Source organism: Zingiber officinale, chromosome 10B (assembly GCF_018446385.1).
Source record: "Zingiber officinale cultivar Zhangliang chromosome 10B, Zo_v1.1, whole genome shotgun sequence".
NCBI lineage: Eukaryota > Viridiplantae > Streptophyta > Magnoliopsida > Zingiberales > Zingiberaceae > Zingiber > Zingiber officinale.
Genome location: NC_056005.1, coordinates 9,594,712 through 9,666,800, shown reverse-complemented (window position 1 = coordinate 9,666,800; position 72,089 = coordinate 9,594,712). Strand labels below are relative to the sequence as shown.

Sequence of the window (72,089 nt, the reverse complement as noted above, 5' to 3'; positions counted from 1 at the left end):
TTTGCCTTTCATATTAGATCCATTATCATAACCTTGCCCTCTCACATTATCAATATCAAGTTCTAAAGATTGTAAAACAACTTGCAATTCATTGAAAAGACCTAAACCAGTTGTATCTTCTACATTTATAAATTCTAAAAAGTACTCTTCTATTTTAATTGGAGTCTCTGAAACATCTACGCATCTTAATATGAGAGTCATTTGTTCTTTGTGACTTGCATCCGGTGTACAATCAAGAAATACTGAAATATATTTTGCCTCTTTTACTTTTTCAATTATTGCATTCTTGACTTTAGAAGCTAGAAGAGATATTAACTCGTTTTGAATTTTATGACTAAGATAATGATAATGAAGCTTTTTATCTTGAATGAGTCAAAAATGCTCTTGCATTATTGGATCAAAATCTGCAATCATTTCAAGTAGACCAAAAAAATTACCATTACCATCTTCATAAATTTTATCACGTGTACCACGAAATGCCAAATTATGTATAGCAAAACATTTGACAACAGCAATTATTCTTAGCATAACATGTTTCCAATGTTTTGTGTCCTTTTTAATTTGTTCTTGTATTTCCTTATCAATTGTCAATGTTTTCTTTAATCTCATTTGTAGTTCAACAAAGGCTCTTAGATTAGTGAGGTGTTCAATACTATTTTCATGTTGTTTAAGTTTGTCATATAAATGTTTTCAGTCATTAACTCCTTCTTTTGCTAAATTACTTTTAGTGTGTATTACTTTAAACAACTTACAACAAATACAAAACACTTTGTCCAACTCTTTCGAATATACTAACCATTTTTGATCACGAGTCTCGCCATTTGGTAACATTTGAACATAGTAAGTATGAGAAAAGTGTCGAGATTCTTTATCTAAAGGAAACTTAAGAATATCTTCTCTTTTAGGACCTCTTTCCACAAGTAAATCTCTCATTTTTGTATCAAGGTTATCCCAAACTCTTGGATCAAATATGTTTATATCATATCTAGGTGTCGAACATTGATATTCATTTATACGCTCATCATCACAACAATTATCAATATCTTTAGTTTTGCCAATTTCAGTTTCATTCAAATCATTAAGATTTGTATTCTCTTCATTCCCATTTTCTACAAATTTCTCATTCTCATCACTTTCATTTCTCATAAATTCTTCATATTCATTGTTATTATTTTCAACAAAATCTTCATTTGCATTTGATTCATTACTTAAAATCTGAACTAAGCTTTCTGATGTGTTATATGATTCTTTACTAAAATATTTATTCAATGAACCTCTTAAGCTTTGGGCTATCTCCTCCTCTTTTTTTTTTTCTTTTTCCTTTTTTTTGTCTTTTTTGATATCTAGAGAGTTGTTTCATGATGATAGATAATTATGAACAATAAGCAATAAACAAAGAACAATAAAACTTGATATGGAGAATTTTTCTTTGATTCGATCTACTTATATAAGACCTAACATGGATATCCTGCAAGTTAATAAAAAAACACAACAATTTAATTATTTATAAGTTGGGACCTTATTCATGCAATTAAAGATACAAACACATTAATCTAACTAGCTAAATGACATGAAAACTTAGTTAATCTACCTATCATTTACTAGCTAAAAGAATCCATCTGAAGAGAATAAACAACTAGAAGCCAAGGCTTTTTAGAGTAAACCAATACAAAAGTTCTTGTATCTCTCTCTCACACACACACAAAAAAATCCATTTGTTGATATCTGCTTGTTTTTCTTAAGTATGAGATTTCAAGCTATGGTGACTGACGACACTAACAATGTTCAAGTTGTTCTAGGGGAGAACATGGACCTTTGGTTGTCATCAAGTGATCCTGTCCGAACTAGGCTCAATGGACGCTGGGGATGTGGCGCTCCCTGCTGGATCCTCGAGTGCTCCTGCGAACCTGCAACAAAACCGAGCCGGGGGGGGGGGGGTGTCCCGGCGACGGCCCTCCGACGCTCAAGTTAGGCGAAGGAATAAGAAAGCGGCTCAGAAAATGGAGACTTGTGTACCTCCGGTTGAAGAAATGAAGGCCTTATATAGACCTCTCGAAGGAGCCTGGGCACACCAATCGAAGCGATCACCTGCGTTCGGCCATGCCTAGGTATGGGCCTGTCAGAAGGGCATCCATAAGACCATACTGCTACTGTATCAACCTGTCCGTGACGTTATGGTGGGGCCTTTAATAGTGCCATCTTGCGTACAGTCTAATCATCATGCCATGCCTTTGCTAACATATCATATCCCGAGCCGAGCGAATAGGCCGCTCAGCTAACCACTGTTCCCTCGCCACGATTCCGGCCGAGCGGACACCTCCGCTCGGCCATTCTGTCCTCGGCCGAGCGGACACCTCCGCTTGGCCACTCGGCTCCGGTTCTTCTGCTTTGGCGTCGGAAACCCAAACCTTTGGCTGAGTAATCTCTGGCTCCGCTCGGACGGGACCCCATCTGTGGGTCCCCCATTCTTACCGCCGGATCACTTGCCTCCCCTTCAAGTCTAGTCGAAGGAGGCAGTGAGTCCGACTGACTGGACTGTGTGTACGAGCGGGCGGTCGTCGCCTTATCGCTGCTGCTGATATCCCAACGCCCGAGCGGGCCTAAATGTTTTAATACTTGTGGTTTCCACGGTTTCTTATTCTTTGATATTCGTTCGTCCGCCCGGGGTATTTATAGTCGCCGGACCGACTCTCTATTTTTAACGATGGTGCTCGTCAGTTTTCCGCTCGATTTTTATAGACGCCGGCTCGTCTCTCGATTTTTAACGTCGGAGCTCGACGGTCTTCCGCTCGGGGATTTATAGACGCCGGCTCGTCTCTCGATTTTTAACGTCGGAGCTCGACGGCGCGGATATTTATAGCCGGTCGGCGCGGCTCTCGATCTTTAACGACGGAGCTCGTCGGCGCGGATATTTATAGCCGGTCGGCGCGGCTCTCGATCTTTAACGTCGGAGCTCGACGGCGCGGATATTTATAGCCGGTCGGCGCGGCTCTCGATCTTTAACGTCGGAGCTCGTCGGCGCGGATATTTATAGCCGGTCGGCGCGGCTCTCGATCTTTAACGACGGAGCTCGTCGGCGCGGATATTTATAGCCGGTCGGCGCGGCTCTCGATCTTTAACGACGGAGCTCGTCGGTCTTCCGCTCGGGGATTTATAGACGCCGGCTCGTCTCTCGATTTTTAACGTCGGAGCTCGACGCGCTTCGCCGGACGGTCGGGGCGGCTCTCGATCTTTAACGACGGAGCTCGTCGGTAGCGGATATTTATAGCGGTCGTGCGGCTCTCGATCTTTACGTCGGAGCTCGGCGGCGAGGATATTATAGCCGGTCGGCGCGGCTCTCGATCTTTAACGTCGGACCTCGGCGGCGCGGGTATTTATAGCGGGTCGGCGCGGCTCGATCTTTAACGACGGAGCTCGTCGGGCGGATATTTATAGCCGGTCGGCGGCTCTCGATCTTTAACGGAGCTCGTCGGCGCGGATATTTATAGCGGTCGGCGCGGCTCTCGATCTTAACGTCGGAGCTCGGCGGCGCGGATATTTATAGCCGGTCGGGCGGCTCTCGATCTTTAACGCGGAGCTCGTCGGCGCGGATATTTATAGCCGGTCGGCGCGGCTCTCGATATTTAACGACGGAGCTCGTCGGTCTTCCGCTCGGGGATTTATAGACGCCGGCTCGTCTCTCGATTTTTAACGTCGGAGCTCGACGGCGCGGATATTTATAGCCGGTCGGCGCGGCTCTCGATCTTTAACGTCGGAGCTCGACGGCGCGGATATTTATAGCCGGTCGGCGCGGCTCTCGATCTTTAACGTCGGAGCTCGACGGCGCGGATATTTATAGCCGGTCGGCGCGGCTCTCGATCTTTAACGTCGGAGCTCGACGGCGCGGATATTTATAGCCGGTCGGCGCGGCTCTCGATCTTTAACGACGGAGCTCGTCGGCGCGGATATTTATAGCCGGTCGGCGCGGCTCTCGATCTTTAACGACGGAGCTCGTCGGCGCGGATATTTATAGCCGGTCGGCGCGGCTCTCGATCTTTAACGACGGAGCTCGTCGGTCTTCCGCTCGGGGATTTATAGACGCCGGCTCGTCTCTCGATTTTTAACGTCGGAGCTCGACGGCGCGGATATTTATAGCCGGTCGGCGCGGCTCTCGATCTTTAACGTCGGAGCTCGACGGCGCGGATATTTATAGCCGGTCGGCGCGGCTCTCGATCTTTAACGTCGGAGCTCGACGGCGCGGATATTTATAGCCGGTCGGCGCGGCTCTCGATCTTTAACGTCGGAGCTCGACGGCACGGATATTTATAGCCGGTCGGTGCGGCTCTCGATCTTTAGCGACGGAGCTCGTCGGCGCGGATATTTATAGCCGGTCGGCGCGGCTCTCGATCTTTAACGACGGAGCTCGTCGGTCTTCCGCTCGGGGATTTATAGACGCCGGCTCGTCTCTCGATTTTTAACGTCGGAGCTCGACGGCGCGAATATTTATAGCCGGTCGACGCGGCTCTCGATCTTTAACGACGGAGCTCGTCGGCGCGGATATTTATAGCCGGTCGATGCGGCTCTCGATCTTTAACGTCGGAGCTCGACGGCGTGGATATTTATAGCGGGTCGGCGCGGCTCTCGATCTTTAACGTCGGAGCTCGACGGTCTTCCGCTTGGGGATTTATAGACGCCGGCTCGTCTCTCGATTTTTAACGTCGGAGCTCGACGGCGCGGATATTTATAGCCGGTCGGCGCGGCTCTCGATCTTTAACGACGGAGCTCGTCGGTCTTCTATGCCTAATTTGGACAACGTTTACCTGGCCGAACGGCACAGGGTCTTCGGAATTGAGCCTTTGTCTCGTACAATATACCTCCGGCTGAGCAGCTCGGGGCCTTCGTCGTCGAGCGCTTGGCTCCGATAATTTACCTCCGGCCGAGCGGCACGGGGCCTTCGGAATTGAGCCTTTGGCTCGTACAATATACCTCCGGCTGAACGGCTCGAGGCCTTCGCTTTTTTATGCCGATGCAAGGATATCGCACGCCCGGTCGAACGGCTTGGGCCTTCGTCCTTGAGCATTTTGCTCGAATAATTTACCTCCGGCCGAACGGCTCGGGGCCTTTGCTTTCGAGCTAGGGGCTCGGCTAATATACTCCTCGCTACTCGAGCGTTTGGCTCGGCTAATATACTTCCGTCCAAATGGTCCGGGGCCTTCGATCCTCGAGCCTTTGGCTCGGCTAATATACCTCCGTCCGAACGGTACGGGGCCTTCGACTTCGAGCCTGTGGCTCAGATATAAACCTCCCGGCCGAATGGCTAGGGGGCCTTCGTCACTCGAGCGTTTGGCTCGGATAATTTACCTCCGGCCGAACGGTCCGGGGCCTTCGATCCTCGAGCCTTTGGCTCGGATAATTTACCTCCGGCCGAACGGTCCGGGGCCTTCGATACTCGAGCGTTTGGCTCGGATAATTTACCTCCGGCCGAGTGGCACGGGGCCTTCGTCCTTGAGCATTTTGCTCGAATAATTTACCTCCGGCCGAACGGCTCGGGGCCTTCAGTTTTCGAGATAGGGGCTCGGCTAATATACTCCTCGCTACTCGAGCGTTTGGCTCGGCTAATATACCTCCGTCCGAATGGTACGGGGCCTTCGATACTCGAGCGTTTGGCTCGGATAATTTACCTCCGGTCGAACGGTCCGGGGCCTTCGATCCTCGAGCGTTTGGCTCGGATAATTTACCTCCGGCCGAGCGGCACGGGGCCTTCGACTTCGAGCCTGTGACTCGGATATAAACCTCCCGGCCGAATGGCTAGGGGGCCTTCGTCACTCGAGCGTTTGGCTCGGATAATTTACCTCCGGCCGAACGGCTCGGGGCCTTCGGTTTTCGAGCCTCTGGCTGGCTCGTATATTAACCTCCCGGCCGAGCGGCTCGGGCTTCCCATCGAGCTCTTGGCTCGGTTTATACTCCCGGCCAAGCGACACGGGGCTTTTAGCTCGAGGAACTATAATAAATCTTACAACGGAAAGAGGATAACTGAAGAACTGACCTGCCGACCAGCGAGGGTTCTGACCCAATTTCTCGACTCCCGAATACCCGTGGAGTGATGAAGAATATATATACTTGTCGAAACTCATCATGGCTTCCTCGTCGGACCGATATCGGGGCAGGAGTTACTCCCACTTGAGTGTTGATCGGACCCTTATTTTGCCCCCATTTCTAATGCTTCTCCGGTCGTTCCTCCTGGGCCGCTCAGATATCCGCTCAGCTTGAGCCTTCGGTTTCTGTTGCTCCACGAGCTTAGCTGCTCTTGCCTCAATTAGAGCGTCGAGTTTCTCCTGGGAGAGCGTCACGGTGAGGTCGTCCAGCTTCGTCCATCTATTCCGCTCGGATGCAGGTGCGTTCCCACAGACGGCGCCAAATTGATCCTGTCCGAACCAGGCTCAATGGACGCTGGGGATGTGGCGCTCCCTGCTGGATCCTTGAGTGCTCCGGCGAACCTGCAACAAAACCGAGCCGGGGGGGGGGGGGTGTCCCGGCGACGACCCTCCGACGCTTAAGTTAGGCGAAGGAATAAGAAAGCGGCTCAGAAAATGGAGACTGTGTACCTCCGGTTGAAGAAATGAAGGTCTTATATAGACCTCTCGAAGGAGCCTGGGCACACCAATCGAAGCGATCACCTGCGTTCGACCATGCCTAGGTATGGGCCTGTCAGAAGGGCATCCATAAGACCATACTGCTACTGTATCAACCTGTCCGTGATGTGATGGTGGGGCCTTTAATAGTGTCATCTTGCGTACAGTCTAATCATCATGCCATGCCTTTGCTGACATATCATATCCCGAGCCGAGCGAATAGGTCGCTCGGCTAACCACTGTTCCCTCGCCACGATTCCGGCCGAGCGGACACCTCCGCTCGGCCATTCTGTCCTCGGCCGAGCGGACACCTCCGCTCGGCCACTCGGCTCCGGTTCTTCTGCTTTGGCGTCGGAAACCCAAACCTTTGGCTGGGTAATCTCTGGCTCCGCTCGGACGGGACCCCATCTGTGGGTCCCTCATTCTTACCGCCGGATCATCAAGCATGCGATGTCACTGACCACAAAGTACATGTTGCAAATGTGGCTAAGGAGAGAAGGGAACTTCAACAACACAAGGGGACCTGTTTTGTTACTCGCTTGTGAAGAGAGGCTAATTACACATTCTGGAACCAATATAAGAGAGGTGGCTGGTCCATCATATTCCATGCCAAAGGTGCAGAGGGGTGGCTAGGTGCTTTGGTTGTATATGAGAAGAAGGAGAGGGTTGATGTAAAAGGAGGAGCACATTGGCATCACTCATTACAAAATACAAAAAGAGTAAGTGTGGCCAACTAGTTCAATTTGTAACCAGGAATAAGAAGAAAAAGTCATCTTCTTGTGAGTTGTGATAATAAGAACATTTCTATTCAACTTGAAAAAAGTAAAAAAAATTGATAAAAATATAAGTACTAGAGAAGAAGAAGAATCTGCATAATGAGAACAATTTCGATGCAAATTAAAAAGTAAAAGTTAAAATTTTGGTAAAATCTAGGTATACAAACCCTAATCGATTGCCTAATATGCTAATCAAACAACAAAACCCTAATTAACTAGGCTAAGAATCGAGATCTGGTCGCAGTCACAAACCGTGGTTGCCCAAATCGATAAAAATGATTACTGAGTACTGACCGTGACCAGAGGACGGGAGGAGCAGCAGTTGAGCTGTTGAGGTTACCGACGCTGGCGATATCCTCTCGATGGTAAGGTTAAAGGCACTGGAGACGCCGGGTCGGTGAGGATGGCAGCTGAGGAGAATCACTGTGAAGGTGAGAGTTGAGAGAGCTAGGGTTTCATGTCTTCATCGCTTTGGAGATGGCTTCGGCAATGGGCGACGAGAAACGCGAGGGTGAGTCCGTGAGAATTGAGAAGAATAAAAATTTTATTAAAAAAATATATATATTTAACAAAATATATATAAAAATACTTATACTTTTGGGCCCTTAGTATTTTTTGGGCCCTGGGCAAGGGCCCTGGTAGCCCTGGTCCAGGGCCGGCTTTGCCTCCTGGTCTGACGAGAAGCTTTTAGTCGAAACCTCCAAGGAGTACTGATCACCAGAATATCCTGCTGCTTGCTGTCACATTAGAGGTAACCAACTATCTCTAGTGGATGATTTGAGTGTGGGATCTATTTTATTGATGATTTAAGGTATTTTTTTTGGAGGACAGCGACTCCACCTAACTCCGGTCCTGCTTCCGGCAGCAGCTTCATTATTTCTCCAACCATCAATTCCGACATTGAGTCTCTCTAGCTATGAATCATAGGCTGAAGCATCAACTCAGGTGATCAATTTTGGGAATTGATTCATGCTAAGCTTAGTCCAATTTGATTATGGAAGGGTTAGGGATAATTAATCCATTTTGATTGTGAAATGATTAGGGATAATTAATCCAATTGGATTATGGAATGATTAAGGATATTAAATCCAATCTAGTTGTGAATAATTATGAATGGGATTAATCAATTCTTATTGAGATGAATTAAGTATGGTTGATTCTTGATGGATTCAATGAAATCATTAGATACATTAATAGATGACTAATATTGATATGTGATAGAGTCGATTAAAGTAAGTGTTAATTTATTAGCGATCCGGCGATAAGAACAGGGGACCCTCGTTGTAAGGGGTCAACGCCACGTGGAAGTTAAAGAGCCGGGCGGTCCATCGAAGAAGGTCGGACCAGCTAGGCTGACCGACCGGGAGGCCAGATTGAACGACCGGATAAATTGGGCTGACCGTCCGGGCGGCCATCCGGTGTTTAGCTAAGGGCAAAAAGGAACCCTTATGGAAGGGGTTCCGACGCTCATTGGGTAAGATCGTAGGGCCGAGCGTACAGCACGCTCAGCCGAAGACATTAAGCATACTGCTGACAGTCACCACAAAGCACTACCGATAGTTTCCCAAGTGCACTATCATACGTGACCGGTCGGACAGAAGACGGACATGGGCCGGCCGGATATCGGAGGTCGTCCGGCCGGACGCTCGACGGTCAGCTGGTCGACGTCTGCTAGTGCAAGAATCGAGTGGAAAAGGACAAGGGACACCTTTTTCTGACAGCAAGTAGGTCGCACGTGTAGGCCATGCTCCAAATCTTATGACAGGGGCCTGTAGCAGTATGGGGTCAGGTAAGCTCACTAACGGACCTTTACTATGGTATGGGCAGAGGACACGTGTACACCTCGGTATGTGTGCACCTGTTTCTCCACAGCCCTATATAAAGCCTCTCATCCTTCACCGGAGGTACGTTTTTGGGCTATGCGTTCTGAGACTTTGGGAGCCACCTTTTTTATCGTTGTTTACCTGACTTGAGCGTCGGAGGGTCGCCGCCGGGAACCCCTTCCCGGCCCGACTTTGGTGCAGGTTCGCCGGAGCATCGTGCCACCCGTCGAAGATCCACATCAGCAGTCGAAGAGTGCCCTGTGCCCAGCGTCCGTTGATTCGGCCTTCGGACAGGATCAATTTGGCGCCGTCTGTGGGAACGCTCCTGCATCCGAACGGAAACAATGGATGAGGCTGGACGACAACACACGGTGACGCTTACGACGGAGGAACTCGACGCCTTGATCGAGATAAGGGCCGCCAAGCTTGTGGAGCAAAAACAGAAAGCCACAGCCGAGCGGCCGGAGCAGCAAGCAACCTCAGCTTCTGGTGGCCGAGCGGAAGCACCTCAAGCCACCGTTGCATTCCATCGAGCCTTATTTCGCACCCCCGAAGCTGCAACAACTCACAGAGACCGGGGATCTTCTTCTGATGAAAGACCCAGACGAGATGATAGGAAAGGGAAAGCCCCCCGATCGGACGCATCGCCCGAGCGGATTAACCGCCAATTTTCAGAAGGCATCTTGAAAGATCCTCTGCCAAAGCACTACGTGCCTCCGACGATCGACGAATATAATGGGACAACCGACCCAGATGATCATCTGGGTAAGTTTGATAACACAGCCACGCTCCATCAATACACAGATGGAGTAAAGTGCCGAGTTTTTCTTACCACTCTTTTGGGATCGGCTCAACGGTGGTTTCGGAGGTTGCCGGACGGATCTATCACAAGCTTCAAGGACTTCCGAACGGCCTTCCTCCACCATTTTGTGAGCAGTCGACGCTATCAAAAAACGAGCGTGAGCCTGTTCGCCATCAAGCAGGAAGCCCGCGAATCACTCCGAGTTTACATACAGCGGTTCAACAAAGTGGCAATGGATATTCCAACGGCCACTTCGGAAACCATGATGAACGCCTTCACACAAGGCCTAGTGGATGGGGATTTTTTCCGATCGCTCATCCGAAATCCGCCCCGGGACTATGATCACATGTTACACCGGGCAAACGAGTACATCAACGTGGAGGAAGCGCAAGCGGCAAGGAAAAAGGAAACTCCAAGCGAGCGGGCTCCTCAGGCCGAGCGGAAACAGAACGCCACTCATCAGCCGCCTAGAGGACCCAGGGCCGAAGCAATCCGATCCACCCACGCAAGGTCCCATGTGCAAGAGGTAGCGGCCGCCCGGCCCAAGCCAAAGAAGAGATGGACCCCGATGTTCTGCTCCTTCCACCGGACGGATACGCACAACACAAGGGATTGTCGAAGTCTTCCCTTCGTGGCTCATCCTGTGCCCCGGAATGCCGGACGACGGTCTCCCTCAGTCGACAGGAGACAGAGAACTCATGAAGCCGATCGGACGCGGTCTGATAGACCACGGCAGCAAACTCCCGATCGGCATCGTTCTCCAAGGCAGGAGAATCGCCGAGCGTCCAGAGAACGGTCTCGACCGTCCGCTCGGGAAGAGGAAAATAGAAGTAATACTTCCCGAGGCGAGATTAACGTTATTGCTGGCGGGCCGACCGGAGGAGACTCCAACCGAGCTAGAAAGGCGAGCGTCCGGCAACTCCAGATTCACGCGGTCGGTTGTAGCCAAGAGCGGGCGAGCGGACCAGAAATCCTTTTTGGGCCCGGGGACTTGGAAGGAGTTGAAGTGCCCCACGACGATGCCCTGCTCATCAAAGCGGTAATAGCCAATTATACTATTCACCGCGTATTTGTTGACACAGGGAGCTCAGTAAACATCATATTCAAGAAGTCGTTCGATCAGCTGCAAATTGATCGAGCCGAGCTACTACCCATGACAACTCCGCTCTACGGGTTTACGGGTAACGAAGTTCAGCCGGTCGGACAGATCCGGCTGGCTATCTCGCTGGGAGAAGAGCCGCTCAGGAGGACAAGGACAATAAACTTCGTGGTGGTTGACTCTCCCTCGTCCTACAACGTCATTTTGGGACGACCGGCGCTCAGCGAATTCCGAGCGGTAGTCTTAACCTTCCATCAGAAGATCAAGTTCCCCGTGGAGGACAAAGTGGGAGAAGTGCAGGGAGATCAGCTAGCAGCTCGGCGATGCTACATCGAGATGGTCCGAGCAGAAGCCCATTCCGCTTGGAAGTCACCCCGGATCGAGGTAAACGCCATCACCGAAAAGCCACCCTCTTTAATTTATGAAGAAAAAGAGGAAGTGCGGATTCACCCAACCCGATCGGAGGCCACGACTTTTATTGCGTCCGATCTGGAGGAGAAGCAGAAAGAGGAGCTGATCCAATGCCTCCGAAGAAATCATGATGTCTTCGTCTGGTCGACACATGAGCTGCCTAGAATTTCGCCGAGCATAGCGCAGCATGAATTGCATGTCTAACCGGACGCTCGGCCGGTAAAGCAGAGAAAAAGAGATTTCAGCGCCGAGCAGAACGCCATCATCCGGGCGGAGGTGGAGAAGCTTCTGGAAGCCGGCCATATACGCGAAGTGCAATTCCCGAGCTGGCTGGCGAACGTAGTCTTAGTCTCCAAGCTGGACAACAAATGGAGAGTATGCATAGATTTTCGGGATCTTAACAAAGCCTGCCCGAAAGATTTTTATCCTCTGCCTCGGATAGATCAGCTGGTTGATTCTACGGCCGACTGTGAATTAATCTGTATGCTCGACGCCTACCAGGGCTATCACCAAGTGCCGCTCGCCCGTGAAGATCAGGAAAAAGTCAGCTTCGTGACGGCCGATGGCACTTATTGCTACAATGTGATGCCGTTCGGATTGAAGAATGCGGGGGCCACATATCAGCGCTTGATGAATAAAGTTTTCCGAGAGCAGATCGGGCGGAATCTAGAAGTTTATGTGGACGACATTCTCATTAAATCCGTCCGGGCGGCGGATCTCTTCAAAGACATGGAGGAAACCTTCAGAACGCTGCGCAAATATGGAGTCAAGCTAAATCCCCAGAAGTGCCTGTTCGGAGCAAAAGGAGGGCGTTTTCTGGGATACATAGTGACCGAGCGGGTTGTATGGGAGTTAGCCTTGAATCGGCCGTCGAGCTCCGACGTTAAATATCGAGAGACGAGCCGGCGTCTATAAATAATCCGAGCGGAAGACCGTCGAGCTCCGACGTTAAATATCGAGAGACGAGCCGGCGTCTATAAATAATCCGAGCGGAAGACCGTCGAGCTCCGACATTAAATATCGAGAGACGAGCCGGCGTTTATAAATAATCCGAGCGGAAGACCGTCGAGCTCCGACGTTAAATATCGAGAGATGAGCCGGCGTCTATAAATAATCCGAGCGGAAGACCGTCGAGCTCCGACGTTAAATATCGAGAGGCAGGCGTCTATAAATAATCCGGCGGAAGGCCGTCGAGCTCGGCGTTAAATATCGAGGCGAGGCGGTGTCTATAAATAATCCGGTGGAAGACCGTCGAGCTCGGCGTTAAATATCGAGAGGCGAGCCGGCGTCTATAAATAATCGGCGGAAGACCGTCGAGCTCCGACGTTAAATATCGAGAGACGAGCCGGCGTCTATAAATAATCCGAGTGGAAGACCGTCGAGCTCCGACGTTAAATATCGAGAGACGAGCCGGCGTCTATAAATAATCCGAGCGGAAGACCGTCGAGCTCCGACGTTAAATATCGAGAGACGAGCCGACGTCAATAAATAATCCGAGCGGAAGACCGTCGAGCTCCGATGTTAAATATCGAGAGACGAGCCGACGTCTATAAATAATCCGAGCGGAAGACCGTCGAGCTCCGACGTTAAATATCGAGAGACGAGCCGGCGTCTATAAATAATCCGAGAGGAAAATTCCCATAAAAGGGATGCGGTTGCCCCAGAAACCCGTCTTCAATAGTTAGATCGTCTCTACGGTCCGCTCGGCCTAGCACCTAAAGGTACATAGGTGTCTAGCGAGCGATTTTTGCAATCAGAGCGGAATATTGAATAGTTGAAATATTGCGTATGAAGCCGAGCGGAAATATGATGCCAAATACTTAAGCAAGGTGATAATAGGCGAGCGGGCAACACATATTCGATAGCAAAAAGAGTACGTGAAAGATAAGCATTGCATTAAAATTCAAGCTTAAGGCTGAGCGGCCTAAGTACAAAAAAAGGTCTTTTTGGCCTAGCGGCCTAGAGTCTACTCAATGAAGTCATAGAGGTCCCTCGGAATATTGCTTAGAAGTGCCACCTGATCGCCGGCCGGAATATTGGTGGATTCCGGAAGAAGGCCCTTCGACTTCAGATAGGTCATAGTGGCAGTAATGGCCAAGTCAAAAGCTGAGTACATCCGCTCGCAAATTTTCTCTGAGAATTCAGGCGATCGGATGTAACTCTGTCTTAACGCAGCGATCTGGCTTGGCTCGGCATCTTGATATTCTTTGAGAGCCGCCTGGGAGCCGGTAAGGGCCTCATTTAACTGCTGAATCTTCTCCGCGTCACCCGAACGGCTCGCCTTCTCCTTGCCGAGCTGCTCTGTCAACTCTTTTATCTTCAGCTCCAGGCCCCGAGCCTCCACGTTCTTCTTCTCCAGGTCGGATATAGCAGTATTCTTCCGAGTGGTGGCCAGGGTTATTTTTGTGTCGAGCGACTTGACTTGTCACTCGGACTCGGCCAAGGCGTGGGCCTGGTCGGCCGTCTTCTTCTGCTCGGCCGCCAGCAGATTTTGAGCTTTCTTCAGGTCCTTTTGCAGCTCGGAATATGAGGGGCCTTGAGAGCCGGACGGACCGACTGCCGACTTCAGTTGTCGCAGTTCTTCATCCACCATCGCTAGGCGGTTGGAAACTGCTATCTCTTCCACCCATCTCTGGCAATAGAAAAAATTAAAATTGGTTAGTGGCCGAGCGGCGATAGCGCATCCCAAACCTCGAAGAAGACAAACTTACCCCCATGGCCTCTTGCATATGGCTGTTGGCCAAGTTGCGTAGGGGGATCAGTGCAACCCGCTCCCGAGCATCAGCCCACATCTCGGCTAGGGGCCCCTTTAAAGTGATGGTGTGCTCGGGCACGGTCGGGCGGTCGGCCTCGGGCATCAACTCTTCGGTCGGGAGATGAAGAGAGACTCAGATAGTGCGGCCATGGCCGGGGATTGTCCGACCGGCACTCGGAAGGGGATCAGAAGCCGGCGCAGAAAACTGCGAATGAATGGTCGAACGTTGGACTGAATGGCGAGCAGGTGGGAGAGTGCTGACTGGAGTGGCCTCAACCGGAGCAATTGGCTCATCCCAGTCAGAAGGAGTCCGGTCGGACGAAATGGTTTCGGTCACCGGCGCCTTGCCTCTAGCAGTCGCGGCGGCCCGGTCGGAGGGTTGAACCGCGGAGGTAGCAGAGCGCAGCGGAGTCTCCACCCGGCGCCTCTTTTGTAGGGGCTGCTCCTCCTCCCGAGCGGAACCTTCCTCGGGGGCCGTTGGTTCTCCTGAGAGGGTAGCTCCGCTGGCCACGTGCTGTTGAGAAGCCTGAGCGGCCGATTCAGCTTGGGTGCCGCTCTCTCCCTCATGGGAGCCGACCGGTTGGATGCCTCGCGCTTCCATTTCCTTGGCCGCTGCAGCTTCCAAAGCCGCCGCCTTTCTCTTCAGAACGCCAGCCATCACCGAGTCCATGACGATGTCAGCTGCAGGAAAAAGAAAAGAAATCAGTTAGCAATTAAAGCAAATGCCCAACCAAAATTCTTACCGAATCCGGTCGGAAGAGGAGTCCGTATAGGACTCAGCCCAAAAATGTACATCACTCCCTCGTGAAGAAGTTTGTTGATGTCGAGTCGCAGACCGGCTAGTACATTGGCGGCATGAAGATAATCCGGTCGGGTCTTGAATTTCTTCAACTCGGGAGTAGGAGGTAGACTAACCTGCCACTGGGTCGGGAAGTTTGCCTGACTGGGCATGCGGATGTAGAAATAATAATCCTTCCAATGTTTATTGGAGGTGGGTAGTTTGTTGAAAAAGACCAAGCCGGGCCGAGCTTGGAACATAAAGGTGCCCGGCTCGGCTTGCTTAGGGTAGTAGAAATAAAAGAAGACCTCCGGTCGGAGGGGGATGTTGTGAATCTTAAACAAAACGACAACACCGCAGAGGAGACGGAAGGTATTAGGTACTAAACTTCCGAGCGGCACACCAAAATAATTACAGACATCTACGATGAAAGGATGTACAGGGAACCGCAGACCGGCGGTAAACTGGTCGCGAAAGACACAGAATGCGCCGCGAGGCGGTTTGTTCGGCCGAGAGGAGGGACCAGCTAAGCGAACTTCGAAATCCTCGGGAATTTTGAAATTGTCTGTCAAAATATCGAAATCTCATTGTTCGAATCGGGACCGCATGGTAGTATACCATGGGCCGAGGGATTGTTCTTCGGGATGAGAAGAACTGGCCATGAGCCGGACGGAAGAAATCAAAAAAGGGGCAAAAAGGCCAGAGGAAAGCAACCGACAACGAAAAGAAGTTTCAAGGATTGGAGCTAAGGAAAGAAATGCGAATGAGACACCAGAAATAAGGAAGGGAAGTGATAAAGCCTTACAGAGAAGAAAGGGATCGAGGAAGGGGCACCGGAGAGCAGAAACCGGATCGCCGGAGCTCCAAAAGCGCAGGATGCAGTGGTGGAAATCGCGGAGGTAAGTGAGGGAGAGAAGGAAACGAAGAATTTATAGGGTGAAGGCCGGGCGGCCCACACCGTCGGATCCAGGTCACGGGAATAAAAGCATGCATCTAGCCGTCCATTTCGAATTGCTTCGATCACATCAAAATACCATGTCACTACCGCCGTACGCTGATGGCAGCGCTCCATGTGGCATTCAATCATTCGGAGCATTTAATGAAAGCATGCTCAACCTTAATGTCGAAGATTGGCGCAGAACACGAGGGGATCCGGTGAATACCATTGTTGGTCCGTTCAAGGTTATATCTATGGTTGACCGAGCGGAGGGTACTAGCACGAAGGAGCCGTTCGACCATACTCGCAGTCTAGTCAGTCAGACTAATCGCCTCCTTCGACTAGACTTGAAGGGGAGGCAAGTGATCCGGCGATAAGAACAGGTGACCCTCGTTGTAAGGGGTCAACGCCACGTGGAAGTTAAAGAGCCGGGCAGTCCATCGAAGAAGGTCGGACCAGCTAGGCTGACCGACCGAGAGGCCAGATTGAACGACCGGATAAATTGGGCTGACCGTCCGGGCGGCCATCCGGTGTTTAGCTAAGGGCAAAAAGGCACCCTTATGGAAGGGGTTCCGACGCTCATTGGGTAAGATCGTAGGGCCGAGCGTACAGCACGCTCAGCCGAAGACATTAAGCATACTACTGACAGTCACCACAAAGCACTACCGATAGTTTCCCAAGTGCACTATCATACGTGACCGGTCGGACAGAAGACGGACATGGGCCGGCCGGATATCGAAGGTCGTCCGGCCGGACGCTCGACGGTCAGCTGGTCGACGTCTGCTAGTGCAAGAATCGAGTGGAAAAGGACAAGGGACACCTTTTTCTGACAGCAAGTAGGTCGCACGTGTAGGCCATGCTCCAAATCTTATGACAGGGGATTCCGCTGTCCCATCAAGGACATGCGGGAACTGTAGCAGTATGGGGTCAGATAAGCTCACTGACGGACCTTTACTATGGTATGAGCAGAGGACACGTGTACACCTCGGTATGTGTGCACATGTTTCTCCACATCCCTATATAAAGCCTCTCATCCTTCACCGGAGGTACGTTTTTGGGCTATGCGTTCTGAGACTTTGGGAGCCACCTTTTTTATCGTTGTTTACCTGACTTAAGCGTCGGAGGGTCGCCGCCGGGAACCCCTTCCCGGCCCGACTTTGGTGCAGGTTCGCCGGAGCATCGTGCCATCCGTCGAAGATCCACATCAGCAGTCGAAGAGTGCCCCGTGCCCAGCGTCCGTTGATTCGGCCTTCGGACAGGATCAATTAGTAAATGGATTGTTATATGAATTAATTAGGGATGATAATATGGCTAACCCTAATTTGATCCACGAATGAGATTAACTAAAGTTAATCATTAATTAGGGATTAATTAATGATCATTTCAATTAAGGTTTCCTAATTGAATTTGGGATATTGATTAGCTAATTTATGTATGATGCAATTACCTAAACTATATAATTTATTATAGAACTCTGATTTAAGACGAGCACTTCGACGTGAAAATTATTAAGCTTGATCTACAATTATGGCGGGTATTATTGCTTGGCCTCTATAGTTTATTGAACTTAGTACATGATTTTTAATTGTTGGATTAAGTTATTTTACTTTAAATCTACTCGTATTTATCCATGCTTTATACTTACTTACTTGACCTTAGAGATGATCAATTTATTGCTTATATAGTCTAAGCTTTGGATATCTATACTCCGTAGAGTATGTACTGTTGGAGCAATCTAGTGACCCTAGGTTTTGATGTTTGGGCAAAGGTTTAAGTTAGGTTTATTGTTGTATTTGATATGCAGTGTGAGTGTGCAGGATACAGGTACAACAAGGAAGTCCAAGTGTGATCTTGGCAAAGGAGGAAAGTCCAAGGATGAGTCTTGGCGGTGTAAGTCCAAGCATGTAGTCTTGGCAACGTAAGTCCAAGTATGACTCGGCAATGAATGAAGTCCCGGAGGCGCAACCTCTTGGCAAAGGAAGACCCGACAACAATGACAAGGCCGATGGAAGCTCCAGAAGGCAAGACGTGAAGGATGGGGAGGCATCCGAGGGACGCAAGGCTGATGGAGGAGGCTAGAAGGCTAGGTCTAGGTTGGTCGGGCAGGGACGAGTGCTGAGAGATTGTACTCGGAGTAAAATATAAGAATTAGGGTTTACTGTAGCGTTACTGTAGCAGCACTGTAGCGTTACTGTAGCAGTACTGTAGCAGTCGACTGCATGTTTTAGCAGTCGACTGGGGCAGTCGACTGGCAGTGAAATCGAGCCGTTGAGGTGTAACGATCGAATTTCCACAGAGGGCAGTCGACTGCATGTTTTAGCAGTCGACTGGTAGGCGGTGTTTTCAACCCGCGGGCTATAAAACCAAAGCTTGGGAGCTTGGTTTGAGTTGACGAAATTAGACTTGGTTAAGGTCTAATTAGTAGTCTACAAGTGCTCAAGAGTTTTCCTTGTGTCGAAGAGGTCTTGGTGAGTTTGTGGTGAGGTTTCTCCACCCACAAGGAGTTTGAGCTAGCCGGAGGTCTTCCGGGGAGTAATCCACCGACGGATAGGGATCGTCCACCTTACGGACACGCCGTGGAGTAGGAGCTTTATCTCCGAACCACGTAAATGATCGTGTAGCTTGGTTTGCATTCTTTTTTGTCTTGTATTTTGTTTAGCTTGTTTATTTTTGTATTATTCCGCTGCGCAAGCTAACAACGTAGGAAGCGAACGATTTGGGTGAGCCGCTATTCACCCCTAGGGATGGCAATGGGGCGGGGCGGGGGCGGGTTTGCCATTCCCATCCCCGCCCCATTTTCATTTTTTCGGGTTCGGGGATTCCCCGAACCCGAACCCACGGGTTCGGGGATTCCCCATCCCCGCCCCATTCCCAAATTTAGTATTTGAACCGAATTAGAGAACAACTTTGGTCACGACAAGTTATGAAACATGGGCTGAGCTTTCAGGTTCCTCGTGCATCAGCGAAATTGAATGAGAAGAGTACAAAATGATCTGAGTTGTTAGACCAAGTTTTTCCACTTAATTATTTGTTCCTTTTAAAGTAATTATACAATATGATTTATGAAAGTATTCCTAAACTGAAGAACATATATCATCATCATTCATCACCAACAATTAATATTAATATCAATATTAATAATATTATTAATAATAATATTTTCAAAAAATTTAATATTAATATTAACACTATTATTAATACTTTTTAAAAAAATCATATTATTATTTATTAATATTAATAATAATATATTCGGGGCGGGTTCGGGGATGGGGATAGTATTCCCATACCCGCCCCAAACCCGCCCCATCCCCGAAAAATCGGGGATCCCCATCCCCATTTCGGGTTTTCCCCGCGGGGCCCCAAACCCGCGGGGAAAATTGCCATCCCTATTCACACCCCTCTAGCGGACGTCAAGGTCCCAACAATTGGTATCAGAGCGAGGGCGCTCTTCTACGGACTAACCGCCAAGAGAGCAAGAAGCTAGAGGAAGAAGAAGATGGAGTCCGAAGGACCACTCGGATGGGATATCCGAATTCCACCTCCGTACGACAACGAAGACTTCAATTATTGGAGGAAGCGGTTAGAGACATGGTTCCAAATGGATTGGAACCAATGGGTTGTCTTGAGTGACCCATTTGAAGCTCCTACGGACAAGAAGGGTAAACGCCTCCGACCTCGGCATTGGACCGAAGAGCAACGAGAGCAATCGGAGGCAGACAAGGAGGTAACGAGAATTTTGAATAATTTACTACCTTCTAATATTTTGTTGAGTGTAGGTGAAACCACAAATGCAAGTGATCTTTGGAAAAAGATCATTACCTATCATGAAGACCCTATAAAAATCCAAGAAGTGGAAGAGCCCAAGGAAAATGGCTCATTGGTCCAAGAAGAGAAGGACCAATCCGATGTTGACAAGAGGTCAACATTCGAGGAGGAAAAGGAAGAGGTGGAAGAGGAGAGATCTTCCACATCCTCAAGAGATGAAGAAGTGGAAGAGTCCACATCTTCAAGTGAAGAGGAAGAAGAGAAATCCGAGGAAGAGGAGATCTTGGAAGTTCAACCCTCTAGTTCAACTACCAAGAATAGCACAAAGGACCACATCAAATGTTTTGAGTGTGGTAAGATGGGGCACTACAAGAGTAGGTGTCCTTCACTCAAGAAGGTAAACCCTAAACTCACTAAAGTTAATTTAGAAACTAATGTGAGTTGTAGGAAGAAGAAGAAGGAGAAGAAGCACATTAGGTGCTTTACATGTGGTGAGTGGGGTCACTACCACACAAAGTGCCCAAGGAGAGGAGAGCTCAAGAAATTGGCGCACTTGAAGAAGTGGGAGAAGAAGGGAGCTTCCAAGGTAAAAACCAAGGTATCATTTAATGAATCCATTCCGTTGACATATGATAAAAAGCATGCTAGAAATAACTCTTATCATCTTAATGCTATTTATCATGAGAATAGGAAGCATGATAACCTTAAGGATAAATATATTCCTCCTTATGCTAGATTTACCACACCTAAGGTTAGGAAGATAAATAACAACTTAGGCAATAACACCAAGGATTTTAGATATATGCCTAAAAATAGAAATGCTCAAGGATTCAATGAAAAACCAAAATCTAGAGATTTATGGGGTGAAAATCAAGTCTTGAGGACAAGACTTGATAATTTAGAAAGGACCTTAACAAGAATGGAAAATATTCTTAGGGGTCAAAATGAGCATAACCTAAGAAAAGCTAGACAAGAGCCATCCAATGGTTATAGAGGTTTGGGATACAAACCTAAAGCCAAGAAGGACGTGACTTCCTTTCATAGGGTTTCATATAGTTATGGGACCAACCCTAGGTTGAGAGGTCAAGTTAAAGATACTAGGGAAGGAATCCCTAAGAGTATTTTTGGCAAGACCAATGTGACTAAGGCTCCAAAAAGGCCTAATAAAGTCACAAATAAGGTTACAAAGGGAGTTAACCCTAGAAGTGACCTAGTGGAAGTGACCAAGGCTTCTAAGAAGCCAAGAAAGGTCGTTAGGAAGGTATCTAGGGAAGTCATCCCTAGTGAGTACCTAGAGCATCCAAGGAGCACCAATAGGTATTGGGTTCCTAGGAACATATTCTCTACACCCTAGATGAGTTTAGAGAGTGTCAACTCCAATTGAAAAGGTAGTTAACCCAACCTTGGGAAAGTTGACACTTGAGAGCATTTTCAAAGTGATTGTTAACCTTTGAAAATGAAAAGGATGATAAGTGTTACTCTTTGAAAGAATAAAATGTGTCAAAATTTGAGGAGTTAAATCTAATTTAAATTGACACACTAGAGAGAAGCAAAAGTGATGCCAAATTTAGAATTCGACATTTTCTTATGGAATTAAGGGAAATGTAAACCTTAATCCAAATTGTCACTCTTGGAAAAGAGTAACATGTGGCAAATCTTAAGGAATTATGTTTGAATTAAATTGTCGCAATGTGGAAAAACATAAGAAATACCAAATTGGGATTTTGGTATCTTCTTAGAGTAATTAAAGAAAAATCTAGGTCATAATGTAAGATGTTCACTCTTTGGAAGAGTGAAATGTGTCAAACTTTGAGGTTTTGAACTTAATTTAAATTGACACATTTAGAAAAGGATAAGAAATGCCAAGTTGGGGTTTTGACACTTTCTTAAAAGGTAAAAGGTAAATCTAAGTTTTAATTTGATTTCATTTACTCTTGGAAAGAGTAAAATGTACCATACTTTGAGAAATTTGTTTAAGTTAAAATGGCACAAATTTAGAAAGGAAAAATAAATGTCAAAATTGGGTTTTGGCATTTTCATGGAAAATCATGGGCAATTTAGGGTTAAATTTTGAGTTAGCAAGGGTTAAGAATACTTAGATAGGTAATCTAGGTAAATTTTATTTATGCTAACTTGTCATGTTTTGTTTGTCTATCATATGTCATGACATCATATTTATATTTAGCATTCATATTTTATTATGAAAAATACAAAAATATCATGTCATGTCATACATACATCATGTAGCTATAGCTTGCTTTTCATTTTGAAAATTGCTTATTTTGATGTATGCCATGTAACATCATGCATTACTTTAATTCCCTTGTTATTTAAGGACAAATGGCATCTATTATAAATGGTAAATATCCCAACAAGAGGGATTATATCAAGTGGCATCCTAGATGGATGATCATGATTTTTACAATGCCTAGATAGAGATGCATGATCCCTTAGTTTAGGGCAAGACCAAATATACATCTCACAAAGAACTATAAGGTGACTTGTATGTGTTTTAATACACGTTAGATACAAGTGAGATGTTAAGATGGTGAACTAAACTCAAAATGTTGATCTAGTGCATCTTGTTGAGTTTTAGGTTCATCAAAACACATAGTTATGTGTCTTCCAATCATTGGGAAAGCTAATGTACAAGTCATGTGCATTGAGCTCAAAGAACGTGGTTGGATATTGGTTTTAAAAATGATTTCAAAATACTTTTGAAAAACCTTGGTGAAGACTATCTTTTGATAGTAATCATCATTGGAAAGTTAGACACAAACTAGGAGAAAACATTGAAATTTTCAAGAGTTTTCAAATTTATGTCAATCTTTGAAAATAGGAAGTATTTTCATAGAAAATTATTTTTCCTTGATAAAGTATACTCTAAATAATGTCTACATGAGTTTTCATGATGAAAACAAGTATGGTTTGGTTAAGAAAAACCAAAGTGAAGTTTCGGTTGAGGTTAGTTTCATTATTGAATTTTTAACCTCAAAACTTCAAGTTTTGGCTTTCCTAATTATTTAGGAACCCCAAGTCATTGTTGGTGCAATGATAGAAGTTTAACCATGTTTTTAGGGGGAGTTACTCCTTTAAAACATAAAAATCTTTTCCAAGACCAAAAGGACGTCAAATGTTAAGGTAGCACATGACATTGGTATGGGAGGTGTTGCCAAGGACAAGGGAGAGTCATCCAAGGCCAATAAGAAGGAATATGCTAGGGTAGCATATAATTATAGCAAGGATGAGGTGTCCAAGATTAAGGACAAGAAGAAATTAATCAAAGACAAGGTGTCTAAGGTTAAGAAGGTGAGTTTAGTAGGCCAAGTGTCACCCGAGGTGCATCGAAGTGACCTAGCTATAGTGGATGAGTCACCAAGGGAGGTGACTAAGGTTAAGATTCCTAAGGTTAGGAAGATCCTTTGGGATCCATGGTAGATGGGTTATCAAATGTGCCAAGTGGTTAGGAGACGAACTTAAGTCTCTAATATAGTGGGTTGGCACAATTGAGTTGAGTTTCATGCATAGAAATATGAATTGGGTTCATATTGCATGAAAATTAGTTTTTGATGTATAGATGCCATATAAACTAATGCTAGTGATGCATTATGTTTTAGTATGGGCAGATACATCAAGAGGAAGCCAAAACTAGGACTTTAGGTCAAGGTTTAATTGAACCATTTAGCTAGTTTTGAATTTTATGTCAATCTTGAGATCTGTGATAGATATATTTTTATATATTTTTTTCCCAAGTAGATATTGATATAATAGACCTCTCCACAAAATTTGGGGATTTTTGGAGGTCTGTGGAATTTCTGGCGCATTTCTGAAGTTGGCCAGAAAAGGCTGATTTTTTCATGAATAGTGTACCAGTCGACTGGTACAGTTACCAGTCGACTGGTAACACTATTCACGGGCACAGAATGTCTCTGTAAGCTCATTTTCATGGGGGCAGTCGACTGGTACTTCTTGCAGTCGACTGATACGGTCTGAAAATGTTTTTCAAGCATTAGAAAATGACCAAAAGAGTGGTGAACATGTATGTAATCTTATGGGGGATTAATACATGATATTTATGGTCATTAGAGGTCAAAGAGTCTAATAATTGGGATATTGTTGGAGCTCTTTTTGATGTATGGCAAAGGGAGAGAAGTTTAGGTTTAAGTGGGAAACTTACATACCTTTGCAAGAAATCCTAGCTCAAGGGGGAGCTTAGGTGAAGGGGGAGCGATTGCTCATTTATTAGCAAAAGGGGAGAAGTTTACCTTTGCAAGAAATCCTAACTCAAGGGGGAGCTTAGGTGAAGGGGGAGCCTAGGATTAGGTTCCATGATTTATGCATGTGTAGATTGCATGTTTATTTGCATTATTATTGATATATTGTTTCCCTAACTTAAACGATTTGCCAAACATCAAAAAGGGGGAGATTGTTGGAGCAATCTAGTGACCCTAGGTTTTGATGTTTGGGCAAAGGTTTAAGTTAGGTTTATTGTTGTATTTGATATGCAGTGTGAGTGTGCAGGATACAGGTACAACAAGGAAGTCCAAGTGTGATCTTGGCAAAGGAGGAAAGTCCAAGGATGAGTCTTGGCGGTGTAAGTCCAAGCATGTAGTCTTGGCAACGTAAGTCCAAGTGTAACTTGGCAATGGATGAAGTCCCGGAGGCGCGACCTCTTGGCAAGGAAGACCCGACAACAATGACAAGGCCGATGGAAGCTCGAGGCAAGGGAAGGAGGGGGAGGCATCCGAGGGACGCAAGGTGATGGAGGAGGCTAGAAGGCTAGGTCTAGGTTGGTCGGGCAGGCGAGGACGAGTCTTGAGAGATTGTACTCGGAGTAAAATATAAGAATTAGGGTTTCTTGTGGCGTTCTTGTAGATCTGTGGCGTTCTTGTAGCAGATCTTATGTGATCATTGCATGTTTTAGCGATCGATCGCGCCGATCATTGGCGTGAATGTGTGAAATCGAGCCGTTGAGGTGTAACGGTCGAATTTCCACAGGGTCCATGTTTTAGCAATCGATTGGTAGGCGGGGTTTTCAACCCGCGGGCTATAAAACCAAAGCTTGGGAGCTTGGTTTGAGTTGACGAAATTAGACTTGGTTAAGGTCTAATTAGTAGTCTACAAGTGCTCAAGAGTTTTCCTTGTGTCGAAGAGGTCTTGGTGAGTTTGTGGTGAGGTTTCTCCACCCACAAGGAGTTTGAGCTAGCCGGAGGTCTTCCGGGGAGTAATCCACCGACGGATAGGGATCGTCCACCTTACGGACACGCCGTGGAGTAGGAGCTTTATATCCGAACCACGTAAATGATCGTGTAGCTTGGTTTGCATTCTTTTTTGTCTTGTATTTTGTTTAGCTTGTTTATTTTTGTATTATTCCGCTGCGCAAGCTAACAACGTAGGAAGCGAACGATTTGGGTGAGCCGCTATTCACCCCCCTCTAGCGGACGTCAAGGTCCCAACATGTACTATAGGTGATCCCAAGTTGACTGATTATATGCATATAGTGTGTACACGTGTATGATGTACACTATAGGAGTTAACATGCTGATTATGTATACGATGTTGAGTATACACATATATGGTATGCACTATAGGAGATATCATGTTGATTGTATATTTACATGTTTTGCGTGTACACATGTCACACATGTCTGGTGTATACTATTAGAGAAATCATATTGATTATACTTATGTTATGTGAATACATGTGTTTGGTGTAACTATTGGAGGTATCATGTTGATTATACCTATACTGTAGGATACACACGTGTACGATGTGTTATTATTTACTATACATGATGGTTAATAAACACCTGCTGGATCTTTTCATACATATAGATATACGTGATTAATAGATCATGTGCTGGATGTACTTATGTTATCATGTCGGTTGCATTGATGATGACTGTGCTTGAGATATGGATACTAGCATCATGTACATTATACGCAATGTTTGTATGCTGATGACCATTGTCTCCCTTGTGGTGTAAGAGAGTCATCAGTCATATTCACTACCCACTAGGTCACTTAGGGGTAGTGGTACCTAGAGTTGGGTGTAGCTTATCTTGCAGTGCCCACTCGGTCGCTCAGGAGCAGCGGTGGTAGAGTTGTGTGCATGCAATGTACCTCTTTGTTATATAGCTAGATAGCTACTGAACATCTTACCCTACCAGCCACTTAGGAGCAGTGGTAGCCGGAGTCATGAGCAGTAGTCATAGTCCTAACCATTTGGCCACACAGATGTCGTGGTAGCTTGCATGGAGTATAGGAGTGACACATACATGTTCATATGCAGAAATGATACATGCTGCATATCTTGGAGATACTAGTGAGCATATACCTATGATATGTTGCTTTTACTTGAGATATAATTAATGCATATGGTTGCCATGATTCACATATATATATATTATTATATATATTGCTTAGGTATTAAGAGTAGATCTGTTGATGCTCCCTAGTGATTTACTTATCATTTTACTATGTGTATTAGATTGGTATTGGTATGTGCATTTATTATGTCATATATGATCATGTTCTAATTTTCCTACTGGGAATATATGCTTTGATCTCCATGTTCTATGTTGATCATGCATTATCTTGTCTATAACCCGCTGAGTCACTCAGACTCACCACCCTATGTATATTTTACTTTCCTAGGTAGTAGATAGATAACACGTGGAGTCGCCTAGAGATCTTGTCCGCTAGTCCCATGTCGCATCAAGTTCTTTCTTATGATTTTTCTTTTATTTGTATTATTGGTTTCTGAACTTGTTCATGTAATAAATATCTTGTGTGTAGATTTTTAGACATGTGGTGTCCTTTTATTAGGTTATGTATGTGTTGTGGTAAGTCATATTGGTATGTAGTCTAGACAGTTTATCTTGTGTGGTTGTATTTGTACCTGTCGTGTAGGTTGTGTATTGTTATTGTCTTCCACTATGTTTTTATTCTAGCCATGAAGGCTACTAATTATCCTGCATGGTTATGGCTGGTTCTAGCCATGTGGGTTGTAGTTATTATATTTGTATAGTCATGTGGCAATATATCCGGGTTTCATATGTTTCATAAGTGGGGAGATACTGTCTATTTATTGAGCAGAGATTCCTTTAGGGTGTGACAATTTATTGGTATCAGAGCCACAAGTTTACGAGGCCTATTTTCCTTATTTTAGATTTCATAATTTATTTTCTTGATGTGACTTTTTGAGTTTTGGGATCAAGCAACGACAGGACATCTCCAAGCTATAGGAGGTAAGGTTGTATAACTGTTGTTATATATATGTCTGATAGTACTTGTCCGATTATCGATAACAAGTATGACATGTTTTGGGGCAGCCACTGTTCAGGTCCATCAAACCCTACTGGAGATCAGGGATTATAATTTTAGGGGATTCCTCCTACTATACTACTAGTAATAGTAGCTCCTGCTACTACCAGTTGGGCGAGAGATAGAGCATGTATACCGCTATTAGCTTGATCAGTAGAGTATTGATTTACTTTGTCTCATAGAGTTTCTGACCGTTGGGTTACTTGTGCTTGGTTAGATAACCTGGAAGGCACATTTGAGTACATGATTTGTACAGACATAGAAATGACTGAATTATATGTATACCATTATTGGTTCGACCAGTCTATAGTGGATCGATGTATCCTATTCCATGAAGACTTTGACCATGGACTATATGTACTTAGTTGGATAACCTAGAAGGTACATTCGGATAGATGTCCCCCATTGATATGGAAAAGTGTAGAGCTAGTTGCTTAACACTTACTAGATCTAGCCGTTACTTGGTGGAAAATACCGTACATGATCTTCGGGAAACAAGGAATCACTTGGTGAATGTTGAGATATTTGGAGAGATAGTACGTCTCTATCTCCTATTTGTATAGCTCGTCGTTAGGAGTTCCTGAATCTTAAGTGGAGGTATAGAAGTATAATGGTTTACAGGATGATCGTCAATCAACTCGCCTAACACTATTCCATGAAAGATTCTGACTCATGCATCGGTCGTACATGATTTGATAGCCTCGATGGTGTATTGAGATATATGATCCACAACAATGTGGAGAAGATGGAGTTAGTTACTTATCACTTGCAAGATTATGACATTGCTTAGTGAAAAGTTGTAGAAGATTATTTAGGAGAGGCAAAGCATCACTTGGTGATAATTTTGAGATGCTATGGAGAGCTAGTATTTCTCTACCTCCTTTTCTATTACTCATCATTAGAGGTTCCTGAACCTTAAGTGGATCAATTGTGGTGTGATGGATTACAAGATAATGGTTTGTCAACTTAACTAACATTGTCTCCATTAAGTAGCTCAAGACCTTAACCACATGATCATTTACTAAAGGTCTTGAAGTCTCTATTTAGATCAGAGCACTCAACCTTTTATCGATATTTGTCGAAGAATATATATGTGCATGATTAAGAGAGTTGTGGTGATACTCTCTTATGGGTAGACTCTCAGTCAAGAAGCTAAGTGACCCTTTGGACTTTGGATTATTATTATCTTATTGTAGATATTTGAGTACCTGGAATGATAAGAGTCGACATACATCTTGACATGTACTGGTTGTTGTGCTATTCTTAATGGTTGAGTAAGGGTAGTAACCATACAACCCCCGGACCAACCATCTCTGGAATTCGTTAAGACTAATGGCGAAGGTATATTCTGTTTTGGCAATATAAGCCAAGAAGTTAGTATTTCATGATATCAGAGATATTTACTATCGGTAATGAGATTTAACCAGGATAGTACATCGTTTCACTTGAATATTTGTATAGTCCGAGAATACCTAAATATGTTTCTAGAAGAACACCTTAGCTTTCCACCTGAAAGTCAAGTGAAATTCGTGATTGAGTTATTTTTAGATACAACTCCGATACTCTTTGTCAAAAGAAAGATGGATGATTTCCTTTGATTCTATAATTGCTCATGAATCTAGCAAGGCTGATTGATATTGACGATGATTTGGGATTAGTGAAAATGATGCAATCATATTTGTGATATGTATAATTTGATGATTTAGTAGTGGATACTCGACTTGATGGTCTATTGTGGGGTATTTATTGTTGATAGTGACATGAGAGTAGCATGTCTATAATATTTATAGATTTCATGATTTATAGTGGGCGATCAGATTATAAGCACGTTGTCAGTGATCTTATAGTTGAATGTACTCGTTGTACGGATATTATAAGTCCCTGGAAATGTAATTTGGGTTTACTAATGTTGTAGATATTTTCATGGACTTGATGAACTATGTATTCCAAGGGTATTTAGATCAGTTTCATTATCTTCATTGACCGTGTAGTGATATATTCCCAATTTGAGGTGGATCACGAACAATATTTTCGCATAGTTCTAGAGAAGCTTTGGTGAGAACATTTCTATGTGAAGTTCGATAAATGCACTTTCTGACTATTTTTGTGAAATTTCTGGGACATATTATTTCTAGTATAGGTATATTAGTGGACTCATATAAAATAGAGTATGTTACTAGTTGGGAATAGCCGAAGTCGGTACAGGAAGTTCACAGCTTTTTGGGATTGGCTGGATATTATCGTAGAGTTGTTGAGGATTTTTTTCCTGCATTACTATGTCATTGACTTGACTGGCCAGGAAGGGAATGAAATTTACCTGGATAGAGACTTGCAAAGTTAGCTTTTAGGAGCTTAAGCAAAAGTTGATAACTGCACCCATTTTGGTATTATCATTTGGTGAAGACGGATTTGTATTCTTCATAGATGCATCTGTTAGAGTGTATACTAAAAGCCTAGCTTTTGGTATAAACATTTATCTAGAAATAAGAATCACATTGGTCAAATGTCTACATTTATGATAAATGTAGTTGCTCAATTAATTTATATTGTAGATAACATGGTGTGTGGTGTCACATACAGAAGATCATGTTATCGGTTCCTTATAAATTATAAACAGTAGCTCACGACCAAGATGGAAAGGAACAAACCATTTGAAGGTCGTAGTGTAATTAGGTATTAGTTTATCTTAACTATATAATTACACTAGTACACTTAGAGTGTATTGAGTAGGACCATTAGAGGTCGTTTCTTTTATACTGACTTTATAAAGAAACAAAGACCTCAGTTATTATGGAAGTGTGTGCTCTTAATCCTAATATAATAACAAGCACATATATTTGATATTTATTTCTTTAATTTGTCAATGGGTGAGATTTAGTTCGATGAATCAATAAGCTCGATAAGTTGGGAAATGATATCACTTATAGTGTGTGTTGTTGATTATAGAAGGAAACTGTGTCCTAGAGATACTAGGTTGAGAATGTCCCCAAGAGGAGCTCAAAAGGATTGCCATGTTAAACCCTGCAGGTGGACTTAGTCCGACATGACGATGAAGTTGAGTGGTACTACTCTTGGAGCTAGATATTAATTAAGTGAGTTGTCAGTAACTTACTTAATTAGTAGACATTTGTTATCTTAAACACAGGGAGACTAACACACTCATAATAAGAAGGAGCCCAAAAATGTAATTTGGGATTGGTGCGGTAGTTCAATAATAATTCTCTAGTGGAATGAATTATTATTGATAAAATTAAGTTGTGTGTTCGGGGCGAACACGGGATGCTTAATTTTATCGGGAGACAAAAACCAATTCCTCCTCTCGGTCCCTATCGTAGCCTCTTAATTATAGAGTACTATACCCACCTATACCCACCTTCTTACCCATCCTATAGGGGGCCGGCCAAGCTAGCTTGGAGACCAAGCTAGGGCCGGCCATGTTTTGGTTCATGGGTGAATTCATGTGGCCGGCCCTAGCTTGAACTCAAGCTTAGGTGGCCGGCCCTATTAAAATAAAAAGGAATTTTATTTTTTAAAATTTTCTCATTTGGATAACATGATTTAAAAGAGAGTTTAAAATTTTAAATCTTTCCTTTTATAAGGTTCTACAAAAGTTTAAGAGAAGAGTTAAATCTCTTTCCTTATTTGTAGATTAAAAGGTTGATTTTAATTTTGGTAAAAACTTTCCTTTTAATCATGTTCATGATTTAAAAGAGAGTTTAAAAATTAAATATCTCTTTTATAAAGCTTCTACAAGGATTAAGAAAAGATTAGATATCTTTCCTTATTTGTAGATTGGAAGAGATTTTAATTTTTTAAAGATAACTTTCTTTTTATCCACATGTTTAAAAGAAATATTTTAATTTATAAAATTTCCTTTTTATTGACCATCATGAAGGGAAAATTATTAGAGAAATTTTTTATAAAATTTCCGGAAACAAATTAGGAAAGTTTTAATTCTTGATTGAATTAAATTTTCCTTGCTTGGTTTAAAGTGGCCGGCCACATTATTGATGAGAAAAAAATTATTTTTAATTAAATAAATTTTCTTTATCAATGGCAAAAGAATTAAGGAAATTTTTATTTAAATTTCCTTATTTGCTAAGGCCAAGGATTATAAAAGAGAGGGTAGAGGTGCCTTCATGGCTAACAACTCTATTATTTTTCCTCTCTCTTTTTCTTTCTTGGTGTGGCCGGCCATCCTCTCCTCCTTTCTTCTCTTTGATGGCCGAACCTCATCTTTCTTGTGGAGACCCATATGGTGGCCGGATCAAGTTTAGAGAAGAAGAAGAAGAAGGAGAGAAAAAAAGCTTTGTTTCTAGCATCCCTTGGAGCATGGTGGTGGTGGCCGAACCTCTTCATCCTAGAAGAAGTTTTGATGGCCGAAATTTGCAAGGAAGAAGAAGGTGCTTGGTGGTTCTCATCTCGGAAGATCGTTGCCCACACAACGTCCGAGGTTAGAAGAGGAATACGGTAGAAGATCAAGACGTTTTTCTAAAAGGTATAACTAGTAATTTTTCTTTCCGCATCATACTAGTTATTTTTGGAAATAATACTAAATACAAGAGGCATACGATTCTAGAGTTTCGAATTTGTTTTCGATATAGTGTTCTTTTGTTTTTTTTCCTTGTGATTTGATTGTTCTTTTCGGTTAACCTAAAGTTATTTTAGGAAATTAAATATTAGCTTTCTATAAAAGGTTTTGTCTAGTCGGTGGTGGTTGCTCCCATATCCAAGAAGGTCATGTGCCTCGCCACGTCAGTACTGGGAACCGATTATGGAAATTAATATTTAATGGAATTAATAACTTAAGGTGACTTGGGTTGAACGTGTTAAGTTCCGCAGGAGATCCAAGTCAAAACCTAAAAGAACAAATAGATTAAGTTTTGGATCAAACGTGTTAAGTTCCGCAGGCGATCCAAAATTTAATTTAAAAGAACACATGGTAGCTAGGAAAAAGGTTCAGACCTTTGTACAAAATTTTTGTACAGTGGAACCTCTAGGCTTTCCGAGTAGCAACCAACAGCATCGTATCAAGGATTAGGTACAGTTCCGATGCAACACAAACGAGTAGTATCATATGATTCTCGATAGTTGAAAGATCATGAGAAGAATTATTCTATTCTTGATTAGAGTTAGCAGCTATCATTTCTGTGTTAAAAATTTGAAGATACTATTTGTATATAATCACTTTTGAGATTTACACTAATCATAGGAGCCCTAAGCACTCGGTTATCAAGAAAGAGTTTAACCTTAGACAGAGTTCTCGTTAGATGAGAATGAGATTCTTTATTATCGTGGGAGATTGTGTGTTCTTGGGTCATATTTTGTCCATGAGGATTTACTCTAGGAAGCATATCAATATGGATTTGCAATACATCCAGGTGATACCCAATGTATAGAGACTTGAAGCGTTCCTATTGGTGCAACAACACAAAGAAAGCCATTAAGGATTTTGTAACTCGGTGTTTAGTATGTCAGTAAGTGGAGACTAAACATTAGAGACCAGCTGGTTTACTCTAGAAGATAAAAATTTTGGAATGAAAATGGGAACATATTACGATGGACTTTGTTGTGGGGCTACCAGGACTCGGAGAGGACATGATGCAATTTGAGTAATAGATGACCATTAATCAAATCTGCTCACTTTCTACCGATCCGTAGAATGGACCCATTGGATCGATTAGCAGAGTTATAATACAGAGAGGTTATCAGACTTCTTGGTTTACAACTAAATATCATTTTAGATAGAGATTCACGATTTACCTCACCGTTCTTGCAGTGTTTATAGTAGGTCATGGGTAAGGAGCTCTGTTTTAGTATAGTTTTCCACCTTCGGACAGATGGATAGTCTAGATGCACTATACAGATATTAGGGGATCTACTGATAGTGTACAATATAGATTTTAGAAGTATACTTTGCTTGCTACAACTGATAGAAATATTAGAGCAGCAGAAGTTGGGTAGACTTTGCTTACTACAACTGCTTAGGCTAGTCCAATTTGATAATATAAGGGTTATGGATAATTAGTCTACTTTGATTGTGAAATGATTAGCCATAATTAACCTAATTGGATTATAGATTGATTAAGGATAATAGATCCAATATAGTTGTGATTAATTATGAATGAGATTAATCCATTCTTGTTGAGATGAATTAAGTATGGTTGATTCATGATGGGTTCGATGGAATCATTGGATTAATTAATAGATAGCTAATATTGATATGTGATAGAGTTGATTAACAGATGGATTAATTAATAGATGGTCATTTCCGACCCTTAGCGATCGGAGAATATGGAGGAGCGACCAACCAAGAGAACCATCTACTCAAATTTGAAAATACAACTATCCTCCATCAATACACGAATGATGACAAGTGTCGAGTGTTCCTTACTACTCTTTTTGGCTCAACACAAAGATGATTCAATCGATCTAACTACATATTCCATTTGCTGCTTCAAAGATTTTTGCAAGACATTCCTCCATCATTTTACCAGTAGCCACCGATAGCACAAGACCACGCTGAGTTTATTTTCCCTCAAGTAAGGGCCCAAGGAGGCACTGAGGTAAAACGGTTTAACCAAGTGATCATGGACGTTCTTTCGACCACTTCAGAGATTCTAGTGAGCACTTTCTTCTAATGACTCATAGATGAGGACTTCTTTCAGTCCCTAATTAAGAAGCCTCCTAGGGACTTCGACCATATGCTTAGAACAACGACCAAGTACATCAATGTGGAGGAGACTCAGTTTGCTTGGAAAAGAAGATATCGACACCTACTCCTGTCCTTGCTTTGGAACGCCGAGCTCCTCTCCCTCCTCTTCCACACAAAGGATCTAGAGCGGGACCTAGTAACATCAACACGAGTAGAGACCTAACATTGTACAATATGTGGAAGTCGATCGGGTACTGTTCGCCGAGTCTCATCAATAGGTCCAACCTTTTTACACTTATCACGAGACAAGAACCCATAGCACTCAAAAGTGTTATAGGTATAATCAGGGGATATGTCAAGCAGCTAACCAGGGGTTCAGATAACAATCACTGTTCTAACTGAATGGATCTCCTAGAAGAGACATCCAAGACGTCGGGCGGTTCCAGCAAGCACCTCAACAATGAGAAAACATGGCTCTGAATAATTAATAATTTATTATTTTTTTTATGAATGAGCGTACTATTAATAATTTTAATAATTAGAGATGTTTTTTTATTTTTTTTTACCGAGGACAAATAAACAATTTTCAGCAAGAGTGTAAGTTGTATGCATATAGAAGATCAAATGTAAAATGGACCCCAAGTAATTTGGGCGCTCCGACTCTGACACAGACACCGACACTCGGGATACCTGAATTATATCCGGACGCTCGACTAACTCAGTCGCTCAACAGCGTCGAAGCGCAGCATATCAAAATTAATTGATTTTCTTAAAAAGTAGTACAGTGAAGACGGTAGAGCACAAATATTAAATTGTTTCAAACCAGAAAATTCAAACAGACAATATTAATCAAAGCAAATTAAAAGGGCATGGGTTGCCTTATTCATTCTCACCGATCTCACATATTCTGTTGATATTCCTAAGTCTTAATTAATTCTTTGCGTCGGCAGCGTCCTTCTTCCACTTTGCCTGAAGAATCTTAAAGAACTCGAGCACCTTCCCGCTGTCCGGCATCACCTCCTTCACCGCCTCGTGCTCGCGGAACCTCACCGCCCACCCGTGCAGTGCCGGCATCGTCGCCTCATCCAGCAGCTCAACGCTCACCAACATCTCCGCCGCCTTGATCCAATTCGCAAAGCACCCGAACATGACGTCGAGATACGCAACGCGATCGCCGCCGAAGAAGGCCTTCCCTTCGCTCAGCTTCACGAAGGCCTCGTCCAGAAGCAGAAGCCCTGCGCGGACCCGCTCCACCGCCTCCGCCTTGGCTTCCTCTGTTTCTGCCTTACCTAGGGCGACCAACGACGGGAACCACTGTAGGCGCAGAATCATCAATTTAGCAAACAAAATATAAGAGAAATTCACGGCAAAATTAAATCAACTATATATACGGATATTCTGTTTCTGGATTTTGCCCATAACAATAGACGGAAACTAATTAATTAGCTAACTAACCTTGTCGTCGATGTAGAAGGTCCAGAAGCGGTGGAGCGAGCGGTGGTAGGCGTCAGCTGGGAGGATGGCGCCCCAGCCGGACTTTGGCCAGACCTCGTCGATGTACTCCACGATTACGGCCGACTCGCAGATGGGGCGGTCGTGGTGGATGAGGACGGGGATCTTCTTGTAGATGGGATTCGACTTGAGGAGCAACTCGCTCTTCTCGCCGAACTTCTCTTGCATCAACTCGTACTCCAACTTCTTCAGGCTCAGAGCAATCATCGCTCGTAGCACGTAGGGACTTAGCGCTGAGCCGATGAGCTTCACGTCCGCCATTACTAACTGTTACTGGAAATTCGATCTCCCAATGCGTTCGAAAGAGGAATCGTTATGTCTTGACGAAAGGGAGCTCGTCGTCGGTGTCGATTTATAGTTGGAGTCGGAGATGGTACGAAGGGTGGTCGAAGTTAGCGGCGGGGCGATGACGGAAGTGATGTCGTCAGTGGATCATATGAGGCCAGCAACGACGTATTTTCTAAAACCGAACGGGTTTCCAGCACAGATTGAGTCGAGTTCCGTCACGGAAATGAATCGGCTTGGCTTTCTGTAATGCTTTTAAATCATGGTTGGTAAGAACGGGTTTGTCATCGCGGACTCTTATCATTTCGATTTCACTTGTAAAATCATCCATATCAATTTTCTAATCCAAAATACATCATTTAAGATAAAAAAAAATATTTTATTAAATTTAGATATCCACTTTTTAATATATCATATATTGACTTCTCTATTTATTCTCTCCTCTATAATATTTAAGGAATGAAATTCATTACTGATCCTGTCCGAATGCTGAATCAACGGACGCTGGGCACAGGGCGCTCTCCGACTGCTGACGTGGATCTTCGACTGGTGGCACGAAGCTCCGGCGAACCTGCACAGAAGTCGGGCCGGGAAGGGGTTCCCTGCGGCGATCCTCCGACGCTCAAATCAGGCAAGCAAGCAGTGGAAAAAAGTAGCTCCAAAGGTGTTGAACGCGTACCTCCGGCGAAGTATGAGACTCTTTATATACAGTGGTGAAGGAGCTCCTGCACGTCCACCGAGGCACATACGTATCCGCAGCCCATACCTCGGTATGCGTCTGTCAGAAAGTTTACCTGACGCCATACTGCTACAGTCCAAGCACGTCTTCGATGGGACAGGAGAACACCTAGCTATCAGACTAGGAGTATGGCCTAGCCCTAGGGCTTGACACCTGGCATATGATATTCTTGTCTTTCTCTACCTACCACAGGCCGGTGGGTCCGTCCGGTAGGCTGGACGGGGAGTGCTGTCCGGACGGCCCTCATCTTACGCGCCGGCCGGATGGCACGTCCGACCTGCCGTTGGTATTGATACGCTGGGGAAATTTCGGTAGGGTGCTATGCAAGGACTGTTAGTGCTATGTTACCTTATATTTTCGGCCAAGCATGACTTCCGCTCGGCCCCTCATTATTTTTCGTTCGAGCGCCGGTATCCAGACTCCTATCCGGCTGGCCGGGAGGTCGACCCAACCTTCTCCGGTCAGCCGCTCGGTCCACCTGGCCTTTTGACTTCCACGTGGCGGCGACCCCTCAGAACGGGGGCCCCCTGTTCTATCTGCCGGATCACTTGCCTCCCCTTCAAGTCTAGTCGAAGGAGGCGAAGTCCGACTGACTGGACTGCCGATCTGACTGAGTAAAGACCACTACATTAATCCGCTCGGCCAGGCTTAGGGATGCTTATCCGTTCGGCTGTACCTTGCCCGTGCCTTGTATTGCCTGGAATTTATGCCGAACCTTCTTCTCTACTGCCCATCACGTGTGCTGCGCATGGTAAGGGGCGCTCATTAAATGCGACCAGTATCCAACTGACACATGGCGATCGTGCGTTTGTCAGCGTATGGCGATGGCGTCACTTCCGATGGGGCAGCCGCCGTTTGAAATGAACGGCTAGATGATGGCCTCGTTTTTCACGACCTGGATCGGACGGTGGAGGTCGCTCCCGGGCGGCGATATAAAGCTCGCGACTCATTTTCCGCCGCACTGTTGCTTCATCCTCCTTCGTCTTCACGCTGCTCCTTCTGCTCCGGCGATCCTTATTCACCGCCTGTTTGGTGCGCTCGCCATCTTCTCCCTTTCCTCGATCTTCCTTGTACCTGTATGCCTTCCTTTCCAGCTACCCGCCTCCTGTATTGCTTCCTTTTGCATTCTGTCGGCATTTTCTTTTAGTTTTTCTGTCGATTATCGTTTCTGTTTCGACCATGGCGAGTACTTCTACGTCTACCGTCGGCGCTCCTAGTCTCTGGTATACGACTATGGAGAGCCGATTCGATGAAGAAGACGCACTGCGTCTCATTCGAACATACGAAATTCCGACCGACCACAAAATAGTTGTAGCCACTCCTTCCGATCGGCCCAATGATCCGCCGCCCGGCACCATTTGCTTCTTCCGTGATCAATTTTTGGTCGGGCTGCGCTTTCCTCCACATCCGTTCATCATCAAAATATGCAACCACTTTCGCGTCCCGCTCAGCCAATTAGTCCCGAACTCGATTAGGTTGCTGAGCGGGGTGATAGTCCTTTTTAAGTTGAATGATATCCCCTTGGACCCCCAAATCTTCCACTATTTCTTCTACCCAAAACAATCCGAGTGGGGGACCTTCATATTTCAATCTAGGTCGGGTTTCGTCCTATTCACCAACATGCCGAGCTCCAATAAGCATTGGAAGGAGCATTTCTTTTTTATGCGTCTACTCGAGCGGCCGACCTTCCGCACGAAGTGGCAGACGGCGGTGTCGAATCAACCGGGTCTTAGCAAATTCAAGAGCCATCCGGCGTATCTTCATGCGGCGAACCAGCTGGTCGGCCAACGTTACGATATCGACAAGTTGCTCCTTCCGGGAGTAATGTACATATTTGGCTTGTCTCCCATCCAAGCCAATCTGCCTTGTAGCATGAGTAAGCGATTCTTATCCCCCCTTTTTCTTTTGTGCTAACTGATTTGTTCTCTGTTTCTGCAGCTGAAGTTATGTGGCGTGCTAGGGCAACCGAAAAGCTCAAGTTGAAAGCCGCCAATATTGAGGCGGTAAAGGACAAAGAGGTAGCCGAACGGGGTTTAGTTCCGATCGGCTCTGCAACTGAAGGGAGCGAGGGAATTCAAGTTGCTCCTGAGGCATCGGCTGCCCGCGCCTTTACTGACGAAGCCGCAATCAATATCACAACATCCGCCCAGGGCGAGGAGGAAGGCCGGTCGGCCGACGAGACACCTTTGGTGACTCGAAAGCGCCGTCGGCTAGAGCAAGCTGCTCCACAACCTTCACAAAGGGAGCAGCTTTCCGAGCGGAGCGCTGATGCTCCTGTAGTTTTTGAGGCGGTCTCCTCGGAGCATACTCCAACTCAACTTGACTTGCCTCCGACCATCGCTGAGGCTCAACCTTCCACCTCTCGAACTCTACGTCGCCTTAGGCGACTGGGCGACTACCCGGGTCTGATCGGCGAGTCTTCTGGCCAGGCTGCTGCATCTCAAGATGATTCGAGCGGCCCGAGGGTGATTACAACGGTCCTCAGATTTCCCTCGGAGGAATACCTACTAGCTGCCGATCGGCCATCGTCTCCCGAACAACAGATCACCCTCACCGGTCCGCTCGCCAATGTTTGGGAGGACGCGCGCGTACGCGTCGCGCTTATGTCCCCCAGTCAGCTAGGGGACAGCAACCTGCAGCAGGCGACCGGGGTATGCCTTTCTGCTTTACTGATATTTTTTATTTTAGCTTTTAGCTTTTAGCTTAACTGCCTTTGTTCGCAGAGTTGGGTAGAGCAGATTGCGGTTAGTAATCGACTGGCCGAGCTGGAGGAAGAAATGAAAAAACTCAAGCTCTCGGAGGCGAACCAAGGGCAATCCACGGCTGCTCTAGAGAAGAGCAAAAAGCTCTTAGAAGCCGAACGGAAACGCGCTTCCGATCTGGCGGCCGAGGTTGCTCGGCTTGAAGCGGTGGTCAAAAAACGGGATAAAGAAATCCAGACAGCGACCACTCGGAAGCGCAAGGCCATCGACGACATGGACCGAATGAAGGTGGAGATCATAGGGCTAGAGCAACGCATCAAGGATCTGGATGCCCTTCTGACCACCGAGAAGGAGAGCCACTCGGCCGATCTGCTGAAATTTGATGAAGACTTAAAGGCTCTCCATGCTGCCAACGATGCTTCCCAGGCCGCGCTCAAAGAGTATCAGGAGGGGGAGTCGGCTCGCTCTGAGGAAGTGAGGAAGGCATTCGTCCGCTCGGATGCCTTTGGGGAGAAATTTACTGACAAGATCTCCCTCACCTTTGAAGAGGCGATCAAGGCGGCTGTGGATCACTTGAAGACCAAGGGCCACCTTCCCGCCGAGCTGACCATCCCCCTAGAGGATCTGGCTACCGTGATGGGCGCCATTCCTGATGCCCTTTTTGATTTTGACGCGTGAGGAGTGTTTTTCATCAACTTTTTTGTACCCTTGCCGTTCGGCCAAACTTATTTTTTGCTGTAACTTTTTTGGCTTGCCCAGTGCTCGGCATAAATAGATTATCTTTTCCGTTCGTTCAACTTTTGTTTTGGCAAGAAATTTTCCTCTCGTCATGTCTAAAGTGTTCTTTAAAACTCCTCCGCTCGGCTTCATACTTTAACATGGACTCAAGCCGATTGTCTTCAAAAAGTCTTTCGCCATGCAACTGCGTAGCCGCTCGGCGCGCGAACGTCACTCGTTCACGTGGTCACATCTTTAATTCCTATTACCCATCTATTGCTTTGCACCTTACCTCATAGGGTTTTTCATATATTCTTGTTAAGCGAGCCGCTCAGCCGTATGTTGGCCTTCAAGAACAGGCTCTGTCGTTGGTCGGCTCTTACCGCCAGAATGTATCACGTGGATGGCTATCCGCTCGGACGTTTATAGACGCCGGCTCGTCTCTCGATATTTAACGTCGGCGCTCGACGGTCTTCCACTCGGACGTTTATAGACGCCAGCTCGTCTCTCGATATTTAACGTCGGAGCTCGACGGCCTTCCGCTCGGACGTTTATAGATGTCGGCTCGTCTCTCGATATTTAACGTCGGAGCTCGACGGTCTTCCGCTCGGACGTTTATAGACGCCGGCTCGTCTCTCGATATTTAACGTCGGAGCTCGACGGTCTTCCGCTCGGACGTTTATAGACGCCGGCTCGTCTCTCGATATTTAACGTCGGAGCTCGCCGGTCTTCCGCTCGGACGTTTATAGACGCCGGCTCGTCTCTCGATATTTAACGTCGGAGCTCGGCGGCTTTCCGCTCGGGCGTTTATAGACGCCGACTCGTCTCGATATTTAACGTCGGAGCTCGGCGGTCTTCCGCTCGGAGGGCTCGTGTCTCGATATTTAATGTCGGAGCTCGGCGGTCTTCCGCTCGGAGGGTTTATAGACGCCGCTCGTCTCGATATTTAACGCCGGAGCTCGGCGGTCTTCCGCTTGGACGTTTATAGACGCCGCTCGTCTCGATATTTAACGTCGGAGCTCGGCGGTCTTCCGCTCGGCGGAGCGTTTATAGACGCCGGCTCGTCTCTCGATATTTAACGCCGGAGCTCGACGGCCTTCCGCTTGGCGTTTATAGACGCCGCTCGTCTCTCGATATTTAACGTCGGAGCTCGGCGGTCTTCCGCTTCGGGCGTTTATAGACGCCGGCTCGCTCTCGATATTTAACGCCGGAGCTCGGCGGTCTTCCGCCGGAGGGTTTATAGACGCCGCTCGTCTCGATATTTAACGCCGGAGCTCGGCGGTCTTCGCTCGGAGGGTGCCGGCTCGTCTCGATATTTAACGTCGGAGCTCGGCGGTCTTCCCTTCGGACGCGTTTATCGGGCGTTTATGCTCGTCTCGATATTTAACGCGTCGGAGCTCGACGGCCTTCCGCTCGGGCGTTTATAGCCGCCGGCTCATCTCTCGATAACGTCCGAGCTCGGCGGTCTTCCGCTCGGGCGTTTATAGCCGCCGGCTCGATATTTAACGCCGGAGCTCGGCGGTCTTCCGCTTGGACATTTATGCCGGCTCGTCTCTCGATATTTAACGCCGGAGCTCGGCGGTCTTCCGCTTGGAGGGTTTATACGCCGGCTCGTCTCGATATTTAACGTCGGAGCTCGACGGTCTTCCGCTCGGATGTTTATAGACGCCGGCTCGTCTCTCGATATTTAACGTCGGAGCTCGACGGTCTTCCGCTCGGAGGGTTTATAGACGCCGGCTCGTCTCTCGATATTTAATGTCGGAGCTCGACGGTCTTCCGCTCGGACGTTTATAGACGCCGGCTCGTCTCTCGATATTTAACGTCGGAGCTCGACGGCCTTCCGCTCGGACGTTTATAGACGCCGGCTCGTCTCTCGATATTTAACGTCGGAGCTCGACGGTCTTCCGCTCGGGCGTTTATAGACGCCGGCTCGTCTCTCGATATTTAACGTCGGAGCTCGGCGGTCTTCCACTCGGAGGGTTTATAGACGGCTCTTCTCTCGATCTTTAACGTCGGCGCTCGTCGGCCTTCCGCTCGGACGTTTATAGACGCCGGCTCGTCTCGATATTTCGGAGCTCGGCGGCCTTCCGCTCGGACGTTTATAGACGCCGTCGTCTCTCGATATTTAACGCCGGAGCTCGGCGGTCTTCCGCTCGGACGTTTATAGACGCCGGCTCGTCTCTCGATATTTAACGTCGGAGCTCGACGGTCTTCCGCTCGGAGGGTTTATAGACGCCGGCTCGTCTCTCGATATTTAACGTCGGAGCTCGACGGTCTTCCGCTCGGACGTTTATAGACGCCGGCTCGTCTCTCGATATTTAACGTCGGAGCTCGACGGTCTTCCGCTCGGACGTTTATAGACGCCGGCTCGTATCTCGAGGCCATCATCCAGCCGTTCATTTCAAACGGCGGCTCTCCCATCGGAAGTGATGCCACCGCCATACGCTGACAATCGCACGATCGCCACGTGTCAGTTGGATACTGGTCGCATTTAATGAGCGCCCCTTACCATGCGCAGCACACGTGATGGGCAGTAGAGAAGAAGGTTCGACATAAATTCCAGGCAATACAAGGCACGGGCAAGGTACAGCCGAACGGATGAGCATCCCTAAGCCTGGCCGAGCGGATTAATATAGCGGTCGTTACTCAGTCAGATCGGCAGTCCAGTCAGTCGGACTTCGCCTCCTTCGACTAGACTTGAAGGGGAGGCAAGTGATCCGGCGGATAGAATAGGGGGCCCCCGTTCTGAGGGGTCGCCGCCACGTGGAAGTCAAAAGGCCAGGTAGACCGGGCGGCTGACCGGAGAAGGTTGGGTCGACCTCCCGGCCAGCCGGATAGGAGTCAGGATACCGGCGCTCGAACGAACAATAATGAGGGGCCGAGCGGAAGTCATGCTTGGCCGAAAATATAAGGTAACATAGCGCTAACAGTCCTTGCATAGCAGCCTACCGAAATCTCCCCAGCGTATCAATACCAACTGCAAGTCGGACGTGCCGTCCGGCCGGCGCGTAAGATGAGGGCCGTCCGGACAGCACTCCCCGTCCAGCCTACCGGACGGACCCACCGGCCTGTGGTAGGTAGAGAAAGACAAGAATATCTTATGCCAGCTGTCAAGCCCTAGGACTAGGCCATACTCCTAGTCTGATAGCTAGGTGTTCTCCTGTCCCATCGAAGACGTGCTTGGACTGTAGCAGTATGGCGTCAGGTAAACTTTCTGACAGACGCATACCGAGGTATGGGCTGTGGATACGTATGTGCCTCGGTGGACGTGCAGGAGCTCCTTCACCACTCTATATAAAGAGTCTCATACTTCGCCGGAGGTACGCGTTCAACACCTTTGGAGCCACTTTTTTCCACTGCTTGCTTGCCTGACTTGAGCGTCGGAGGGTCGCCGCCAGGAACCCCTTCCCGGCCCGACTTCTGTGCAGGTTCGCCGGAGCTTCGTGCCACCAGTCGAAGATCCACGTCAGCAGTCGGAGAGCGCCCCGTGCCCAGCGTCCGTTGATTCAGCATTCGGATAGGATCAATTACCTAAATTTAGAAATGTATTATTCATAAATGCATAATTTAGGGAATCGATCGATGTAAAAATTTTTTAACTATCTTATCTGAAATTTAAAGTAAAATTTTTAAATAGGGTATCTGATGTGAATACTCTAAGATGATTGTCTTCCAATCCCTTTTGTGATTATAATTTAGATCGGGATAAATGATTAATAATTAAATTATTTTTCATAATAATATTAATTTGATTAAGATAATAGATTAATTAAAATAATAAATATAAACATATAATTTATTTAGATTTTTCTAAATTTAAATAAATTTTATAATATTTTTAGAGGATAAAGTTGGGAATTGATTTTATATAGTTTGAATTAAAACCTAACTTTCATTGAAATTGCCTCCGTCTGACGTCTCACGCACATGCACGTGCTGCTGTCCTTGTGACTTATATAGTTTTAAATCACGTCTCCTGCACAAGCACGTGATTTTACATAGTTTTATATAGTCAACAGCCTACCGCCGTGACTTATGAGTCGCCGCCGGAGTAGAGACTACGAGTGGCTACAGTGTTGTTCTGGGGCCATCCGATCCATCATCGTTCTGCTCACCAACAACCTGCAGCCGTGAGTTACTGTCGGAGAAGAGGTCGTGAGCGGCTGTCCAACAAGAGTACCCTGTTCTGGCTCCTTTTTCGTCGTTATAATGTTCGAGAATAACATTATAAAGTCAGATCCAGCCTCGAAGGAGAGCGACACTGTACGATGACCTTGACCTAAAATTTGGAGAGGCTCAATTTTTTATTTTTATTTTTATTTTTATTTTTTTGCTTATAGGATTATGTATACGAATGTAGTTGGGGGTCTTGATAATTGGTAGGGATGACAATAGGTCGAGTTTAGATCGGATTCTATATCCTTCGTCCTCATACTCATCGGGTATAGAATCTCCGATGAGTATAATCATACACATTAAATGATCGGATATCTCCTATAATTATAATTTTTTTTTCTTTCTATCTAACTATTATCATTCAACAAAAATATATTAAAATAATAATCTATTAAAATATATATATATATATATATATATATATATATATATATATATATATATATATATATATATATATAATTAAAAAAAATAGATTAAACATATATATAGTCTCCTCCTAATATCAACAAAAATAATAAGTTGATTTTGGAAAAAAAAAAAATCTTTAATATATGTATATATATTATTTAATCGGATATTCGATCGGATATTAATAGTCCCTTCATACCCTCCTTTATTCAGGTCGGATATCGAATCTTCCATCGGGTTCGGATGAAATTATCATCTCCAATAATTGGGCTCAAATTTAGATTTTCAAAAGTGTTTTTCCGTATATACATTAATGACGTTGCCTTTTCTTTTACCTTTTACGTTGCAATTTGTAAAGTGACTAATGGAAAATTAAGGATTTGCTGCAAAGTGGAATTTCTAAGATATTACTTTTTTATATTCATGATAAATAATGGCTTGCTTTTTCTATTCATGTACTTACAAAATTAATCCTTTAGTCTATAAATTTCAGTCTTTAATCTATATTTCTTATATATTTAAAATTTTAAGTTTTCGAAAATTAAAATTTTTCATTGTGAGCATTATAAAGTGCCTTAAAATTTTTATTAAATTTGATTATGTGAAGGAGAATTTTATTCCATACGCCGTTTAAAATTTCTACTGCATATACTATTTCTTCCAAATTCAAATTTCATCTATCTACAAATTTTAGTATGATTCGGTTTTTCCTATTTTATATTTGACAATTTTATTTTTGAGTTTTTCAAATAAATTTTAAATTTATGAAATTGAAAATTTGAAAAAAGATATTTTGAAAAATCTAAAAACTGATAATACTATAGAAGAATTTATAAATAGAAATATTAAGAAAAATAATTATAAATGAATTGTATATATTATTAAAAATTTATTTAGGACTTATTAATTAATAATAATAATAATAATAATAATAATATTATTATTATTATTATTATTATTATTATTATTATTATTATTTTATAAGAAACCTCAGAGTCGAAGGACCGGATTGTCCAAAGCAAATCATGATTTATCGAAACTTTTGAACACTGAAAGACGTTCCATGCCAGACCTTCTACGTTCAAAGCAACGAAGAGAGAACCATGCTTTAAATAGTTGATTAATATAATTAGGAAAAAATATATATAAATAAATATGATAGGTAAATTACTTCTCACACCCCTCCAGATAGCACCCGCCCCCTCTCTCCCCTTTTAAATTATCTTTATACCCCATCTTCTTTAAAATAACAAGTTATTTTATTTTAACTCCTTTATTTCTATTTTTTTCAATTTTATTTAATTTTTATTTAATTTTTTTAAATAAATTTTATTTATTATTTTTTCATCAATTTTTTTATTTTTTTATTTTATATAATTTTTAACATTTGTTTATTTGTGGTATAAAGTAATAGATACACCACCAAACGTGTGTCGAGAGCAGAATTTAGTAGCCAATCTATTATTCTCATTAAATTGGTTCGAGCTGTAGGTATCAGAAATGTATTGGATAGACTTTATGCCTTTGGGAATTGTCATCGCATCAAGTTACAATCTTATTATGTATACATTTGGTGAGAATTTTAGGAGTTGTTTTACTCACTTGTCATTAAGAACTCCTCCAGTTCCAAACTAAAAGCGTCGAGAAATAGCTATTGCTCATGTTGATAATCACTTCGTGCAAGTTTCTTACACCCTCATGTTGATTCTACAATTGGTATTAGAACGGGATCACTTTGAATTAGTGCAACCACCATTCAAGCAGAATTTTGAGTTTTGACAAATCTTGAGTCAGAATTGGTGCAATCACCCATTCTGACAAATCTTTTAGTGTTTTTTAATTGCTCGAAATTGGTGCAATATCATTCGAGTCATTTTCTATCCTATTTCTTTTCTCCCATACTACTAATCCAAGACCTAGTATTAGTAACCATCTTTTTTGATATTTTTGTGTGCAAGATATTTTCAACTAAATGACCCAAATGAGGGATACAACATCGCTTGCCTTCCACTCTTCAACGGAGATGATTTTCCATACTGGAAGAGAAGAATGAAGGTATACTTAAAAACCAACATCGATAAGTGGTTCAACGTTTAATGAGGATACACGATTCCGATAGATGATCCAACCGATATACCCCTCGACCTAGAAAAGTGGAACTCAGAAATGAAGAAGACGACCCAATTTGACTCGAAGGCACTGAACACCCTCCAATGTGGGTTGACAAAGGAAGAACTCAACTGGATCAGACCGTTCGACAATTTTAGGGACCTTTGGGAAAAGCTGATTGAGCTATACAAAGGCACAAAGGACTCCAATGTAAGTAAACGAGATTTGTTATTAAATATTTAACATAAAAATACAAGACGGAGAAATCACAAGTCAATTGCACACAAAGATCAAGGGCATCCTCAATGCCACTTAATAGGCCACCAGCTAGAAAATAGAGATAGAATAAGGTATGCCCTAAACTCATTTTCTCGAAATACATTATGGGCATCTATAGTATATACTTATAAAGTTTCGAGGAACCTTTCTAAATTAAAGTCAGATGAACTTGTTATAAATTAGAACTACATGAACAAATTAATGCAAAATAAGTCAAGAAAGGTATAACTTTTATCGCAGGCTCTTCTAAGGAGATGAAGATGAGAACCCGAACCAAATCCGAGCCAAAGGACGAGTCTGACTCAGAATCAATTGTTGAACATGATAAGGAAGATGTTCACTAGCTAGAAGAAAGAAAAACTTCACCACGAAGGATCTACAGAAGATGATCAAGTCTACATTCAACAATGCAAAGGCGAACATCACTTGCTTGGGATGCAACAAGAAGGGTAACTTCAAGCACAAGTGTCCTAATTTGAAAGAAGACAAATCCAAGAAGACAAGAAGAAAAAAGGCACTCAAAGCCATTTGAAGTGAGTCCTCTTCAGAAGAATCGAATGTTGAAGAACCAAAGCAAGAAAACTACTTGGCACTGATGGCAACCGGACTTGAGTCAGAAAACAAATCAGACCAAGAAGATGAGTCCAAGTATGAGTCAAGCCATGAATCCGTATCTGATTTAGAAGGTTCTAACGAGGTAAAATTTAATGGAACTGCAAAGTTTTTAAAAATTATTACATGCTTAAAAAATAAACTAACAAAATCTAAAGAACAAGTTAAAATGCTCCTTAAGGAAAATCAAAACTTTAAGGAACAACTCAACTCGCATTCCTTAGTTGAACAAGTTCAACATGAAAACCCAACTCAAGTTGTAAAACTCGAGGAAGAGAATTCCTTAATGAAATGTAAAGTTGAGAAATTCACAGGTTTGTTAGAAAAGTTCACCACAAGATCCAAGTACCTAGATATTGTTAGGATCGATGGTCGCGGCTAGAGAGGGGGGGTGTGAATAGCCGACCCCAAGTCTCGTTCGTTTCGTACTACAAATCAAGGTTAGCGCAGCGGAAATAAAAACAACAAAACAAAGACAAGAAATCAAACCTCAATACGCGTCGACGTAACGAGGTTCGGAGATGAAACTCCTACTCCTCGGCGTGTCCGTAAGGTGGACGAAGCCTATCAATCCGTCAGTGGATGAGTCCCCGGAAACCTGGCTAATAATCACTCCTTCTGGGTGGAGAAACCTCGCCACAATGTCTTGCAACAGCAAGATGAACAGGAGTACAGGAATACAGCAAGAAACTAAGTACAATACACAAATGTAATAACCCTAGCTTGCCTTCTTGTCAACTAGTTGAAGCAGCAACTTCACGAGACGCCTACAACAGCAGGAACCCAGTCGAAGAACACACGAAGCTTCGGAACTCAGCAAAGCTCAAGAGCACACCAGCAGCTCAGTAGAAAGAAGAGGAAGAAGAGTCCAGAACAGTAGCTCTTCAATCCCTTTTATAACCTGCGAAGAAGACACAGAAGAAACTAGCCGTTGCGTAGCAACGGCTAGGATGTGGACCGATCAGGCTTCATCCTGATCGGTCCACAAGGGTCCTGATCGGTCACAAGACCGATCAGGCCCTTCCCTGATCGGTCATGGACCGATCAGGTCCTTCCCTGATCGGTCCCATGACCGATCAGGCCCTTTCCCTCCTTATCCTGATCGATCACCGATCGGTCTGCTGATCGATCACCGATCGGTCTGCCGACCGATCGAGCAACATTGATAATTTAGTACGCCGATCGGTCACCGGACCGATCGAGATAAGTTCTGATCGGTCTGACCGATCCAGGTTTAGAGCTCCCACCCTAAACCCTACTTGGTCCCGAACGAGCTACGAGCCCTCTCCGACTTCGTCGGTCCAGAGCGAGCTACCGAGCCCTCTCGACCAGTCCGGAGAATGAGCTACCGAGCCCTCTCCGACTTCGTCCGGTGCAGAGAACGAGCTACCGAGTCCTCTCTGACCACAGTCCGGAGAACGAGCTACCGAGCCCTCTCCGACTTTCCGTGCCAAGTCTCCATCTTGGTCTTCTCCGTGCCAAGTCTCTATACTTGGACTTTTCCCGTACCAAGCTCCCTGCTTGGACTTTTCACCAGATGTCTGGTCAACCTTGACCCATCTGGATTTCCCTTGCCTGGCTTCACTCACCAGGACTTCCAAACTGCCTAGCTTCACTCACTAGGTCTTTTACCTGGCTTCACTCACCAGGGTTTCCCATCTGCCTGGCTTCACTCACCAGGACTTTCTCCAACTGCCTGGCTTCACTCACCAGGACTTTCACTTTCACCTAGCTTCACTCACTAGGATTTTCACCTGGCTTCACTCACCAGGATTTCCCGAACTGCCTAACATCCCAGTTAGGACTTCCCAGTCAAGTATCCGGTCAACCTTGACCTACTTGACTCTTCTTCATCCAACCTGATCAGACCCTGATCAGTATCTTTCCGCATGGACAACTGCACTTGCATTGTCCATGTCTACATGTCTTTCTGTATTGTCAAACATCGAAACCATGACCAAGGTTTACGCTTGGTCAACTAGGTCAACCTTGACCTAGTGGAAATTGCACCAACAATCTCCCCCTTTTTGATGTTTGACAATACCTTTAAGTTAGGCTAATCCAATAGCCTCAACTTTCCTCATGCCACTAGGTAATGAAACATAAGTTACAACCTTACATTTTCCTTCTAAGAAGGCAACCTCCTTCTTAGATAATGAAGGCCTAACTTAAACCCTTCATGCTCCCCCTATTGGCACACATCAACAAACTCTCCCCCTAAAGAGTAAGTTATCATTGTTCACAACTTCACTCGTCATGATCAACAAACTCTCCCTTTGACCATTGCACCAACAATGTCTTGGAGAGTTTCAAACCTTTAGAACTCTAAAGCACCACTCTCATAGCTGCAATTTCAGACAAACAGTCGAAATTCAGCAGGTTGGCACGCCCTGATCGGTCACCAGACCGATCAGGCTCCCTCTGGATCGGTCCAGTGACCGATCCAGGCTCCCCTGGACCGATCAGAAACCCTTCTGATCGGTCCACAAACCTGATAAAGGTCTGATAAGTTCTGATTTCTCTCCACGAAATTCAGAAACCTCTAGAAAATTACAGAAAATTCCAAAAATTGTGAAATTTTGAGGATACACTCCTCATAACATATACTATCATGGAAAAATTGTTTTCTATGAAAATAACTTCCATTTTCAAATCTTGATACAAAGTTCAAAAACTTTGAAATAGCTCAAAGTTAATTCAACTTTGTGTCAACTTTCTCAATGATGAATGCTATCACTAGAAAAGCTTCATCAAGGTTTTTTCAAATCAATTTTGAAATGATTTTAAACCATTTAATTTAGGACCACAATCTTAGGGCTAAATGTACATAACCTGTACATAAGCTTTCCCTATGATCCCCAATTTAGAATTAGGCTCATCTAGGTACAAGAACTATGCACCTTGATCCTAACTCACAATCCTAATATCTCACACACATCTAGGGTGTATCAAACACATCCAAGTCAATTTTGATGTGAGATATGGGTTTAGGTTAGCTTAGGCTAAGTTCTCATGCATTTTCTAAACAACAATTTGATCTCCATATCAAATTGTGTTTTTGTCCTTAAATCAAATTAATTGATTTTAAATGCAAAAGATGATGACATGGCATATAATGATATCATAAGTAAAAATATGTGCCAATGTCATGATGTCATGTCATAAAGTATGAAACTTAAATAGAGCATGACATTTAACTAACCTAAGCATTATCATGACATTTCAAATTATAATAAATTAAATATGATGTCATGACATGGCATATGGCAAACAATACATGGCAAATAATATATAAAGGTATAGAAAATACCTAATTCTAGCCTTAGTTGCCATTTTTGATAGTTTTGATCATTTTGCCATAGGTTTTATATTCCTAAGTGTAATAGACCTAAAATCATATACCAAAGATTTCTAGATCAACTATGTGCCAATTAGATTGACTCTAGAAAAATTCCTCAAATTTGATTGGCACATTCTTATCACCTTAGGAATAATTCTTAATTTCATTTTCAATGCTTGATTATATCTTGAAAAATCCTAAAGTGCCACCTTTTGCCATGATTAGGTTAACTACCTATTCAAGTAAGGTTGGCACACCCTAACTAATCTAGCGTGATGAAATCACGCTCCTAGGAACCCAATACCTATTGGAGCTCATTGGGTTCACTAAGTATTCACTAGGGATGACTTCCCTAGCAACCCTTCTAATGACCCTCCTAGGCTTTGAAGCCTTGGTCATTTGGGACTCATCAAGATCAACTCTAGGGGTGACTCCCCTTGTGACCTTGGTGATGGTCTTCCTAGCCCTAGATTTTGTTCCATAATCGAATGGAACATTGTGATAAGTGGGCTTGACCACTTAGGACTTAGGTTTGTGACCCAAACCTTTCTTGTCCTTGGACTTGGGTTTTTGACCCCTAGACCCTAGAGTCAAATCCTCAAGAGCCTTTTCTAGAGAGTCAAGTCTTGACCTCAAGACTTGATTTTCTTTCTCTAATACCTCAAGCTTTAGTTTATCATTTTTCTTTGAGGTATTCCTAGGCATATGTCTAGATGATTTGGGATTTTTATCTAAGTTCTCCTTAACCTTAGATGAGTTAATCCTAGGGTTGACATTTCTAGTGTTATTCTTATTCAAGCTAACATGTTTAGCACCTAAGCACGTATATTGATTCCTATAATTAACATGCTTATCATTCTTGACAATAGCAATAAGGCTACTAGCATGCAACCTACTAGAATTGCAAGAATGTGCCTTAGAGATTACCTTAGGGTTTGCCCTAACTCCCCCTATACATGTGCTCGATCTCTTGTCCTTGTGAGGTTGCCTCCCCCTCGGACATTGGCTCCTATGGTGTCCCTTTCGCTTGCATTGGAAGCACACCACGTGCTCCTTGCCTTTGCGTGTCGGGACTTCGACTTCCTTGACTTCTGGTGCCGGTGGAGACTTCCTAATCCTCTTTGGACACTTACTCTTGTAGTGCCCAAGCTCCCTACACTCAAAACACATTATGTGTAATTTGCTTGAAATTAAAGTGCTTGAGTTACCTAGGGTTGAGGATGAATGTAGACTCTCTCCTTCATCCCTTCCGGAGGTAGAAGCTTCTTCTTCTTGCTCCGAACTTGAAGAAGAACTCTCCTTCTCTTCTTCTTTAGATGTTGAGTGGCCCTCAACTTCTAAATCCATCCCTCCATGATGTGAACTCCTTGGCTCACTTGACTCCTCTTCATGGCTTGAAGTGGAGTTCCCTTCATGGAACTTAGCCAAGTTGTTCCACAACTCCTTAGCATTGTTGTATCCACCTATCTTACATAGAATGTCATTAGGTAATGAGAATTCAAAAATTTTCATTACCTCGTCGTTGATTCCGGATCGGTGGATTTGATCCTTCGTCCACTTTTTCTTCTCGATAGGTTTTCCTTCTTCATCCATTGGAGGAGCGAAACCTACTTGGACACAACTCCAATTCTCAAGATTAGTCATAAGAAAATATTTCATTCTTACCTTCCAAAACGCGAAGTCGTCGCGATCTTAGAAGGGTGGAATCGTGATGTCTTCTCCAAGTAGATCCATTCTCTAGCTTGTGCTCCCTTGGGTGTTAATCCGTCGAAGAGCAACCTCGCTCTGATACCACTTGTTAGGATCGATGGTCGCGGCTAGAGAGGGGGGGGGTGTGAATAGCCGACCCCAAGTCTCGTTCGTTTCGTACTACAAATCAAGGTTAGCGCAGCGGAAATAAAAACAACGAAACAAAGACAAGAAATCAAACCTCAATACGCGTCGACGTAACGAGGTTCGGAGATGAAACTCCTACTCCTCGGCATGTCCGTAAGGTGGACGAAGCCTATCAATCCGTCGGTGGATGAGTTCCCGGAAACCCGGCTAATAATCACTCCTTCTGGGTGGAGAAACCTCGCCACAATGTCTTGCAACAGCAAGATGAACAGGAGTACAGGAATACAGCAAGAAACTAAGTACAATACACAAATGTAATAACCCTAGCTTGCCTTCTTGTCAACTGGTTGAAGCAGCAACTTCATGAGACGCCTACAACAGCAGGAACCCAGTCGAAGCTCAAGAGCACACCAGAGCTCAGTAGAAAGAAGAGGAAGAAGAGTCCGCAGTAGCTCTTCAATCCCTTTTATAACCTGCGAAGAAGACACGGAAGAAACTAGCCGTTGCGTAACAGCTAGGATGTGGACCGATCAGGCTTCATCCTGATCGGTCCACAAGGTTCTGATCGGTCACAAGACCGATCAGGCCCTTCCTGATCGGTCATGGACCGATCAGGTCCTTCTGATCGGTCCCATGACCGATCGGGCCCTTCCCTCCCGATCGTCTCCTTCGATCGATCATCGATCTGGCGGCCGTCGGATAAGCAGAATGTACATTTGTTCTTGATCGGTCACGGACCGATCGAGATAACCGATGTATCACCGATCGGTCACCAAACCGATCCGGAGAGCTCCGGCCCTAAACCCTACTTGGTCACGAACGAGCTCGAGCCCTCTCCGACTTCGTCCGGTCCGAGCGAGCTCAAGGCCCTCTCGACCACGGTCAGGAGAGCGAGCTACGAGCCCTCTCCGACTTCGTCGGTCCGGAGAGCGAGCTACGAGGTCCTCTCGACCACAGTCAGGAGAACGAGCTACCGAGCCCTCTCCGACTTTCCGTGCCAAGTCTCCATCTTGGTCTTCTCCGTGCTAAGTCTCCATACTTGGACTTTTCCCGTACCAAGCTCCCTGCTTGGACTTTTCACCAGATGTCTGGTCAACCTTGACCCATCTGGATTCCCTTGCCTGGCTTCACTCACCAGGACTTCCAAACTGCCTAGCTTCACTCACTAGGTCTTTTACCTGGCTTCACTCACCAGGGTTTCCCATCTGCCTGGCTTCACTCACCAGGACTTTCTCCAACTGCCTGGCTTCACTCACCAGGACTTTCACTTTCACCTAGCTTCACTCACTAGGATTTTCACCTGGCTTCACTCACCAGGATTTCCCGAACTGCCTAACATCCCAGTTAGGACTTCCCAGTCAAGTATCCGGTCAACCTTGACCTACTTGACTCTTCTTCATCCAACTTGATCAGACCCTGATCAGTATCTCTCCGCATGGACAACTGCACTTGCATTGTCCATGTCTACATGTCTTTCTGTATTGTCAAACATCGAAACCATGACCAAGGTTTACGCTTGGTCAACTAGGTCAACCTTGACCTAGTGGAAATTGCACCAACAGATATGATACTTGAATCCCAAAGAGTTGTGTACAACAAGTCCAGACTTGGATACAAATCTAGCTCAACTAATAAAACCTTCATTTCACTTGTAAGTCAAAACAAGAAATAAATGAAAGCATGAGTTCCAAAAGCTTACCTAACTAAGCAAGTATGATAAAACCAATACTATGTACCTAAAAGTGAAATTCATTACTTAAACACAAAACAAGGATTCTATGATTCGCAGGGGGGGGGGGGGGGGCTCAAATTAATTGGAATATGAATAATACAACCTACCCACTTTGGTAATTAAGATTAGATAAATTAGGGATAATTCTAACCTGTTAAGACTAAGAATTATTACTAAGTCCTTTAGGTGAGACTAATTTAAAAGCTTTGTCTATGACACGTTGTTACTCTAATGATGTCCAAGTGACTTACCGTAGCTTCGAAGCTTATTCAAAGAAACTTGTTTGGTGAATTCAAAGCTATATTTGAATCTAATACAAGTTAAAACAACCCCAAAAAAAGTTAACTTATCTCACAAAATTATAGGATTATATTAGTTGAAAAATTAACAGGTGAGATGAATAAGGAAATTTTAAATTAAAAATAAAAAACTTAAACCAAAGTTCAAAAACTTAAATTAAAAATCAAAAGTATTAAAAACATAAATTAAAAACATAAACTTAAATTAAATAATTTAATCAATTAATTAACTAATTTATTTAATCTTAATTTAATTGATTCTAATTTAATTAATGTGGGGTATGATAATTAAATAATTAATATTATTAAAGAAATAATCTTATTAGATTTTCTAGAATATTTTTTCAAAAAAAAATATGAGTTAAACGGAGTCCATATGATCCGTTTAAGGGGATGAGTCGATTAGGCTGAGAAAAAAGTCTGTTTGGATTATCACATAAGTTGGAGTTGATTAAATTAATTAACCTAAAGTTGGATTTAATTAAGCTTGGATATATAAATAAAATCTAAGTTTCATTCCTCCTAATTTCTTCTCCCAACTTAAGCTTCGATCGATCCTGATCTCTCAACCACCGACCTCTCCCCCTCCTCTTCATTGCCGACACAGATCCAGCCACTGCGATTTGCCCTAACCAGCGCCGTCGACCATCCCTATCAGGCCCGGCACTACAAGAATTTTTGCATTCAACAACACCCAATAGACAACGCTTTTTAATAAAAACGTTGTCGTTCTTTGTTTTACAACGCTTTTAGTGAAAAGCGTTGTCTATGGTATTTACTTTTTACTAAAGACAACGGTTTTTAATGAAGTGTTGTCTTTAGTGTTGTTGTTTATGGTCAAAGACAACATTTTTTTAAAAAATGTTTTTTAAAGTGTTGTGTATGTTTCCCCTAAACTCACTTAAAATAAATTCGCAGCCCTCGCTTTGCTAAACTCTAAACCCTCAACGCGCGCGCGCCTTCTCCTCACCCCTCCTCTCCACGAGTTCTCCTCTCCACGAGTGCCTTCTCCTCTCCTTCTCCTCTCCACGAGTGCCTTCTCCTCTCCTTCTCCTCTCCACGAGCGCCTTCTCCTCTCCACTCCTCTCCACGAGCGCCTTCTCCTCTCCACGCGCGCCTTCTCCTCTCCTTGCCGCGTGCTCTCCTCTGAACCCTCCTCTCGACCCAAACTCCTCACGCACCACTCCTCACGCCAGCCCAACTCCTCCAAGTCGAGATCCCTAATCTCGCATTTCCCCATCTCCTCAATCAAAGTCAGCTTACCCTTCCTAATCTTCTCACGGCTCCTCAACTCCTCTGAACCCTTCGATCTTAGTTCCTTCCTCGCAGAGCAGATTCGAGAGTAGGAGGAACGGAAGAAAGAAAGGTAAAATTTCTTCCATCCCTCTAGAATAAGATTTTGTTTATTTTTGATTATTTTCTGAACTAGCCATTTTGCCGGATTCATACTGCATCAATTTTCCCCCTCCCCTGATTGTATTTTCTCATGATTTAATCTGGAATTTTTAAACGTTTAGCTATAGACTTTGGCAGTAGGTATTAATCCTTAAAAATAGCATGAAGCATATAACATGCTATCCTTTTTTCTCAAATTCAGTGTGAAGCTGTTGGCCAAGTTGTAGATATTATTCACATTCCAGCCTTTCTTTGTCGTCAGGTATAATGTGCAGCTTGAAATTAATCAATCTCTAGTGTTATTCTACTATTATTTTTATTGTGTACCCTTAATGCGCAGAGAATATCTCTCATTTTTATTGTATCTAAAACTTGTGTTCTGCATTATCTCATCTTCATTATGGGCAGTGACTTGTGCCTACTCGGTTTGTTGAATTTATATCAACTACTATTGTTATATTTATGTCACTTGCCTTCTAAGAGCTTAATGGCTTAAGTATGATTTAATACATCATGCACTATTGCATTGAGTTGCTTATGTTGATGTCCCTTTGAGGAAGTTGCAGATTCTCAAGTGCTAAAGAAACAAAGTTGCTTATTATAAGTTATAATTCAAGCATTTTCCTGGAATGGTTTCATTTTTCAACTAAAGGTTAACATGTTTCAATAGAGAATATGTTTTGGTGAATGCTCCAATATTATATGACTCTACAATTTATACCAAGGCAAAAGTACCTAACTACCTATACGTAGACTCTAACAAACATGTACATATGGATAATATAGATAACTAGGTTATCTCCCCAAGTGAGAAATTTGCTATTGGGATTGCATTTTGATGAGAAACCTGTATGGTCAAAAATTTTCAGGTAGAAATACAATTTTGATTAATTGTTTAAATATTTTGTTATAGTTTCACACTATTGTTTGTGTTAATATTTTTAGGTATTAGCTCATTGTTGATTGATTAGTTATAAAGAATGGACAAAGATTGGATGTCAAAGGATAGACTATCACGTGAATATGAGAATGGAGTTGAGTCTTTCTTGCAATTTGCAATGGAAAACACTAATGATCCGAATATGGGAATATCTTGCCCATGTGCAAAATGTGGCAATCTAAAGAAGAAAAATATACAAACTATCAGGGCACATCTGTATTGTAACGGTATAGATATGACATATCATACATGGATATGGCACGGCGAAAGATCTACGATAGGGATTTCACAAAATGAAAGTGACCAAGTAGGGCCAAATGAATATGTTCGTGAGGAACCAATAAATATGGTTCATGATGCATATGATAGTTATGCTGAGAATCCAACCCAATTCAATAAGCTTCTTGAAGATGCCGAGACACCTTTATATCCGGGATGCACTAAATTTACAAGGTTATCTGCAATTGTGAAATTATTCAACTTGAAGGCCAAATATAGTTGGAGTGATAAAAGTTTCACCGACCTAGTTTGTTAGGAGAAATACTTCCAGATGATAATAAATTGCCTTTATCTACTTATGATGCAAAGAAAAGCTTATACGCATTAGGGATGGATTATGTAAAAATTCACGCTTGTCCTAATGATTGTATCTTATACCGGAAGGAGTATGAGGATTTAAACTAATTGCCCTACTTGCGGGATGTCAAGGTGGAAGTTGGGAAAAAATATGATAAATGAAGGAATTCCTGCCAAGGTTTTGTGGTACTTCCCCTATTCCAAGATTTCAAAGAATGTTTCGGAATAAAGAGATATCTAAGGAGTTGACTTGGCATGCCGAAAAAAGACTTTGTGATGGATATTTACGCCATCCAGCTGATACACCTTCTTGGAAAATAGTTGATCGCAAATGGCCAGATTTTGGTATTGAGGCAAGAAATCTCAGATTGGCTATATCAGCTGATGGGATGAATCCTCATGGTTTAATGAGTTCTGCATATAGTTGTTGGCCAGTTTTAATGATTACTTATAATCTTCCTCCATGGTTGTGTATGAAGAGAAAATTTATGATGCTCACATTGTTAATTTCTGGTCCCAAACAGCCAGGAAATGATATTGATGTTTACTTAGCACCTCTAATTGATGACTTAAAATGCTTATGGGATATAGGTGTCGAAGCATATGATGCATATCGCCAAGAAACTTTTATGCTTAGGGCTATCTTATTATGGACGATCAATGATTTTCCTGCATATGGGAACATGTCAGGATGCATTGTGAAAGGATATCATGCATGTCCTATTTGTGGTGAAGATACCTATTCAACAAGGTTGAAGCATAGTAGGAAAATGTCTTATACAGGTCATAGAAGGTTTCTACCTGCAACTCATCCTTATCGAAGGCAACGGAAGGCATTTAATGGGAACCAAGAATTTAACCCTGCTCCAAAACCATTAAGTGGCGATGAAGTTTTTGAAAGAGTTGAAAGAATTAATTGTCATTGGGGAAAAATGAGTAGAAAGTCTCAGTCGAATGATGATGTAAAATCATGCTGGAAAAAAAATCAATTTTCTTTGAACTTCAGTATTGGAAACATCTATACATTCGACATGTTCTTGATGTGATGCACATTGAAAAGAATATTTGTGAAAGTCTTATCGGAACATTACTTGATATTCCAGGAAAAACAAAGGATGGAGTAGCAGCGAGATTAGACCTTTTGGAAATGAATGTCGAGACAGATTTGGCACCAAGGATGGGGGAGAAGAAAACATTTTTGCCAGCAGCCTGTTATACACTTAGTAAGGATGAGAAAAGGAAAATTTTGAATTCTTTGTTTGGAATACAACTTCCATCATGTTACTCATCTAATGTTAAAAACCTCGTGTCGTTGAAGGACTTAAAACTTATTGGCCTTAAGTCACACGACTACCACGCTTTAATGCAACAATTGCTTCCGTGGCGATACGTGGTGTTTTGCCCAAACATGTTAGAGACACTATCACTCGCTTGTGTTTCTTCTTCAATGTGTTATGTAATAAAGTGATAGATGTTTCAAGGATGGATGATATGCAAAGAGAGATTGTGACAATATTGTGTTTACTTGAAAAGTATTTTCCCCCTTCATTTTTTGATATAATGATTCATTTAAGTGTTCATCTTGTGCGGGAGGTGAAACTGTGTGGACCGGTTTGGTATAGGTATATGTATCCATTTGAAAGATACATGAAGATTTTGAAAGGTTATGGGCGAAATCGCAATCGACTGAAGGGTGTATAATGAATCTTATATTCTGAAGAGGTGTTGAATTTTGCTCGGACTATCTGTCTAGTGTGCACACAATTGGGATCCCATCAAGTCATCGACAAATAGAACTTACTAAGCCTTTATCAGGTGCAGTAGTCTACTCCACTACTCACGATGAGTTGCGCAAGCACATCGTTATGTATTGGCAAATGATCTTGAGATTGATCTCTATATCGAGTAATGTATCTAACTTATTAATATTTTAATGTGGTTTGCTTACATTCTGTTGGTTTATTTATACCAAATAATTTGATTAGGGAACACATGACGTATTTGAATGTAAGATTTCCTCGTAAGGCTAAATCCAAGAAGTGGTTACAAGATGAGCATAATCGAACGTTTATTACTTGGTTGCGTGATCGTGTAAGTTTCTTTAGTATTACATATTGGCATACATTCATTTTCATATTTATGCATAATTAAAAATTTATTGCATAAAAAATTTAGGTTGCTGATGTAGTTGACCATTCCACTCATCAAGTTTCAGAAAGATTGATGTGGATAGCTCGTGGGCCTAACAAGCAAGTACTAAAATACTCTAGCTATTTGATTGATGGGGTTACTTATGCTACAAAAGAGCGTGATGCTATACGAGTTGTTCAAAACTCCGGAGTCAGCTTAGTTGCAAAGACAATGCAAGTTGCAAGTGCAAAGGATAAAAATCCTATTGTGTCAGATATGGTTTTTTATGGAGTTATAGAAGAAATATGGGTAGTTGATTACCATAAATTTCAACTTCCAATGTTTAAATGTAATTGGGTGGAGCATAATAACGGCATTAAAGTAGATGATCTTGGTTTCACATTGGTAAACCTCAATAGACTTGGATTCAAATCTGACGCTTTTATCCTGGCAAGCCAAGCAAAGCAAGTATTTTACATTGAAGATCCCGAAGATCCTTTATGGAGTGTTGTACTTGCAACACCAAACAGAGACTACTTTGAATACCTAAAGGGCGAAGAGTTAGAGGACACTGCTATCCACTATCAATGTTTTAGTAGGGGGTTACCATCAATGGATATTGATGGAGAAGATGATAATGAACCACCATGTATTCGTGAAGACTGTGATGGAAGTTGGATTGACAATATTTAATTGCTGAATTTTTGCTTTTGAATATAAGTGTGTAAACAATTTACCTATGAGGATGAATTTGTGGACAATATTAATATGTTATATTCCTCACTTTAATTCGAATCAGATATGTTGTGATGTTGCTGCAAGTTTCTGCTTTTATCTTTTATTTTTTTTCATACTGTTGTGAATTTGTTGGTGTAAATATATCATCTTGCTGTGAGTTTATGCATGTTTCTAACTAAACTTATGTTGATTAGTCTAAGTTGTTACAGATCAATGGATTCTACTAGAAAGAGTAAGAGAATAGGGCAACTTGCAAAGTTGGACAAGGGTAAAGAAGTCATTACAGCTGCCCGTGAAGAGAGTTGCGAGGGTGATAAAGTGTTGGATTCCAAAGACACTATCTCCTCAAGAACTTCTAGAGGTCGCACACAGTTGGATAAGATTACAAAGCAAAGAATGCAAGGTATTAGAAATGAGGTGTCATTCAATAATTTTGGACAACCGATAGGACCAGCTGCTGTAGCCATGCAAAGTTACATTGGTGTCTTGGCTCGGCAAAAGGTTAATATTAAATACAAGACATGGAAGCAAGTCCCAATTGCTGTCAAAGAATTAATATGGGAATCAGTCAATGTAAGCAAGTTAGCATGTTTTAACAATTATAATATTTCACTACTAATGATAGATATATTTTATGTTTGTCTTAATTAATCTTATTAATGTTTTCCACTTATTTGATGTACAGTTGATTTATAATGTTGACTCAAAGTGGAAAAAGGGATGTTTGAGGTCTGCAAACAGTAAGTGGAGGCAATACAAGACCCATCTCACCCAAAAATTTATTTTAAGCAGGCGTGACAAACCTAAGGAGTTGAATGAGCCACCTGTTGGCTTTGAAATTACAAGAGAAGATTGGCGTGCGTTTGTCATTAGTCGCATTTCTGAAGATTTCATTGTAAGATTCTAAATTTTTTCTTTTGAAACTATTCGATCATAATTCATTATGTATTATTCAAATTTGATATGTCGCCTGTTTGAAATAACTAGAAACTCAGTGATCAACAAAAAGAGCGAAGGAAAAAAATAGATATCCTCATCGACTCTCACGCAAAGGGTATGCACGCTTTGCTGAAGAAATTGTAAGTATTTTTAAAATATATTTCCTCTAAGAACCCTCTAATTGATTCACATTAAATTATTTCACATTTGTTATTTGATTTTTCTTTGTTGTAGGGGACTGAATTATGTGATGATAATGACATCAATAGAGCTATTATGTGGAAGAAAGGACGCGCCAACAAAGGAGGAGAGTTTGAAGGTGAAGATTTGGTGGACACAGTACACAAGATTGTAAGTAAATTTTCATGTTCTTCTGATAATGACTTCAATATATCTTCTAGTTTTCGAGAGTAAAGTTGCATGCATGCATACCCTTTGCGTGAGGAAGCCAAGGCAAGCAGTGCAATGAGGAGTTTAACAGCCATTCCTTGCATAGCTTGAATTCTCAGTACTAGAGCATGTATTGAGGAAGTAAATGGTGAATGAATGCATTGAGAGCTTAGAGGTGACGGGTTTATATAGAACAGATGTGGATTTACTAGGTATCTAGGTTTGAAATGTTCTTACTTGGAGAAGAGATCAAGTCGAAAAGTCTATTACATGCAGTGGTTTCCTTTTGCTGCAATCAATTAATGGTGAATGCATTGAGAACTTAGAGGTGATAGCTAGAGTTTCTATAGAACAGATGCAGATAAATCAACCAGGTTTGAAACGTTCTTGGCAGTAAGCAATTTGTAAGCTTCAGTAACCCAAGGGCCAGTAAAGTTGTTCCCCAGACCACTGCTCTGAAGCTTCTATTATGTTTTCCCACTTGATTGGTGACAAATAAAGCTCCTTGTCTCCTTGAGCATTCTCTTTGTGTTGTTTTAGTTTGAATTAAAGCATAAGATTCATGAATCGGAACTTGAGAGGTTGGGAACAACTTTACTTTTGATTATTCTTTCCTGCAACTCCAGACAATTAGCTTCAATTATGTGGTGGTCCTCTCTTTATGGGTTTGTGTAGTGAAAATTTATTAAAATTTTGTCATTTTATTAAACTTGTAGTCAATTGCTCAATCAAATATGTGCCTTTTTTAGAACTGTGCAGAAGTAAATATATGATTGAATGCCAAAAAAGGAAAAAATATTTCAAAGTCAACTTCATATTTGTTCAATATGACTTACTAAGCACTTGACTTGAGCTATCACGGGAAGAACCGGCCTGGACATCAGTATTTTTTAAACCAATATTGCATATCCTTGGTAATTATCCTTGGTAAAGTACTGATAATTCTTTTTAATGTTGCATTACAGGATGAATATATACAACAAAAGAGGGAGGGTAAGCTGCAATGCGAAGGAGCAAAAGAGGATATTCTTACCAAGGCACTTGAAACTCAGGAATATTCTGGGCGTGTCCGGGGTATCGGAGGTCATATCAACCCAACAATCTATTTCAATGTTGGTAGAACAAGGAAGAAATATGATGTTACCCTAGATATAATCGTTGAGCATAAAAGGGAGCTGAAGGAGGCGAAGATGCAAATTTTAGAACAAGATGTACGCATCCAAAAACTTGAAGCATTAATGCATAAAAGGGGTGCATGGGACAATTCAATTGATGACAAAGGCAGTTGCTCGGTGAAGTTTCATCAGAAGAATATTGAAGAAGATGACGTACAGATTGTGGGTAAAGACGAAGTTTTACAGGTAAAATACAAGTTATAGTGATATTCATTATTATTATAGCATTATAAACTAAATATAATCAACATGTTTTTTTTTAATATTTTAGGGTCAATCAGTTGCATTGACATTGGAATCTTGCTCAAATATTGCTGCATATGGTACAATTGTTTGTTTCAATGGCATGGAAAAAATGCTTCATGGTATTCCATTTCCCAAGAATTGCATTCGAGTCTCCATTGATCAAGCAGTGGACAAATCCGCTCCTTTGCCATATCCAATTCCAAGTGAATGTGAAGCAATTGGTGATGCCATAGGAACTATTGTGGCTTGGCCTGAACAGCAGATTGTGAAGCAAGATGAGGTATATGAGATATTATATTTCTAATTATATTGTCACTTTATTATTATATTTCTAATTATATTGCCACTTTATTATTATTCAACCTAGCTATCTAACTTGTTTATATTTGAAATTATTAGAAGCCTAGAAGGAAGAAGTTTGAACGAAAAAAATCAAAACCTACTTTGTCAACAAGTGTCCCAAGAGCATTACATATGTTATATTGTTACAGTAAGCATGCTCTAGATGGAGGAAAATGTATATCAATGTGCTTAGATAATGAAGTGTTTGATGAAGATTGTGAACTTTTTCTTGACCTTGAGGACATCAATTCTTTGTATCATTTGGAGTCAATTTCAGGAAATTTGATCGTTGCCTACATATGGTAAGTAAGTTTATTTAAGCAATTTCAACAACTTTTTCATCACATGTTTGCTTCCCAATTTTAGCAACTTATTATGGTTTATTGTTACAATTTCACCAACTTATTATGAGTGATCATTATTTTTTAATCCACATGATTGTTTTGTATCTAAATTTTATTATTTAGTATCTAAATATTATTTTCTCAGTTGCAACTGCATTGCTTTACTTATGCTGGGAAATTACTGCATTGCTTTATGTTTGTTGGGAAATTCTAATATCTAGCAAGACAGAAAATCCCTGATTTGAACTGCAAGAAGTTTACTAATATTGTTGTGTGAACAAGTTTACTCTTGAAAAATTCAACTTCTAGTAATTTTCTCATACCATGTTATTCTCATTAAGTTAATAGTTCATCATTTCTATTGAGAGGTTTACTAATATCAATTGATGTGGTACACTTTACATAAATATAGCTCATTCATTTTCAACCGGCCCTTAATGTTTGCCTTATGCCATTTGTTCTTCTAGACAGGAAGTACTTTGCTCATATCTTTTTTCTTGTATATTTTTAAGTATCTTAAATGTGCTTGTCCTCAAGAAATAAAAGAATTTGCATGTATACATTTCTGGTATGTTTAATATGCAAGACTATTCATAGTAAGTTCTCATGTATGGATGTTACTATCATCAGCCATAACTTAGTGTTATGAGTGATCATTATTTTTTCCAACTTATTATGAGTGTTTTGTATCTAAATTTTATTATTTAGTATCTAAATATTTTTTTCTTTGCAATGATAGGTGTCTGTATAAAAAGATGGTGAAAGATACCAAGACAAAGAAATTCAAATTTATGAATCCTCACAAACTCCCATATCTGGCAAAAACGGCACAAGACAAATCAGTTAAGCTTGAAACCCTGAATCAAAGGGCAACTCTTTTAGCAGATAAGCTGACAAGTGCATCAACAGATCAACTAGTGTTAGTGCCATGTAATGTCGGGTAAGCAAGAAGTAAAACATCACTTTCAATTGCTTCCTTTCGATAATTTATTCAATTTTATGATCTAATCCTATGTATTTTCCTAGTTTCCATTGGAATCTTAGTGTTATTGAACCTTACAAGGATGCTATTTACCTGCTGGATTCCCTAAGTTGCCGCATTCGCGATGATGATTCAAAATACGTAATGGAAATGTGAGTTCAGATTTCTTTTAGTAAATATTTATTATAATAAAAATCTTATTTAACAAATATTCTTAACGTATGAAGGGCCTTAAAATTGTTTAATTCAACCAAGGAAAGAAAAGGTAGGAAAAATGTTAAGTGGGAAGTAGTTAAGGTATGTGTACTTTTGTTTAACATATATTGTAATGTGTATAATTTTCATTAACAATTTGACTCTAATTACTATATATAGGCTCCTCAACAACCGGATGCGAAACAATGTGGTTTTTTTGTGATGCGATTTATGAGAGAAATTATTGAAGAAGTTGAGACTATTGAGAGAGATTCGCTGCAATCAATAGTAACATTATTTAGCTTATCTCAAATTATTTGACATAAACTATTTAAAATTGCAAAGTGATCAGTGTTGATTATTTTTTCCATTAACATAAATTGTGTATGCTCACAGTTCACAAAAATAGGGTACTCTTGTGAACAAATTGATGAGGTTCGGTCCGAGTTGGCGGAGTGCATACAAGATCATATTTATGAATAGGTATGGAATGATAGTTGCCATAATTCTATTTAGATTTAAGTTCATGGAATGGTGGTTTTTTTGGTGGAATCATAGTTAATGCCAATTTTTTTGATGCAGTGCATAGTTACCAGATCGACCTTGAGCAGTTGACCCCAAAGAAAAGTTGTCACTGAAGTTTAAAAACTTGTGAAAATTTTTAGTGAATGATGATGTTTTGGAAAAATTGTCACTTAGGTGAAAGGATGTTTTCTGGATTAATATGCAAGTACAAAGCACTGTATTATATGTTATTCTGTAAAGTTCTGTCAGTGTAAATTATCTAGTTTCTTTATCTAGCTTTTGTTCCACTATTGGGTTTGTTTTTCTAATAATTACTCGTGCAGCAAAATACTGAGCAAGAAGCTGTAGATCTTATAATCAGGTAAAGTAGAAAAAGTTAACTACTTCATTATGCTTTCATCTTAGTATTTGTATATTTGATTTGTCTTCTTTGAACCAGCTTCAAGTCAAAAAGCCAGATCCTCTAGATAGCTGTTAAAAATAAGGTATTATTTGGTTTGTCAATGATCTTAATATTTGGTAATATTTGGTCTTTGATGCTCACGACAGAGTTCCAACGCTGCATGATTACCTTGTTCAAGCAGATTGCTCACTGCCTCGATAGCTCGCATTTTCAGGTTTGTTTCATCATTGATATTCCTTCTTTTTAGTGTTCTATATTAAAAGGAAATACTAACTGTCGATGAGATTGTTATCCTCTTGCTTGAACATGAACCAAAGTATATAAATTTGACCTTTTGATCTGAAAGTATAAAAAAAAGTTAATTGGATACTAGTTTTTTATTTTTTTTTGCAATTGCATTTGTTGTATTTTCATATGTTTCTCAGTGAACTTCTAAACAATTCTTTTTTCATTAATTTATTAAGGCTTATTATAAGTTTCAGTTTGATGGTGCAAATTGTTTTCTTTTGTAATCCATCTGTTTCTTCTTTGGTTTAGGAAAGTTGAAGTGAATCCCTTGATAGTTGTTTCATAGGTTTGTTCCATTATTTTCCAATACGTACTGGAATCACTATCAATAGCCCTCAAGGACTGTTTACAACCTTGCAATCAAATTAATTGGACTTATAATCTAATGTATGGTCATCTGGAGCATGAATATTGGAGGATTCATGAATGACTCTTCGGATGATGAATGTATGTCATTTAATATTGGTTCATGTATTTATTTAGATACATCTTGAGTATTCCTATAAATACCCTATGTATTTAACAATTCAAAGATGAAGAAAATCGAAGTAGTTGAACACTAACACTTGGACGCCAACATTTTGAGTTGGCGCCTAGATTTGACCATCTAACAGACACGGCTAAAGGATCAACTTCTATGAACACCCTTAATAACTTATACAGATATTTGTGAACAATTAGGTTGGTGGCTATCATTTATCCTCCCTTTTTGTTGTTTTTTCCATGTACCCAATGCAGCTTTCATTTCAAAGGTTCCAAGCTGATGAACAAGGATGGGTGGACACAATCAAGTCAGTGCGATTTGGAGGAGCTGTCAGGATTAGTACCATGGATTGGCTTGGGCAATCTCAATATTTGCGTCAAACTGTCTTCTGGCCTTCCCTATCATCTGCAGTATCTGAGGTATACTATGCACATTTACCGTGAATTTTCCTTATTGAGCTTGGGCTAGTGACGGTTACGAATGTATTTTATTTCAAGAACCGTATAAGCAAGTGTTCGTGCATCTAGTTTTATAACAATGCACTTCGTATCTTTGATCTAAAAAGCTTCTGAAACAAGTCATCTTCTCCAAGCATGCCCTGGTCAACATGCTAGTCACCTACTGGAGTCATTTCCTCGATGGCACGGATGAATACCTGAAATCCATCCTCTACTCCACCATTCTTTGCCACTCCTCAAGCCGAAACAACTGCAAAGGTAGAGTCAACATCAAGTATTACATTGTGCCTGGCTACAAGAAGACCGGGGCCGCAAAATCCAATAAAGACAGGTCAAACATCAAGTAGCATTTTGTAACTTATTCCTCTTAGGTTATATGCTTGGTTAATATATATGCTTAGAACTTGTAAAGACAGGTCAAACATTAATATGCTTGGTTAATATATCCATCTACAGACACTCCCGCTTTTTCCTCTAAATATGATTTTCATTTAGCATAGAACTAATGCCAATTTTTTTATTTTGATGCAGTGTTTAAAGAGCTTGAGTAGAAGTTGGCCCTAAAGAAAACTTGTCAGTTACGATATAAACACACTTACGGTATGAATTACATGTATATATAACATTGACATATTATTTAGTACGAGATTTACATGTATGAAAGTTTTCATACAAAATTTCTTGATTGCCTACAACCCCAGGTGTGCTGATGACAAGTTGAAGAAGATGGCTCTAAGAGTGATAGCTGAAAGCCTTTCAGAAGAAGAGATTGCTGGACTTAAAGAAGCAATTCCATGCGATGGACACCAACAACAGCGGTTAGTCAATGATGAGGTTTTGTAAAACTTGTGTGTTTGAAAAATTATTGTCATGAAGTTAAGGATAACTTGTATGATACAAATTTAATTTGTGGATCAATATGTATACATTTTGTTTGTATAATATAAAGTTTTATTTATTTGTTAAATAGTCTTATTATAAAAATGATTGTGGTTGTGGATATTCAATTATATGTAAATTTTGAGTATTTTTTATAATTTTTGCTATTTAATTAAGAAAAACACTATTTTTTATAAATTTAAAAAGACAACGTTTTTAAGTAATAAAAGACAACGCTTAAAAAACAATGTCTTTGAGACCAACCACAACGCTTTTAAAGCGTTGTCTTTGATATGTGCATTTTTACAACAGCATCTTTAACAACGCTTTTTAAGAACGAATAGACAACGCTTAAAAAGCGTTGTCTTTGAGACCAACCACAACGCTTTTAAAGCGTTGTCTTTGATATGTGCATTTTTACAACAGCATCTATAACAACGCTTTTTAAGAACGAAAAGACAACGCTTAAAAAGCGTTGTCTTTTTGACCAACCACAACGCTTTTAAAGCGTTGTCTTTGATATGACTTTCTACAACACCATCTACAACATCACTTTTTAAGTACATACGACAACGCCAAAAAAGCGTTGTTGTTTAGCTTTTTTCTTGTAGTGCCCTCCGGCTCGATGATTCCACGAGCCCCTCTCTGCTCCCGATTCCTTCTTCTCCATTCGTCTCTGCTCCTGACGCCACCCATCTCCCCGATACCACAATTTTGATCGCGCCGACACCGATCAACCCACCGCCAATCGAGCTTCCCATTTCCTCCACTAATCATCCCAGATCTATCCAGTGGTCTTGCTCAAAAGTCACCGTCCCTGTGAGGGCTTACCTTCGGTCAGGAGGAGGGGGATTCGAGCCCAAGCTTCGATCCCTCATCGCCACACTTACGTGTTGCGACTCTGACCACCGGAACTCCTTGTTCCAACCAACCTTGGTTGGAGATTGGACTCTCTCACACTCGATTCTCTCCAGCTGGTATTTGGCCGTGGGTGCCTAGTTGCGGCCACCATATATCACCCTTCGGCCACCCATCTAATTCTAGGACTAGCACTGGGACTCACCTCCTGGTCTGACGAGAAGCTTTCAGCCGGAACCTCCAAGGAGTACTGATCACCAGAGTATCCTGCTGCTTGCTGTCACATTAGAGGTAACCAACTATCTCTAGCGGATGATTTGAGTGTGGGATCTATTTTATTGATGATTTAAGGTATTTGTTTTTGGAGGACAGCGACTCCACCTAACTCCGGTCCTGCTTCCGGTAGCAGCTTCATTATGGCTCCAACCATCAATTTCGACATTGAGTCTCTCTAGCTATGAATCATAGGCTGAAGCATCAACTCGAGTGATCAATTTTGGGAATTGATTCATGCTTAGCTTAGTCCAATGTGATTTTGGAAGGGTTAGGGATAATTAATCCACTTTGATTGTGAAATGATTAGGGATAATTATTATGGAATGATTAAGGATATTAAATCCAATCTAGTTGTGATTAATTATGAATGGGATTAATCAATTCTTATTGAGATGAATTAAGTATGGTTGATTCTTGATGGATTCAATGGAATCATTAGATAAATTAATAGATGGCTAATATTGATATGTGATAGAGTTGATTAAAGTAAGTGTTAATTTATTAGTAAACGGATTGTTATATGGATTAATTAGGGATAATAATATGTCTAACCCTAATTTGATCCACGAATGAGATTAATTAAAGTTAACCATTAATTAGGGATTAATTAATGATCATTTCAATTAAGGTTTCCTAATTGAATTTGGGATATTGATTAACTAATTTATGTATGATGCAATTACCTAAACTATATAATTTATTATAGAACTCTGATTTAAGACGAGCACTTCGACGTGAAAATTATTAAGCTCGATCTACAATTAAGGCGGGTATCATTCTTTGGCCTCTATAGTTTATTGAACTTAGTACATGATTTTTAATTATTGGATTAGGTTATTTTACTTTAAATCTACTTGTATTTATCCATGCTTTATACTTATTTACTTGACCTTAGAGATAATCTATTTATTGCTTATATAGTCTAAGCTTTGGATATCTATACTCCGTAGAGTATGTACGATAGGTGATACCAAGTTGACTGATTATATGCATATAGTGTGTATACGTGTATGATGTACACTATAGGAGTTAATATGCTGATTATGTATACGATGTTGAGTATACACATATATGGTATGTACTATAGGAGATATCATGTTGATTGTATATTTACATGTTTTGCGTGCACACATGTCACACATGTCTGGTGTATACTATTAGAGAAATCATATTGATTATACTTATGTTATGTGAATACATGTGTTTGGTGTAACTATTGGAGGTATCATGTTAATTATACCTATACTGTAGGATACACACGTGTACGATGTGTTACTATTTACTATACATGATGTTTAATAAACATCTGCTGGATCTTTTCATACATATAGATATATGTGGTTAATAGATCATACGCTGGATGTACTTATGTTATCATGTCGATTGCATTGATGATGACTGTGCTTGAGATATGGATACTAGCATCATGTACATTATACACAATGTTTGTATGCTGACGACCATTGTCTCCCTTGTGGTGTAAGAGAGTCATCAGTCATATTCACTGCCCACTAGGCCACTTAGGGGTAGTGGTACATAGAGTTGGGTGTAGCTTATCATGTAGTGCCCACTCGGCCGCTCAGGGGCAGCGGTGGTAGAGTTGTGTGCATGCAATGGACCTCTTTGTTATATAGCTAGATAGCTGCTGAACATCCTGCCCTATCAGCCATTTAGGAGCAGTGGTAGCTGGAGTCATGAGCAGTAGTCATAGTCCTAATCATTTGGCCACACAGATGTCGTGGTAGCTTGCATGGAGTATAGTAGTGACACATATATGTTCATATGCAGAAATGATGCATGCTGCATATCTTGGAGATACTAGTGAGCATATACCTATGATATGTTGCATTTACTTGAGATATAATTAATGTATATGGTTGCCATGATTCATATATGTATATATTATTATATATATTGCTTAGGTATTAAGAGTAGATCTGTTGATGATCCCTAGTGATTTACTTATCATTTTACTATGTGTGTTAGATTAGTATTGGTATGTGCATTTATTATGTCATATATGATCATGTTCTAATTTTCCTACTGCGAATATATGCTTTGATCTCCATGTTCTATGTTGATCATGCATTATCTTGTCTATAACCCGCTGAGTCACTCAGACTCACCACCCTATGTATATTTTACTTTCCCAGGTAGTAGATAGATAACACGTGGAGTCGTCTGGAGATCCTGTCCGCTAGTCCCATGTCGCAACAAGTTCTTTCTTATGATTTTTCTTTTATTTGTATTATTGGTTTCTGTACTTGTTCATGTAATAGATATCTTGTGTGTAGTTTTTTAGACTTGTGGTGTCCTTTTATTAGGTTATGTATGTGTTGTGGTAAGTCATATTGGTATGCGGTCTAGACAGTTTATCTTGTGTGGTTGTATTTGTACCTGTCGTGTAGGTTGTGTATTATTATTGTCTTCCACTATGTTTTTATTCTAGCCATGTGGGCTGCTAATTATCTTGCATGGTTATGGCTGGTTCCAGACATGTGGGTTGTAGTTATTATATTTGTATAGTCATGTGACAATATATCCAGGTTTCATATGTTTCATAAGGGGGGAGACGCTGTCTATTTATCGAGCAAAGATTCCTTTAGGGTGTGATAATTTATTGGTATCAGAGCCACAAGTTTACGAGGCATATTTTTCATATTTTAGATTTCATGATTTATTTTCTTGATGTGACTTTTTGAGTTTTGGGATCAAGCAACGGCAGGATATCTCCAAGCTATAGGAGGTAAGATTGTATAACTGTTGTTATATATATGTCTGATAGTACTTGTCCGATTATCGATAACAAGTATGACATGTTTTGGGTCAGCCACTGTTCAGGTCCATCAAACCCTACTGGAGATCAGGGATTATAATTTTAGGGGATTCCTCCTACTATACCACTAGTAATAGTAACTCCTGCTACTACCAGTTGGGCGAGAGATAGAGCATGTATGTCGCTATTAGCTTGATCAGTAGAGTATTGATTTACTTTGTCTCATAGAGTTTCTGACCGTTGGGTTACTTGTGCTTGGTTAG

General features: G+C 42.4%; 1 protein-coding gene across 1 annotated transcript; it reads right to left on the bottom strand.

Annotated features, from left to right (window-relative positions):
- Nucleotides 1–34,531: 34,531 nt before the first annotated feature.
- Nucleotides 34,532–35,584, bottom strand: LOC122029773 (glutathione S-transferase U17-like). The gene is made up of 2 exons (XM_042588900.1): nt 35,194–35,584; nt 34,532–35,052 (listed from the first exon to the last, which is right to left on the bottom strand). Exons 1-2 carry the CDS (start codon nt 35,509–35,511, stop codon nt 34,669–34,671), a joined length of 702 nt encoding a protein of 233 aa, XP_042444834.1. The 5' UTR covers nt 35,512–35,584; the 3' UTR covers nt 34,532–34,668.
- Between the last annotated feature and the right edge of the window lie 36,505 nt (nt 35,585–72,089).

Excerpts from the sequence above, each read along its gene's own strand:
- LOC122029773 (XM_042588900.1), bottom strand. The coding sequence starts at position 35,511 with ATGGCGGACGTGAAGCTCATCGGCTCAGCGCTAAGTCCCTACGTGCTA. Across the intron at positions 35,053-35,193 it reads CCTTCTACATCGACGACAAG|TGGTTCCCGTCGTTGGTCGC; the intron begins GTTAGTTAGCTA and ends CTGCGCCTACAG.